The 72,089-nt window shown below is 41.2% G+C and overlaps 1 protein-coding gene across 1 annotated transcript; it reads right to left on the bottom strand.

Annotated features, from left to right (window-relative positions):
- Window positions 1-16,123: 16,123 nt before the first annotated feature.
- On the bottom strand, window positions 16,124-27,637 carry SOX11 (SRY-box transcription factor 11). The gene has a single exon (XM_067468484.1). The coding sequence runs from the start codon at window positions 27,397-27,399 to the stop codon at window positions 26,134-26,136; it is 1,266 nt and encodes a 421-aa protein (XP_067324585.1). The 5' UTR covers window positions 27,400-27,637; the 3' UTR covers window positions 16,124-26,133.
- Between the last annotated feature and the right edge of the window lie 44,452 nt (window positions 27,638-72,089).

Below are 72,089 nucleotides of genomic sequence, written 5' to 3'. Positions count from 1 at the left end.
AAGCAAACTGCTGTAGCCCTGCCTAACCTGCCTGTTTTTCCTTATTTTTGGACCACACTGTGATGTCATTTGGCCACATGTGACTTGGTTTTCATCTAGGAAATTTGGAATGACATGTGGAGGGCATTTGTGGAAACTTTGACTCCACAACTTCTCCAGTGACTTCTTTTTCATAAAAAAAAAAAAACAGCTTTTCTGATTTAGTGAATGTTATGCCTTGATCTCAAAGTAAAAACATGTGTAAGACAACAACCTCTGCTTAATGAATCCCAATCAGCTAAACATAGAAAGAGCAATAAGCATTCCAACCAGTACTCAAAGTAGGTGCGTTTCCATTCAAGCTGTAGTTCCAACTTACAGTATGGATGTCAGAATCATGAAGCACTCTAAATGTTGAACTGCAAGTCTCAGCCTTCCTAACTACCAACTGTGCTGTTTTCAGATGCTGGAAATTGTAGTCTAATAACATCTGGAGTGTCCCTTGAGTCCTATGTCTGCTGTACAAAACACGTGGCATTCAAACTGTACAATACATCATGAGTATTTTGTAGGGATAAGTCATGAAATATAAATCTGCCCAGGTAATTACTGGTGAAATAATTTGATGAACCTCATTCAGTCACTTTTTCAAATGTGTTAATTCAATATGCAAGGGGAGGAACATAGTAGACCCATCGATTCTTGATCAATTGTCTGGGTTCTTCATGTGTAGACCAGTGAATGTGAGCAAGGAAATTTCCACTACCCATGCAACCTCGTCACTATCAAAAACTTTGATATTTGTTTCTGAATTGTGTGGAGAATATCCATATGTATCAGAAGCTCTGTTTCAGATCATCAACCTACATACAAAGAGTGTGACAACAATGAAGGGTGAAGCCAACCTTTTCTCTTTCCTCCCATGTTCAAGTTATTTCCATCTAAGGCTTCATCAGACAGGGCAATTTCAGCATTGTGGGACACTTCCACCCTGTTTTGGGAATGGATCCCCATGCTAGCCATCAAATGATTTGACAAACACATTTGAGGTGGAAGCATCCCTGGACTCTTCTCTCCCAACACAGGAGCCTGCCTGTGTTGTGCTGGCTCCAATGGATGCTTCATCTGGTCTTTGTGATGAGGTCGCAGACCAGGACTGGGCCTAAGACATTTGATTACCAGAGTTGATGGCCACTATTGCTGCCACTCCAAGTTCTTCCATTCTAAGCTAGATCAGATCCTCACAGTGTCATGACCAGAGGAGTGTTTTTCCACTCACAATCATATAGTGTTGTTAGGTAACATGTTGTAATACAAAGGGGCAAAGTTAGTCTTAAATACAGGGTTAAGACCTGCTAATTTTACATAAAAGTGCCTTATGGAAGGGAGAACAAATTTGTTGTGTGCCTTTTCAACTATAAATAAGAAAATTATAAAACCGAAACATGTGGATCTAGGTGTTTATACAGGTTAAATATCCTTTAACTGAAATGACTGGGGCCAGAAGTAGTTAGAAGAAATAAATGCTTACCATATACAAGCAGTCCCGAAGTGAAGAACAAGATAGGTTCTGTAGGTTTGTTCTTAAGCTGAATGTGTATGTAAGTTGGATCAAGTACATTTTAAGTCTCTCTCTCTCTCTCTCTCTGTGTGTGTATGCTATATGTGTTAAATGTGTTTGTCAAATGTTTCGATACAGCCATGGGTGAATAAAAAAAAGTGTGTGTGTATTTTGAATAGCATATGGAAGGGTGAACACTCCTGTGGTGTTCAGAAGATTTCACCTCACTTTCTGTCCCTGTGATAATTGAATTTTGGAAAAAAATGGCTTGTTGTAGAAACAAGGATTGGTGATAAAGCTTCAGTGGAGACCCCTTTTCCCCAAGATAACTCTTTCAGGGGGTGAATTTCCCATCCTAGGGGTAGATTTCTCACACTTCCTGTTGTCTCACCCCCGTTTTTAACTATGAGCCCTTTGTAAGTTGGATGTTTGTAACTCGGGGACTGCCTGTCTATGTACATAATGAAATATTTTAGAGATGGGTCTTAAGTTTAAACATTAAATTAATTTATGTTTCCTATACCTTATACATATGGCTTGAATATAATTGTATACAATATTGTGAATGAAACAAAGTTTGTGTACATTAGCCACCAAAAAGCAAAAATGTCACTATCTCAGCCAACTATCACAGCCAACTGTGGACAGTTTTGGATTTTGGGGTATTTTGGAATTCCAGATAAGGGATGCTCGGCTTGTATTGGGATTATATACTTTGATAAAGGAGCCTGCTTTCTCTACCACACAGGGGAGAGTTTGACACGATGTGAAAAGCAGATCTTTGCCATACTCATTTGTCTTCTACTTGACCTTTCTTCATCTGTCTTAATAGCAAATATCTTGCTATTGATTACTTCATTTAAAATGCTACTAGAGTAAATGTCATTCCACTTTAAATGGATGAAAGAAGTCAACAAAGAATCATCACACTAATTGTGATGTTGAAGAATGCAGATCTCAACTCTCCAGTGCAGAAAGCTAATGTGGCCACTTCCCTTGATGTGAAATCTAAGAGAAGCAAAGAAGCAAAACAAACAAGAAAAGATCTATGAGAGAGCCCTCTTATGGCTTTCCACTAATGGGAGACTGATCCTTTCCATTTCTCCAAAGCCCACTTTTGTTGCAGGGTTTGCAACTGCATTCCAGATCGATACATATTCTCAGACCAGATAATTCATTAATAAATCATCATTTGCCCCTCCCCCTCTCACAAATGTGTGTGTGTGTATCTACTAATGATAAACCTGCAGGTGGGGAGGCTGAAGAGGAAACTGGTTAAGTTTATAGTGAAACACTGTTACATTCAGTCTGGAATAATAGGCTGCTTATTTGCACCTGCTTTGCTGAGATGTCTTACAATTGCCAGCTATTGAATGACATAGCTTTAATCCAGAAAATGATTTTATAATGCACCATCAGGAAGCAGCCATAAATAATTCTAACTGGTGTTCAAAGCACAAATCAAGACTCTCTGGAAAAAAAAATAAACCAACCTGTTTGTCATAAGGAGATGGAATATTATAAACGTAATGTAACTGCAACGTTGGCCAAGTGTACATCAGAGAAAATGGAACCAAATACATATTTTTGTGGTTCAGCCATAAGATTCAGAAACAAATTGTTCAATTCCGATTTTTTTTCTTCAGACCTCAAATTTATGGTTACTATAATCAGTTATATGAGTAAAGGCATCAAACTGAGTTAAATAAAGGACAAAACATGTCAGTTCTTTATTGATGATGATGTTAAGATTTAGGAGTTTGGAAAGGAAAGGCCTTAAGTTACCCTCCCGACCACTGCTTTTCTTATACTGGCTGAAAACTTGCTCAGCTTGGAGGGTAGGATTTTCAGACACACGGCCAAGACAAGGACTCTTATTTCAGCCCACAAGCAATATAAAAAATTGTCTTCCTATATTAGAACCTATTTCTACTAGCATTGTAATGAATTAAAACCGAAATGCAAGCGCTTTAAAAATAGGTTTGAGAGAACTCTAGCACTTGCAAAAGTGTATTTGCCAACAATAGGATCCCAATCGTGGGCATGCTGGATGAATTTCTAATTCAGCGGTTCTCAACCGGTGGGTCCCCAGGTGTTTTGGCCTAAAACTCCCAGAAATCCCAACCAGTTTACCAGCTGTTAGGATTTCTGGGAGTTGAAGGCCAAAACATCTGGGGACCCACAAGTTGAGAACCACTGTTCTAGATTAATGAACTTCTACATTACATTGAACTTCAGGATTATACTCCTTTGGACAATGGCAGGTATACTATCTTGAATGTCAAAAGAAAAGAAAACTAAAGTACTTACTGTTTCTACTTTGCCCTCTGCATTGTTGGTCCAATATAAGGCACTGGGATTGTTTTTGGAATATTGGATAATATTAAGAAGTGATGCATTTGTCACTAACTGTTGCACACCCAATCATGGAGTCTGAGGGATTCTGGATGTTCTAGTTCCCTCCTAACAACTTAAAAATTATGTTGAATGGTGAAGAGATGGTCATCCATCTATGAACAAAGCCTGACTAGATTAACCATTGAGCCAAAACCATGTCTCATAACATGCCTTTGGGCAACCATGAAGCATCATAGGACTTCATTGTGGACTTTCTATTATTCACTGCTACTCCCTCTCCCTCAGAATGTACTGTCTAAAGCAGCCAGCCACCATTCACTCTACCATATTATTGGGCTTAATTTGCACTCCTGAACTTGAATAGAATACAATGTACAATGGCCTCCGCTCCAAATCCAGTATACCAGTGGTTCTCAACCTGTGGGTGCTCAGATGTTTTGGCCTAAAACTCCCAGAAATCCCAGCCAGTTTACCAGCTGTTAGGATTTCTGGGAGTTGAAGGCCAAACATAAGAGGATTCACAGGTTGAGAACCACTGCAGTATACTTACATTTCCAGACAATGTAACATTTTGCTTAATGGACTTTGGTAAATGCACAGGCTCACAGTTCCTCGTGGAAAAAGTTCCACCAGTGCTGGGTCATTTGCCTTGGGACTGGATGCAAAAACTCTTGCAGAGGGTAATCCTTCTCCACATGGCCTCAGAACCATTGCCAATGTTGTGCATATCTGGCATATGCTTGAAAACGCTCGATGACTCAACATTCTCTCTGGTGGGTTTGCTACAATTAGATTACATACTATTTTTGCTATACATACAGTTCCAAAATGCAGATTTGTCTGACTAAGTAAGCAGCATTTGGGAGGGAGGGGGAGTGGAGGAACTTGCCCATTTGATTGTTAAATTTTAACATATTGTGTTTTACGAGATACTTGTCTTTTTGGCAAAGTTTCCTTCTTTGGAAAGATGCTATCAGAAAACATGGTTTAAAAACATGCCCGGTTTAAAAAGCAACATTGTTCATTTTATAACGACAGATTCTTTAGAAATACAAAAATTGCTAGCATTGGGCCTTCTTGTCATAAAAAAACTTATGGACTTGTAGTTTTTTTGAGAAATGTAGTTATAATTCACCTCCTTTCCCTAGGCCAGGAGTCATGATACATAATTCAGCCTATTCCAACAGCTGGAGGGCATCTGGGAACGTTGTTTATAGGGATATGGTCAGGCATGCCCTTTTTTCCTATTCCTTTCTCAGCTCTAGATTGTTCCCTCCCACTGGTGAAATGTAATTCCCGTTTGTGTATCTGCGTGGCTTCAAGTTACCTGCCAACTGACTATAACCCCATAGATTTCATAGGGTTTTTCTTAGGCAGGGAATACTCAACTGTGGTTTGGCCAGTTTCTGCCTTTCAAATATAGCCTACAGCACCTGATGTCTGTTGGTGGTCTCCTGTCAAAGTACTAGCCAGGGCTTAGCTCTCAACATCAGACAGGAACTAGTGCCTCTAGGATATTTAGATGAATCTTCTAATTTGTGAGCCAGTGTGATGTAGTTGTTTGTGAGGCTAGGGTTTGACTCCTCCCATGGCCATTGGAAGGGAACCATGGGCAACTTCCTCCATCTCAGAAGAAGGGAAAGACAAACCCACTTTGAACAAATCTTGTGAAGAAAACACCGTGTGATAGGTTTTCCTTGGGGCCAGCATACATCAGAAACAATATTATATGTCTTTGTGCATGTATGCCTTTGTGTGTGTGTGTATTGTCTCCAAGGAAAGCAACAAGGGCAGAAAACAGATGTAATAGCAATAGGCTTACCATCATAATAGGTGGCTCTAGTATTGTGGAAATGACTAAACTGATAAGGAGTTCTAAACAAATTAAAACCTTGCATGCATGGGATTTGTGTGGGTCCTTCCTTTTCTCCTGGCCAAACTTTGTGTCACTTTTGTTCTTATAGAACAACCTGCATATCCTTATTTGTACTTGTATCATACTATGCTTTTAGGATGAGGAAACAAGCCTGTACTAAGATCAGGTATCTACAGGGCTGCCCTTACCATTAGGCAAAGTGAAGCAACCACTTCAGGTAGTAGGTGTAGGTTGGGTGGGGTGGCAGAAGCAACAGTTCCTTGACCGTTGATCCTGTATCTTCCAATCATTCCTCTTTCTTGGAGAAATTGTATATGCTTCCCAGTCTGTCCTGGCCCCTTGCTGTCTTCTGGTGCACTTGCAAAAATCCAGAGCAGATTCCCCACCCCGCTGCTATGAAAGCCTCTGGCTGCCACTGGTTGTGTGGTAAGATGTGGTCCCATTGTTTTGAAAGAGAAAAGACTAGGCTAGAAGTTCTGTGAACATCAGCATGTTGAATGGGGCACAGAGGGTATGTTTGCTTCGGGCCAGAAAAAGTCTTAGACTGACCCTAAAACAAGGGAAAGAGGAAATGAGTTTCCATCTCTTTCAGGACCAAGAAACTACAGGAAATGTAGACCTCTGGCTTTCCTGGTTAAATAAAACCAGGCTCATCTAGAGACATTGAAATGAAGATGACAAAACTGGTAATTCAGCTGTTTTCTTCTGATATCCACTGTGTAAGTATTTGAATAAATTGTCTAACTTCTAAGGCTAAAACTGGTCCTGAGAAAATAGGCAAATCTCTAACAGCAATGTTATCTGCGAATGTTATTAAGCAATAATGCCTGTTCCATGTGTTGCCAAAGACTTTCATGGCTGGAACCACTGAGTTGCTGTGAGTTTTCCAAGTTGTGTGGCCATGTTCCAGAAGCATTATCTCCTGACATTTCGCCCACATCTATGATGGGCATCCTCAGGGGTTGTGAGGTCTGTTGGAATCAAGGCAAGTGGGGTTTATACATATATCTGTGGAATGTCCAAGGTGGGAGAAAAAAGTCTTGTCTATTCAAGGCAAGTGTGAATGCTGTAATTAATTACTTTGATTTGCATTAAAAAGCCTTGCAGCTTCAAAGCTTGATTGCTTCCTGCCTTGGGGAATCCTCAGGAGAGAATGCTTCTGGAACATGGCCATACAGCCTGCAATACTCACATCAACCCAATGGCTGTTCCCTTTTCTTTTTATTGTGGAAGTTCTTTATTTGCTTCTCAAAATTATTTATAATACAGAAAGTAAATTTGCTGTCCTTCTCTCTCAGTCTACACACATACCCTACACATACCAATTTAAAAATTAAAAATGTGTTTTTATTGAATTCCAGTGTAATATTGTGATTAGATTGTTTGACTAGAACATGTCCGGCTCACTGGGTGATCTTGGGCAATTTATTTTCTCTCATTCTTCCTGACAGGTCTGCTATAAGGCTAAAGTGGAGCAGAAACTTGCTTTTGTACATTGTCCTCATCACATTGTTTGCACTTGTACGGATGCAAGAAAATGTCAGAGCTGAATTGTGGGGCATGTGTTTTGCATGGGAAAAGTTGAAAATTAAATATTCAGTTTTATACTCACTGGCTCATGAAAATGTCCCATGGAACCTCCATGCACATATGGATAGGATTACGCCATTACTCTACAATCCAATGTAAGTAAATCCCACCAAATCAGTGAAACCACCTTCTGGGAGACATGAGCATATTACTGATCATATTAGTTAACAGCTGTTAACATATGGCAGACTGTAAAAGCAATTTAAGACTTTATCATCCAAACAACTGTCTCTTTAAAAAAGAAAGTTGCCATTTCTGCTAAATGCAAAAGAGATAGCACTTACTTCTAGGTTATGCTCAGTGTGGTTTCATATTCAGTTGGATACAATGCAGTGTATTGGAGTTAAATCTTTGATATCTGTATATGCTTATGTAACTCTGTATAAAGTTCAGAAACTCCAGTTAGTTAAAAACATAGCAGGCAGAATGGTTATGAGAATATCTAGGAGTGGGCATATCATACCCATACTAATATCACTCCACTGTTTGCCAATTAATTTCCAGGAAAAGTACAAAGTGTTATTTATAACCATTAGTCCTACATTATTTATGTCCAGCTTACCTACAGGATTGCCTTCTCCTGTATAATTTGCCCTGTACATTAATATCCTCTGGGGAGAATCTACTCCAGCCAGCCAAAACCCAACTGGCAACCACCACCAAGAGGACCTTTTATCGGCTGTCACAAGACAGTGGAATAACCTGCCAAAAGAGATTTGACAGCTAAATGATCTGTCAGAATTCAAAACACAATTAAAGATCTATTTCATTTTGCAGGTCTAGTCAGTCAATTGTAAAAGATGGATTTTAAATTTACATTGTATTAGTACTGTTATTTTAATCATTCTATGTTTTCAAAACATGTATTTATGTGGTCCTTTCTTTTATGTATTTTAACTATGCTGTACCCTACCTAAGCTGTGAGGAGAGACAGATAACACATTAAATCATCATCATCATTTCCAAACCTATGACTTGGAAATGTAAAAAAAAGATGAATCTAATTTTTTTTCTCTAGCATAAGGGTGGGCACTATGTAACTCTTCAGATGTTGTCAGACAAGATTTCCCATAATCCCTAGCTAGCAGAGCCAATGATGAAGAATTCTGGGAATTGTAGTGATGGCAACAACAACACAACAAAGCAAAAGATGTCTACAGAAGAAGAAGAAAAATCCACACCCATTCCTATTTGCAGTACATATGTGCATTACTGCAGAGATCAGTCAGGCTTCCTGAAGTGGGTATAGATGGGACTATGAAGGAAACAATATTAAACAGTTTAGATTTTCTACTTGTTATACGGCAACTCTTACTGATTTTACAAGCTCCGGAGAAGCTGAAAGAAAGAGACGGCTGGGGTAAATAATAGATAGACTTAAGAGCAGGACTCTAGCCACCCCACTTACTATTTCTTCATTTTGTTGAATCAATGATTTATGGCATGTCTGTGAATCCAGCACCTTTTGCAGATGATGTCATTGTCCTCATTTATTACACATGCGGTACTCCATGGAGTGTGGTGGGAGGAGAATCAGGGATGTTCTGTCCCTGCTGCTACATTTAGCTATGCTTCACAGAACTCCTTTCATTGTCATGGCCCGTGAAGCCTCTGCATTGCTCATATATACATTTCATTGGCACCAGTAGACAGACAGACAGATATTGCATAGACTAGACAGATGGAGTGAGAAAGGAAGGCATGCTCCAACAGAAAAAGCAATGAGGCATAGTGGTCTTAAGAGTATGGATAGGCTAATCTTTTACAGTATTGAAAATATGTTAATTTAAAGATTATTCACCCATGTGATGTGTGCACAGGCTCTGCAGAATGGCTTGCCTGACTGAACAGAGGAGTCATCCATGAAGGTCTGTGGCACGGGGAGGTAGGTACAGAACACAAAAGGCAGTGAGTGATTACAAGCATATTAATAACTGGGGCAATATATGTGTGCGCGCTAGTCCATTCGCCTGTCAATGCATGGTAAACCCATGAATTTCATAGGATTTTCTTAGGCAATATTCAGACGCAGTTTTGCCAGTTCCCTTCTTTAAAATATATCATACAGCACCTGGTATTGGTTGGTATCCCATCAAATTCCTAACCAGGACTGACCCAGTGCTTTGATGGTACTTTCCAGCAGGGCATAGGGTTGGATTGAATGTCCCTTGTGGTCTCTTCCAACTCTGATTCTATGACTTTGCTTAGTTTCCAATATCAGATGGGAACTGATGCCTGTAGAGCAGTGGTTCTCAGCCTGTGGGTCCCTAGGTGTTTTGGCCCACAACTCCCAGAAATCCCAGCTGTTAGGATTTCTGAGAGTTGAAGGACAAAACATCTGGGGACTCACAGGTTGAGAACCACTGCTAAATACTGAGACATCTTAGGTGATAGATAACACTTAACAAGCAGCACTATAACTGCCAATTGCCCCCTGTTTATCACAAGTGCCTTAGAAATAAAGTCATCTTTGTGATCAACAGAAATGATAGGTTGTGTTTTGAAAGATTTGGGTGGAGCAGTCCTATTCACTTACTCTGATGATACCATAGATGGCCCTACTTTCTTTGAAGGAGATGTGAGCAACCTGGAGCATTTGATCTGATGTTCTAGGGCTTTTTGTACTGCATCCAAAGAAGTGAGTTTATATCCACAAAATATTGTGGAAACAATTAAAATCAGGTAGTCTTAAAGGCACTCCCACTTTTATTTTTATTTTTTCTTCCCCCTTCCTTCCTCCTTTTTATATGCCAAACCTCTGGAGGAGTGCTTTGATTCCTGTCCAGTTGAAGAAGAAGAGAGTGAGAGAAACAGGTGTGGCAGAAAGAGCAAGAAAGAAAAAAAAAAGAGAGAGGGTCCTTCACATTACTGGCTTCTGTCCTGTCCATTATTAGATTTGTTGTTGTTATGTGCCTTCAAGTCATTTCAGATTTATGGTGACCCTAAAGTGAACCTATCTTGGGATTTTCTTGGCAAGATTTGTTCAGAGCAGGTTTTTCTTTGCCTCCCTCTGAGGCTGAGATTAACCCTATGGAAATGCAACCCTTGACAGAAAAAAAGAAAAGAAACCATGTTGTTACTATGGAAGCTTCAGTGAAAAGGAAGATCTTCCAAAACTTTTCTTAGGTCATTCTACTCTAAGGTTAAAAACAAAGAGCAAGTTGTGATCTCTAGTTCACATTGTAATTTTTCTGTCATATATCCCTCCACCCATGCACACACAAATGTGCAGTCAGAGTTATATGGATTTTACTCATATTTTGACCAGGTGGGACAGACTGTTAACAACAAGACTGTGGATAGGAACTATTTGGTGAAACCTGAAGTTATTTTGCTGCTTTCTGAATGGGAATGCTAAATCCATTTGTGAATTCTGCTAATTGGCCATGAAAAGCAATAGCCGGCTAAATATTTTATTAGCATTTTGTTCAATTTGCTAATGGGCAAGCCAGTTGCTATATCTTTTTAAAGCATATCGGATGACTCAATGGAGATGACACACAGCTTGGGTTCTAAAATAAATTTTCTTATGAATAAATATTCACAGTTGCTTTCACCTTAGTAGACTTCTCTTTGATGAGAGAGCAGGCTATCCGCCTTGATGGCATAGATTGAGAAACCTCTCTGTATAAATTACAATATTTTTTTTAAAAAACCCTTATAAATAACAACAATGCACAGTAGTTTTTAAAAAAATACATTGATGGCATATTAGTTACATGAAGTTTTTATAGATGAGATTGAGTAATATTTTACCTGTTTGTATCTTTTAAAGAGAAGAAAAGTGTTCAAATTTTATTCAAAAGAAAAAACCCAGTAGTTCAGAGTGATTATGTGAATCAATTAATGAAATACTTCTTAGCTATAGTGAATTTCAGTAGACTTCCTCTTAAAACGTTGTACTCTCCTTGGGTGAAGCTGGATGCACACCTTTCAGGGTTACTTTAGAAGTGTTTTCTTTCATTGGCAGAGGGTTGGAGTAGGCAAGTCTCTGGGCCTATTCCAGTACCCTGATGCTATGACACATGGCAGAGCAGGGGAACATGTGGTCCTCCAGAAATGGTTGAACTACACTCCCATCAGCTCTGCATGGCATAGTCGATATTGAGGGGTCATGAGAGTTGGACTGCAGTAAAGAAAAAGATCCTGCACACAATAAGCAGAATATAATGTCCCACCCAGAGTTCCTCTCTCTCCCTCATTCTCAGAAGGGATACTCTTCCTGCCACATACCAGTTGGGACACAGGGAGAGGGAGGGAGGCTAAACAAAGGTGAATATGAAGGTTATCCAGAAAGTAAGGTTACAAGGAAAGTAGCTCTTGCAGGGAATTTCACGGGGGAAGTTGGTATCACTGCTGTGTAGCAGGAAGCCAATGGAAATGAACCAGCTGTGTCAGTCATCAGTAGTGCATCGACTGGCATTGTGGTGAAGTTTAGAGATGAGTGTCCTCATTCTGTTTCCTTCCAAGTGTGAAGTTCGTGCTGTAATATGCTACCTAAATTCTAAGAGCATGAATGCCACTGAGATTCATTGCAAAATCATTTTAGTTCACGGAGAGGACATAATGTCAAGAAAGCATGTGAAAAAATGGGGAAGGAATATATTATGAGACCATAAAGAAACTTCTCAGAGCCTACCAAAACAAACGTCATGGGATGTTGATACCGGGAGTCTGTCTCCTTCATGACAATGCATCTCCGCACACTGCTCGTGCAAAACAAGAGTTGTTGACTTCATTTGGTTGGGATGTTTTAAGCCACCCCTCTCGCAGCCCTGATCTCACACCCAGTGACTATCATCTGTTCACTAAATTGAAGGAACACCTTGGTGGAAAACACTTTTCTGACAAGGATGAGGTGAAAATCGAAGTGATGAACTGGCTGAAAAAGGTGAAGGGAAACTTCTATGACACAAACATCGAACTGTGTCATAGAACTGGATGAAAAAGGGAAACTTCTATGACACAGATGACAAAATGCATTGAACTAAATGCTGACTATGTGGAAAAATAATGTAATGCCTATGTACAATCCATGTAAGTTTTATTAAAAGATATTCATTCTTTGTATTAAAAATCTTGTAATCTTACTTTCCAGATAAACCTCGTATGTAGCTTGTCTCAGCTCTGAATGGGAAAAGACTGGGAATGCACTATTGTGGAGCAGAAACCAGCCACATTGGCCTCCTCTGCATTGTCTCTCTCCCACCCCACTGGTAAGGCACTGCTTCCATGCCAGTTGGGAACTGAATGTATCCTGGGCTCAAGTCCAGTCTTTAAAAGAACTATCCAAGGTACTCAGTCGATTATGGAGAAAATATTCAACACCTCTGAAATATCATTGGAAGGAATTGACTAAACCACCTCCAAACATTTCTTTCTTAAGAAATACTATGAAAAAGTTGTTGGGCTGCCATAAGCTGACAAGGGAATTAAAGGCAGGCACCCACCCACACACACAGTGCCTTCTATAGACTCATAGAACAGGATCATCATCCCATTGATGCAAAAACTATAACACCTAGGCTAGACTACTGCAATGTTCTCACTCAGAATGGCTTTTACAAGCAGCCTGGAAATTTGAATCCAAACTTGATCATTGAGATACTTATGGGGGCTGGATAGTTCATCCATATAAGCACTGATCATCTTTTAGTTTTTGGTCTTAATTTAAATTAATTAAAATCCTTACCAGTCCAGTTATTTGAAGACAGTCTATACTCATATGAACCTGCCCAAACCAAAGGTAGTCCTCCTCTCTGGCCTGCTACAGAAGTTGATGTGGTGATTGCCACATCTGTAGGATTTCCTTCCATACAACTTTGGCACTTTCTCTTCATATCTATGTGTTTGTGTGTGTCTTCACATTCCCAGCTGACTCACGGTGACCCGATGAATTTCAAAGGGTTTTATTCAGCAAGTAATGCTCAGAAATGGTTTGCCATTTCCTTCCTCTCCCATTTACATACCAACCAAAACTGAAATGGCTTATCTTCTAAGTTTAGGCAGGAGAATTTAGGTCATGGCTTTTATAAAGGCTTTAACAAATTTCTGCTTTACTTCTGGCAAGACTTTTAAATTTTTTATTGTTTACTCACATTATAATTGTTACCAAATTTGCCTATATCTACTATCCACAATGGCCTTCTACCAGCTACATCATGAGCATGCTTGGCTCAGACAGCCATTTTTTGCAACCTGTTGTAGTACTATATCATATTATGTTGTTGCTTTTAATTAAGGGTATATGTAATTACAGTATTTAAGCAATATAACAACAATTAATTAAGTTGATAAGTACCTAATAATTAAACCTTTATGACGATTTCTTCTAAAGAGCAGTCTATAAATAACTTTAACAACACACTCAGAGTAAAACAATTAGATCTTTTACCAATTAGCTTAAAATGTTTGAAAGACAAAATACTGTGTGATTTTCAACATGGTGTGTGTTAGGAGTTCTGCATTACAAATGAAACTAAACTCTGTACTATCTTGACACTACTCTGAACTCAGAAAGAGGATTATAAAGCACTGAGAGCTAATACAGTGATGTTATTATACCTACAAGAGCAGCTTTAGGAATAGCAGTTCGGGAAAGGACATTGCTTCCATTGTGAACCCTGTATGTCTATGTGCCTTCAAGTAACTTGTAAATTTAGGGTGACCCCTTGAATTTCATAGGGTTTTCCTAAGGAATACAGCCGATAGCATCTGATACTCATTGCTGATCTTCCATTCAAATTCTAGATATTGTTGACCCAGTTTAGCTTCAAAGATCAGATGGGATCTGATGTCTTTAAGATACTTAAGCTTCCTTCCTGCACCTCCCCGCCGCCCCCCCCCCCCCCAGCCCCAACCAATCAATTTCTGTAGTAGCTTTAAATATCCATTGAACACATTTTGGGCATTACAATCTTAGGGGAAGGCTGAGAATCCCAATGCTGTTACAAACAATATGGTGGATTTGGACTAATAGATGCACAATCAGCTCTGCCTATATCTACTATCCACAATGGCCTTCTACCAGCTATATCATGAGCATGCTTGGCTCAGACAGCCTTGCACTCTTAGCAAGGATGAGAAGTTTACCAGCTAAGACATATTTTTGGAGCATAAGAAGTTGTATAGCTCTCTGGATCAGTTTGATTGCATCCAGAGGCGGCCCTAGGTAATTTTCAATCGTAAGCAAACAGTATTTGCCCCCCACCCCAACCAATCATTGATATATATTTTCTGTTCGTCATGGGAGTTCTGTGTGCCATATTTGGTTCAATTCCATCATTGGTGGAGTTCAGAATGCTCTTTGATTGTAGGTGAACTATACATCCCAGTAACTACAACTCGCATATGCCAAGGTGTATTTTTCCCCAAGAGTGCCTCAAGAGCACCCCTGGGCAAAATCAACTATACTGCAAATGCTTACTTTGCGTAATGGGTTGAGCCGCCCCAGATTGCATCTCCCATTATGCTCAGCCAACAATGAGGAATGCTGTAAGCTGGGAATACAATATGAATCATGCTCCTGTTCTAGATCAATCTGTTATGCAGCTGCTCAATAGATTTCTAATTTGATATAACAGAACAATACTGGCAGCGCCCCTTTTAATATGGTGGGTTAGCAGAAGAAGTGTCAATAATGATGTGCCAATATAATAACAGATACTAATATAAGGGATTTCCAAGCTGAAGACCTCAATCTGTAATACACCACTGAATTGTAAATATGTGTGTATCTTCTATTGGCCAGGTGCAACTGATTTTTGACTGCTTTCATAGAACAGAGAGCTTTCCTGCTCTTAAGGAAATGTATACTTCTACATGAGAAACCAATAACAGCCAGGAGTTCAACAAAACAGTCCATTTTCCGTCCATTTGGTCTCGGTGACCTTAAGTACACTGAACACTGTGCTCCATTCTGGCCAATGAACACTAAGTATGGTAGGGTTGTGTCAGAACATTTCGCACTTATTGTTGAATGATCCCAGTAGGGATTAAATAGTATCATTATCTAAGTACTGTATGTCATTTTAAAATGATAAAAACAATGTGATTTCACAAAGGATATGATTCACAAAACCAGAACTTTCCTTAGTCTTCTATTTTACAGTCCCCCCTAAGCATTTTCCAAATTTAAATCTACTCTAGAGGGTCTTATTCATTGCAGTTTGGAAAGAAAGAGATCAGCAGGGGGTTGGAATATTCAGTTTCCAACAGTGTCTGTATTGCCGGCAGAAGGTAGCCAGGAAGGTCACTTAGATACAGGTATGAAAAATGCATTTTGTCAAAGCTGTGTCTTGCTCATTCCATGAAATAAGAATAGATCACGTTAAGCCAGGCTCAACTGTCTTTACAAGAGACTGAAGTGGCTTACATTCAGGGAGGATTAAATAACTAGTAAATGGGTTTTATTTTATACCAATGGTTGGAGAGAAGAGAAAAATGAGTGACTGTACAAACACCTTTAAGGGGGAGAGGTAAACAGACAAACTGATGCTATGGGGTTTTCCCACTTTGAAGCTACTTTGGTAAATGCACCACTGAAATGAAATGAAAAGAAAATAAGTTTTAGATAACCAAGAGCTGGACAGTGTAACTGGGTTATACTAATTGTCTATTTTGAAATGTCTACAATATAACACAAACATTTATATAAAACCATATTTAATATACAACAAACTTCCACCACATAAACACATTTTATAAACATATTATAGTTCCAATTACAGATTTTCATAAAAACATTTTCATATCAAGAATCTTAATACAGAATGATTTATTTCTATGTCAAAATACATTTACAGTGTAAATTGTCTGTAGAAAAAAGATACAGAGAAATGGAGTTTGCTGGTATTTAATCCAAGAGTAGAAACTTCTCTTATTTCTTTATTTCATGTTCTGTTTTAAAACATTATCTAAAATGATGAATCAAAGGGTAATTTGCTTTGGTTTTATCCAAAGCTCCAAAAAGCAGGAAAAAGTAATGATATTTGCCTTGTTTCCAGGGCATCATAGATGGACACAGAATAGCACTATGCTCAAGCTATTCTGGTCAGAGCCATGAGCCATGTTTACATGGAAAGACATAATATTTCTGGAAAAAAATGTGGTTGCCCCACAAGATGTAGAGCAGAGCCCTTTCTTATATACATAAAACTGGCTGAGGGGGAAATCCACATAAAAACACATATAAAGATTGATCACACAGTTTTATTACAATCTTGTGAGCAATTGTATCAAGTGATTCCTTTATTTGAGATATTTTCCCAATGGTGAAAAAAAGAAAAAGAGAGAAGAGACATTGGAGTGGACTGTTTTTTTCAACCCTGAGCATTTAACACTGCATATCAAGTACTGTAGTTAAGAAGCTGGTTAAGAATGTAGCACTAGCACAAGTAAATGATATTAATCCTCTAGGTGATCAGGTTTTTACAAAAAAAATACATAGTTTTCAATAAATAATGCTTAACTTTACAACTTTGATACAGCAATGTCATACACTGTTTTGACACATACTAAACTCTGCATGCTATATAGTCTACTAGAAGACAAAACTCTGCCATGCATTTTCTTTTTTTCCTAGTGCTAGAAAATACTTTTTGTCCTCCAGTGCATTGCCTCAAGCAAACCTTACTCGTCCTTCCCCCCCTTCTTACAGCAATAGGCCCGTGCACTGGCATGCAAAAACCTTTAAGAAGGTCTCCCCCCCAACACCACCATCATTCAGACTTCTAATCAAAGTACTTTTCAGCGTTCCTCCCTCCCCAGGTATGGAGCGGTTATGAAAAAAACTACATTTCATGTGGCCTTTGAAAACTCTTTTTTTCTTATTTTGCAATTACACATTTTTTAAAAAGTGTCATGCTGGAAACAAACCTGTTCTAAAAGACATTCAGTTTACTCCACCTGTGGCCATCATGCATCATCTCATAAATGTTGTAACCATCAAGATTCCCACACTGGTACAATTGGCCTCCGAACTTAAAACAGCCCACCAGGAAAAAAAAGAAGTAAAAAAGAAAGGCAAAGCATTATGTTGACTCCAAACTTCCAATATATGTACAACATTAAAACCCAGAAATTGTAAAATAAACAGCAATGGTGCTAAGGTGTATTTCCTGGGCTAACCAGGAGTTGAGGCAAGCTGGGTGTGAAGATAAGTTATGCAGGACTATGGAAAGAAACAGTGAGAATGGAGTTCCTGGGCTAGAATGTATAACATCATCAAATTTCACCCCTGAAAGATAAAATACTATGGATGCAAATCCCAACCTTTGTTGAAAAGGGAGGAGAGAATCTACTCCCATTGAGGTACTTAGAAGTTCCATTGAAATTAATGGGACCTAATAAATCAGTACATCCTGATTTCTTGAAAGCATACTTAATAAAGAGTCCATTTAGAATATGCATCTTACACATTTGGGAAATATCTGAGTATAGAAAAGCATTCTAACAAAACCAAACCAAGAGGTGTGTGTGATGATGTGATGAAGACAGGGAACTCCATTTTCATATTTCCAGGTTGTCTGTGCATCCTTGAGAACCACCAACCCCCTTATTGGCCATAGTGATTTAGGGGCTGCTTATATTCATAGAAGTCATTCCTGTGAAATTGCTGTTCATCATAATTTCCTAGGAGACATTGCAATGATCCTAGCTCTGCACTGGCATCACTATTGGGTCTTTCTAGGAGGATCAATACCCAATTCAGGTATTACTTCTATACATGAAATATTATGGACTTTTACTTCCCTTTTTGTAAGTCATTCTACACTTTCTGCACATTTGTGCTTTATACTGAATATAAAAATAGGCTTTTAAAACTCTGTTTACTTTTAAACTCACTAAAAAACTACTTGCTTGTGAAATTCTCTTAAAAATTCACTGCATCCATGAAGGGAGGGTAAAAATCAAGTAGGCAGTTAATTGCTATAGGTAGTGTGTGGGGAAGAAGTGGGAGAGGAATGCCCACAAGTGGTGTGGGAGGGGAGATAAAAAAGATTGGGTGTCTACAAATTTGGTGAAATATAAGGATAGATGAATGGAAGGATTTTCTCCTTAGTTCCTGTAACTACTGAAGATTAAGGGGTGGGGCTGTGAGAAACAATCAAGTTTTCAACCTATTGGAGAATCAAGGCCCAACATTTTAAAATGTTGAAAAATACAAATCAAATTAAACAAAGGTGTTTTTTTTTATTTTTCTAAGAAGTGCAGGATGAGGATCTTACCAGGCCACGGAATAGGGGTGTGTAACAAAGGTGGAGATATAGAACAAAGAGAGTTCTGAGACTACTAAAGACCAATATAAGTCTGTGGTGTCTGATTTCACATTCAATAGATTCGTGTAACTACACTTTTAAACCAATATACATTGGTATGAATGGCCATTAAGGCCTCATAGGTTCAAATCACTTTCTATAGACACTACACTAGGAAAAAGTTACCTTTTGCATGTATGGACATCTATATTTAGAGTAAATACACTTTTAAAAGACATTTTAATCAATCTTTCTATTTAATCTGTCATATATATTGCCCTTAAAGAATTAAACATTTTTGTGAGAATTAGATCTTCTAACATTAGAGAGGAAGTAGCCAGAAGGAAAGATATAAACTGGATTTCACCTTCCAAAAAAAGTGTCTTTAAATATCTTAGGTTGCTTTTTGAAATGGAATCCTGTCCAAGGTCAGGATATTTTCATATATTAAAAAAAGCTGACAATCATTAAAACATTTTGTTTTATGCACTTCAACAATGCATCCCCTCACTCAAGAGGAAGAAATGTGCTGAGGGACTCTTTAAAAAGGAGGAATGGGAAGAAGGTAGAGGTTCAACATGGGGAGGTAAACCTATTGTACAGGACAGCAGTCTGGAAAAAAAGACTTCAGGCACATTTACAAGGAAGAAGTTGTAATATAAATTCACTGTGGTCGTAAACATAAGATGCCATCATAAGCATGTTCCTTAGAAGTAAGTCCCATAAGTTAATTGAGTATTACTTCCTAGCAAGTATATTTAGGATTACAGCTCCAAGAACTGGAAAGGAATCTGCCCAATGAAAATTTTCAGTGACCTAAGGCATTGCTTCTCTCCCACTGTTAGTAGATATTTTGGCATCGATTTTAATGGCAGAGAAACTGTACAGTAGTTTAAATGAAATGAATTATTATTATTATATTATAAATCAAAAGAACTATTCAAATGAAATTTGTTCCCCTTCCTTGTATATTGCACCTTACATAGTATTTTGTCGTCCTTTCCACAAACCAAATGTAAGCAATTGTTTTACAACTTCTTTTGGAAATGTCATTTTGAATTCTGAATACCCACCCCTTGCCATCAAAAGTGGGTTCACTGTTCAACCTAAACATTTCCTTATCTAGATAAATTACATACAGAGAATCAGGCATTTCTCTCATTACACATAATGAGAGGGAAAAAAAGAGAGAATTAAATTTTAAACATTATTCCTGTCAGGAGTCCAGGCTACCCTGTATTAAATGCAATCAGTATATAACAAAATCAGCAACACATGCACACATTCAATCCACTGTGAGATCACTTTAAGAAGCAAGGCTGAATACATGACAGAAGTTTGGGAGAATGAAAACATTTTGGCTTGGTTTGGGCTCAACTGAAATTTGAATATATTCAGTCCATGAATTTAATGCTGTTCTAATGGGTCACCCTTCACCCTTGAGATGTCTTGACTACAATCCTCAGCAAAGATTCTGAGGATGATGGAACTTAGTAGTTCGCAACCTAGATGTTTTGGCCTACAACTCCTCAAAATCCCAGCCAGTTTACCAGCTGCTAGGATTTTTGGGAGTTGAAAGACAAAACATCTGATGATCCACAGGTTGAGAACCACTCTAATAAAACATCTAAGGTGGGAAAACTGGATTAAACCCCATAGAAATGTGTCAGTATTCTTTCTGAATGAGCATATTTGTGAATGCACTGTCAATTGCAGAAGAAACTTAAGTCTCTTTCCCTGCCAATTACTTGCTCTTTTTTTATAAACACATAAAAATAACTGTCAACCAGTAACACATTAATTTAAAATGCCAGAATTGACAATTCAAGAATCTTTCTTATATTGACTGACTATAGATTCGATTCTGTCCTAAAACCAACCATAATTTCTCATAGAGGCTTAACATAAAGGCTTAACATAATGCAAGATACAACCCCAAAAGTTTTGAAGTATGCTGTAATCTTTTAATCCAGAAAAGCTTTAAACCAAGCAGGTTTTTTTAAAAAAAGAATAATGGTAGGACTTAATGTGAGGGTATGTTTTTTTTGCAACCAGTTTTCATCGACTAATCTAAAAACTGATCTCTCACATCTCAATTTCCACATGATCAAACAAATCCAATGTTAAGTGTTTTATTTTACTTCTGTCATGTAAATATGCCATGCAGAATGCTTTCCCTCAGCCAGTGTATCCTGTGATTCTCCATGTGAACTGTCCTTCTAAACAACAAGCAACCTGATCAAAATTATACAGACACAAAAGTAAATCCAATTGATTTGATCAGGCTTTACCTTCAAGCAAGGGTAATAATGCTGACTCTAGCAGAGATTTCTCTGACTTGCTCTAAAAAAAAATCAGTGGGACTTAGTCCCAAATCCTCCAGAATCTAGATCAGGCATGAACAAACTCCAGCCCTCCAGGTGTTTTGGACTTGAACTCCCACCATTCCTAATAGCCTACTGGGTGGATTGATGTGAGTTTTCTGGGCTGTATGGCCATGTTCCAGAAGCATTCTCTCTTGTTGTTTCACCCACATATGGCCTTGTTCCAGAAGCATCATCTCCTGATGTTTCACCCACATATATGACAGGCATCCTCAGAGGTTGAGGGGTCTGTTGGAAATTAGGTAAGTTGGGTTTAGATATCTGTGGAATGTCCAAGGTTGGAGAAAGAACTCTTGTTTGCTTGAGGCGGATGTGAATGTTGCAATTGGCCACCTTGATTAGCATTTAATGGCCTTGCAGCTTCAAAGCCTGGCTGGTTTATAGTCTGTTGGAGACTAGGCGAGATTCCTACTGGCTATTAGGAATTGTGGAGGTTGGAGTCCAAAACAGCTGGAGGGCCAAAGTTTGCCCATGCCTGATCTAGAGTAATCAAGATTAGGATGGATAAGGAAGTAGTCTATCCACTGGACTGACAAACTCTACACCTGATTTATAAGGGAACCAAAACAAATAGATGGCCCTCCACCATTGTGCCTAAGTCTACTTACAACCTTCATCAGCTCCCTACCCCAAATGGGTAAGACTGAAATGGGATCACATTTCGTTTTTTGTAAAAGAGCACATTTTGGCTTATGAAAATAAAATAAAAAAATAACCGCAGCAGAAGCTCAGCTGCCCTGTCCCTAATGCCAGCTTGCCTGAGGCCGCCCATTTCTGGGGCCCAGGCTTCAGTAAAGAGAAGGGAACCCGAGCATCTCTCATTGGTCAAGCGGCTCTGGTGCTGATGGAGGAGCAAGGGACGCCTGATTAAGGCAAAGAAGGCGCAACCCTCCTCTCGCTTTCTCTCCAGAGCACCTTCTGCGACTCCAGGCTGAGAGAGCAGGAAAGAAAACAACCCACTGCTGTGGCTGCTGCTGCCCTGGAGTGCTTTACAGTACCAGTAAAAACTACATTGGAAAAGAGGAAAGGCGGGGATGGAGAAGGCGGCGATGGTGGCACCACACTGGAAGCAACACATTCCAACCAACAGACTAAAGAAACCCGGCTCTTGGAAGGGAAGGTGGGAGGGAGAGGGTGATAAATGAGGGGAAAAGAAAGGCATCCGCAGCCTTCTTCCCGCTGAAGAGAGAGAAAGAGGAAAAAAAGCCCCCTCTCTCCCTCCTTCCCTTCAGAGGCAGACGGAGGGGGAAGGGCGCGCAGATGGAGGGATGTTCCCAGGGCCCAGCATCCTTTCAACCCCAGGCGTGCGCGCGCACACACGCATATACATTGCACGCGCCGCCCGCCTGCCTTGCCCCCTCCCTCCGGACAGCGCGCGCGGGGGCGCGTTCACGACGTGACCCTCATCCTCTCCAAAGAGAGAAAAAGCGCGGACTCGGCTAAAGCTCGGGGAGGAGTCCTTGTCGTGCGCTTTCCCCACTTATTTCCCCCTCAATAAAAACAACAACAACAACCTGCTTATTGAAATATGCTGTCTCCAAAACACCGAATGTATTCACGTTATCGAACTATCTGAAAGGATGGCCAGGCTACAGTTGGGTCTCTTCATGCAATAGTGCCGCCGCTCCCCCTCCTCCCGCTTATTGAGCGCGCGGACGGACACACATGGTCAAGACACACCCCCTTCGCGGCGCAGAGCGGGGCCCATTTCGCTCCCTCTAACGCACAGAGAGACACAGCCATGACGCCGTCCCACAGAGACTCAAGACCCTTCCACACAGCCCTATATCCCAGAATATCAAGGCAGAAAACCCCATATTATCTATGGACTCAGATAATCCAGTTCAAAGCAGGATTTTTTATATATATAACCCAGAATATCAAGGCCAAAAAAATCCCACAATATCTGCTTCGAACTGGGTTATGAGTCCACACTGTCATAGTGGATAATGTGGGATTTTATTCAGCTGTGTGGAAGGGGCCTGAGAGAGAGAGTGGGGGGAGGGCCCTTCCACGCAGCCATATAACAGAATGGCAAGGCAGAAAATCCCACAATATCTGTTTTGAACTAGAATATATGGCAGTGTGGACTCGGGCCCTTCCACACAGCTCTATATCCAAGAATATCAAGGCAGAAAATCCCACAATATCTGCTTTGAACTGGGTTATCTGAGTCCACATTGCCCTATATTTCAGTTGAAAGCAGATAATGTGGGATTTTCTTCAGCTGTGTGGAAAGGGGCCTGAGAGAGCGAGAAAAAAGAAACACTCGGATGTAGAATGCTCTCCCGCGCGCGCCTCAGCACACGCCCACCCGCGCGTGCACAGCTTTCTCTCTCACACACATACACACATATAGAAACATATACTCCGTCAGGGCCCAGAAACACAAAACTCCCCCACAATAATTGTTGCCTGCTTTCCCATCAATCCAAGCTTCAGTACAGGAAGCTGAGCCTTCTGACTTTAGTGCCGATACCTTCCCGCCAGCATCCCATGTTGGCCCTTGGGTACCTCACAACTGCAGAACGGATGCTTTAGGCCCCTTCCACACAGCTGGACAAAATCCCACATTTTCTGCTTTGAACTGGAATATATCACAGTGTGAAGATAGATAACCCAGTTGTGGGATTTCCTGCCTTGATATTCTGGGTTATAGGGCTGTGTGGAAGGGCCCAAAGACTGCCATGGCTCCGTGGAGTTGTAGTTTGGCAAGGCAGTGAGGACCTAAAGCCTCGTGAAACTACAAGTCACAGGATTCCCTGGTAGTTACAAGTGGTGTCAAACTGGATTCATTCTCAGGGCCCTTCCAGACAGCCATATAACCAGAATATCAAGGCAGATAATGCACAATATCTGCTTTGAACTGAGTTATCTGAGCCCAAACTGCCATATATTTTAGTTCAAAGCAGATAATGTGGGATGTTATTCAGCTGTGTGGAGGGGGCCTCAGACAGCACAGGAAGCACACCAAGGCACCCTCAAGCCAAGCCCTCAAGCCATTTTCCTCCCAAGAATCACCTCAGAGGAAGCTGAAAGGGGGCGAGAAAACATAATTGGAAACTGGGAGAGAGAGAGACAGACAGAAAAAGGAGGGAAAGAGCTATGAAAAGAAGAGGTCAGGGCCCTTCCACACAGCCCTATATCCCAGAATATCAAGACAGAAAATCCCACAATATCTGCTTTGAATTGGGTTCTCTGAATCCACACTCAGATGTGGGATATTCTGGGATATAAGGCTGTGTGCCCTTCAGAGTCTGCTGTGCCTCCAAGTCTCCCATTTCCCCCTCCTCACCCCCATTCAGCCCCTCAGCAACCCAATGGTGTTTCTTCTCTACAGACACTTAATAGCGAATTTAGTTTCTATCAGTTCCAGCTGATTTATTTTTTTATAAAAATTGTCAAGATACAGACTTTTGGCATTTTCTTTTCTTTCAAAAACAACAACAGGCAATGATGTTGACAGTGCACAAGTCTGTTTTTCTCCCCCTCCTTGCCATCCTTTGCTACAATATATGCAAATAGTCTGCACTTTTCAGATTTATATTGCACAAAATGAGAACCTTTTTCTTCTTCTTCTTTGACTATATGTGCCTTTCTTTTCCCTCCCATTTCATATCTTTTTTTTCTTCCAATGACAGAAAAGTTGAGAATCCAGTTTCATACCTTCCATCTGGGCCCCCATCCACATATCACAGCGTATGAGATACATAAATTCCTACTATAGTACAGTACATATACAATCTTTGAAACTAAGATAACAGCTCTGAGGTCTATATCACCATTTTCAATAAATCTTTACCTACAAATATTGAACAAATCTGAACTAGAACTGTACAAAAGAAAAAGTGTTTTGTTTCTTTTTTCTCTTTTTTTTAAACCACAAGGCCTTTAGATGCAAGGATTCTTTTTTTTTTCTTAAATCCTTTGAAAACCAGGACATAAACGTACCCATATAACTTGCATGCTAAAAACAAAGAGGAGAAAATAAAAAAATAATAATACAAAAAAATAAAAAATAAAAAATAAAAGGGAAGAAGTGCCTGAAAAGTCTTACTGAAAAAACACAGCAAGAATGTTCCCTTTCACTGTACAAAAATACGCCTGAAAATATATTAATTTTTAAAAAAGACTGAGGTCTGTTATGTATCAAAAATGTTTCAATACCTTTGTGTACTGAGGTCTAGGCTGTCTGGTATTCAATCAAGGAGGTATAAGGGAACAAGTTACCAAAAAAAATAAAGAGTTGGCAAGTAGAAATCACATTTGTCAAACCATAAACAATTTGATCTGAAAAGTAAACTCTGATCTTGTCAGTTCACAGTTTTGTTTTTGTAAGCGTTTGCACAGTCTGCATTTTTTATTTTATTTCATTTTTCTTGTCAAGCTCCCTGCAGCTTTGTTAAGAATCGGATGCATAGAAGACATCAGTTTTCTCCCTCCAAACAGACAAAAAAAATATTAAACAGTTGCAATGGTCCCTTTTAGTTAGACAAAAAAAAAACTCCTAGAAAGAACGGTCCATTAAAAAAAAACCTTTTTTGCAGGAGAAAAGATGAACATAAAGAGAGAAAAATCCACAAACCCCCTTGAGTAACAGTTGTGCTGCCAAAAGACTTCTTCTCCTTCTCCTCCTCCTTCCTGCAGACCATCTTCTTCCAGACTTCGATCACAAGACCCAAAAGCTTCACCAAACAAGCGCCTTCTTGTATCTCTTTTTTGAAGCCCCCAGTCCCATTTGCCTTTGTTTGTTTGTTTGTTTGTTTTCCTCCTGTTGTGATCTCCAATTCGAAAAGGGAAAAAAATTACAAAATCAGAAGAGAAAAAAAGGGGGAAAGGAAAAAAAAAAGAAGTAATATATATATATAAAATATCACAACTCCGGACTCGGTTGGGAACTAACTGCGAGGCAGAGGAAAAATAATAATAATAAGAAAGCCCAATACATTTTTGATCATGACTTCACTTCAACAACTCCACCGTTATTCTTTGATAAGCATCGTTTTTCCTTGACTATTTTTTCTCTTTTTTTTTCTCCACGTCCTTTCTTTTCCCCCTTTCTCTCTCTCTCTCTTTCTCTTGTCACGCCCCTCTCTTCTTCTCCATCTCCTGCTCCTTTGCCAATGCTCAGTAAGTGAAGACCAGGTCGGAAAAGTTGGCCTCCAGCCAGTCTCCGGCGATCATCTCGCTCAACTCGGGGGTGCAGTAATCGGGGAACTCGAAGTGGGAGCCCAGGCTGCCCTCGCTGAAGGAATCCAGGTCCTTATCCACCAGGGAGAGGGACAGGTTCCCCGCGGCCGAGCCCACCCCCAGCTCCGAGGCGGCCTGGGCGTGCTGGGAGAAATTCAAGCTCAGGTCGAAGAGCAGGTCGTCGGCCTCCTCGCTGGAGGAAGAAGAGGTGGAGACGGACCGGGAGGAGGCCGGGGAGAGGCTGGGCGGCTGCGGGGCGCTCTTGGGCATGCTCTTGAAGCCGTAGTAGAGCCGGCTGGCGTGGGCTCCTCCGTGCGCCGCCGCCCCCGCCGCCACCACGCCTCCCTTGTGCACCTCTTCGTACAAGCTGGCGCCTTCGGTGGACTCCGCCGAGGAGCTCAGGGTCGGGCTGGCCGGCACTTTGGCCACGTTGTAGCGCCTCAGCTGCTGCTGGCTGTGGTGGTGGTGGTGGTGGTGGAGCGGCTCCTCCTCCTCCTCCTCCTCGTCCTCCTCCTGCTTGATCCGCAGCTGCAGGTCGTCGTCCTCCTCCTCCTCCTCGTCCTCCTCGTCCATGAAGACGCACTTGACCGCCTTGCCGCCCGCCTTGAGCGCCCCGAAGTAGTCCTCGCTCCCGTAGTCGCCTCCAGGGTGAGGAGCCAGCTTCGTCCCGGCTTTAGGAGGAGGAGAAGAGGAGGACGAGGAGGAGGTTTTCCCTTTGCTGCACTTCTTGGCGTTGCTCTTGGCGGCCTTGCTGCCCGCGTTGCTGCCCGCGTTGCTGCTCCCGCTGCTGCTCTTCTCCGGGCTGGGCTTGGCCGAGGAAGGGTCGATCTTGGGCTTTTTCCTCGGCCGGTACTTGTAGTCCGGGTAGTCGGCCATGTGCTTGAGGCGGAGGCGCTCGGCCTCGCGGATGAAGGGGATCTTCTCGCTGTCCTTGAGCATTTTCCAGCGCTTGCCCAGCCGCTTGGAGATCTCGGCGTTGTGCATGTCCGGCGACTGCTCCATGATCTTGCGCCGCTCGATCTTGGACCACACCATGAAGGCGTTCATGGGCCGCTTGATGTGGCCCGAGGCCGTCTTGCACCAGTCCGGGTCGCTCTCGTCCAGCGCCACGGGGCTGCAGGCCAGGAAGTCCCCTTCCTCCGTCTCCATCGCCTCCCGGGGCAGGTTGCCCTCCGCTTCGGCGCTCTCCGCTTGCTGGACCATGGCGGGCGGGTGGGGGAGAGAGAGGGAGCGAGCGCGCCTGGCAAGGCTTCTGTCCCAGCCCTTGTTCCCCTTCCCTTTCTCTCGCTCGCTCTCTCTTGCCTTTCTCTCCCAGCCAAGGCTCTCTTTCCCCTCCCCCTGCGAGAGCAGCAGCAGCAGCCGCCGGGACCCAGAGATGTCGCTGGATCACGCTCCCCCTTCTGCAAAAGTTGCGGCTCCTCTCCCAACTAGTTATCAGGGGCTGATATGGGTGACATCACTCTCGGGGACAGCCAATGGCCGGGCTGCGGCTCCTCCCCTGGCCACGCCCCCTTCCCCCCTCCTCCTCCGTTCCACACCCCCTCCCCACATGCCTGCCGACACACCCCCTTCTCGCGCGCGCCTTTGCAAAGGACCGGGAGAGAGAGAGAGAGAGAGCGCGCGCGCCTTTGCAAAGCAAAGGGGGATGGGGTCGTCTTCTGAAACAGCCCCCTTCTCTCTCTCTCTCTCACTCTCTCTCTTCCTCCCCCCCCCCCCCCCCACCACCACTCGTCCTTCTGGCCTTTTATCTCGATCAAGTATTGAAGGTTCTCACTATTTTAGCCACTCAGAAATGGTTTGAAAACCAGCCCCACCACCCTGGCGCGTTCCTTCCTTTGCCTTTCCCGGTGCCACACTGGCCCCGAGCTCATTCATGCCCGTTTGCAGCCAAGCGCCTCCTCAGCCGCTCGTTTCTCTGAAAAAAAAGAGAAGCCTCTCACGGCTGTAGGTGGCGCTTTGGGACCGCTAGCTCCTGTCATTGTAGGGGGGTTGGGGTTGCGGGGAGGAGGGACAGCGCCGTTGTCTTTGGGCAGGACGAAAAATTATTAGCATTATTGTTATTATTATAGCCAGCCTCCAGGTTTGCGTATTGTTTGATTTCCTTCCTCTTTCCTCCCCCCCTGCTTTTCCACATCCTACGCCATCCCACCGCTACTGACCCCCTTTACACAAATATCAGGAAGGCTCTGCCTTTGAGAGGTTTGCATCTGTGGCAGGGATTTGAAAGCAACGATGGAGGTGTTGTTTCCTTGGGTGCACAGGAAGAAAAGTAATAATAATAATAATAATAATAATAATAATAATTATTATAATTATTATTATTACAATCCCACGTGACAGAAGGATTGAAGACAAACAACTGGGAAAGATGACATGATATGAGGATTTATTTATTTGTTTAGTACTACTACTACATTTATATACCACCCCTCTCAGCCCAAGGGTGACTTAGAGCGTTTTTGTTTTTGTTGTGTCAGGAGCGACCTGAGAAACTGCAAGTCACTTCTGGTGTGAGAGAATTGGCCGTCTGCAAGGACGTTGCCCAGGGGATGCCCGGATGATTTGATGTTTTATCATCCTTGTGGGAGGCTTCTCTCATGTCCCCGCATGAGGAGCTGAAGCTGATAGAGGGAGCTCATCCGCCTCTCCCAGATTTGAACCTGCGACTTGTTGGTCTTTAGTCCTGCCGGCACAGTTTCTGTTGGAAGATGACCATAAAATCATGCTAGAGATACAAATGTCCAGAGAGGTATTTTGTCTATGAATCTCTATGTCCTCCAGCATAACTGTATGGTGGAAGCTGAGCATAGGATCATACTGAAAGACCTAGAGAGTCCTAGAAAGAACATCATAGCCAGATATAAGAACTATCAATCTGTAAAAGCGAAACTTGCAAATGAAGAGGGCCAACCATACCTCGTTTGGTTTTGGATTTAATTCCCGCTCACCCCAAAGCATTATTTCTAAATTGAGATGCTTCATCATTTCTGACAAATACAAAAAAGGGATTCATAAGCTATTCATAAGAAGTCTTAGACAAGAGGTGAAGTTTCCTAAACGACTCTGAGAGGCTTGAATGGGACTGGTAGGACCAATAAAAACATCTTTAGAAGGGAGCATGCTATATTGTGCAATCCACCAGCCATAGTTCTGCTATTAACATTTCAGAATATAGTTTGTTTTTTCCCACATTTATAATTAAAATTTAAATGGTATCTTGGTTGGAATTCAATTCAGACATTTCCACAAAGAGCTTGTGAGAGTCTCAAAGGTGCTCAAAGTGCTTTGAATGCCGACATGCTTATAGGATCAGGGCGTAATGACACTTTGGAAAATTAAGATATATGGCCTCATCTTAAGGCTTTCTGCACCAGCACATGCATACATAATTAGTACTGGATATACTAACACAACCACATCACACAGTGTGTCACTCCAATGTCACAGCAAAGTTAATGAGAATGTCATGACATTTATTTTCAGGCACCATTCTGGAAAAATGGCATTTTGACATTAGATCTTTGTAAACAGAATAAGGAAAAGAAAGAAAAAATCATATGCAGTAACCATAATGCAAATGCATAGTAATAGTTAATTAACTTTTGGAAGAGTGAAAAAAATCAAAACAAAAGCTCCATGAGTCTGCATTGAATGGATGTGAACAAAAGTTAGAAGTCAACCCAAATGGATTTCATCCAACTTACACTCAGGTGGGTATGTATAGTATTACAATATATTTTTGTCATGGCTAGTATAATGTCGTTTTGCATATTTATGTGGGAGTGGTTAATATACCATTAATATCTCAAGGTAACTCATAAAGGTTTACCTATAATGAAAAATAATTATAAAAATCTATACCTATTTATCTGTTTATGGGTACTATCCTCAATTAGTACTTCTTTTTCATGTTCATCAAGTAATCCCCATATACATTCAGACAAACCGATGTGGGGTTTTTCTTTTCTATGTTGCTGAAGTTATACTGGTTTTATTTATTTGCATAAACATGAAATTGGACATTGAATTACTTCCCACAGTAATATGGACAGTATTGCCTCATTTGTAAAAAATGTTATGTCCTCATATCATGCTGTATTATTGAAATATAATAAATATGGTTATGATGACAGGACTGACACTGTTTAGGGCATTGGGAGAAATGTTTATGCATGTTGGTGAGTGTCCAGTAGAAAGAACCTGATAAACGTCCAACTTTTTCTTGAGTTGCATATCTAATAGTGGGTGACTTATGCCCCCAAACAGCAAGGTTGTGTGGTATGGGCAGCATTTCCTTTTTCTAGGAAACAGTATAATGATTGAAGGAAGGTCAAAGGAAAACCAACACTAGAAAGGTGAACATGCCTTCAATGCAAATGCCCAGAAAGTGCAGGAGGAACCAAGAAATGTGAGCCAGATGTAGCCCTTTAACTTGATTAAAAAGTCCTGGGTGAAGGGAGGGAAGTCTGCCCTGATTTTCAAAAGTTATGGATCATCATGGAAATTCATGAAAGATAGACTGGGATAGGAGGCATGCCATTTGCATGTTGGGAAGAGTTCCAATATCTAGAAGTTGTGTCATACAACTCCTGTCAAGACTTTTGCCCAGTCTGGATCCACCCACAGAAGGAACTAAGATTTAGATACAAAGTATATTATTTACACTTAAAAGTTGTTTGATACTAATTCAGTATTGTGGCTCCATCTTCATCTTGATCCAAATGTTAACTAACTGACAGGCTTCCTTCATTTAGGGTCCATCTATACCATAGAAATCCACTTTAACTGACAGGGCTCAGTGCTATGGAATCATAGAGCTGTTGTTTAATAAGATCTTTAGCTTTCTTTGTTGGTGCCTTACCAAACAACAATTTCCAGGATTCACTAGCATTAATCCATGGCAGTTAAAATAGTGTCAAACCATGTTTATTCTACAGTGCAGATGTACCCCTAGTCTCTTTCTTAATAAATAATTCAAGAAACCTCTCCTTTGGAGTAGATCACACACAAATATTCTCACACCCCATTGTACAATGCATCATCATAGCATTTTCATACAATGCCAAATACCATGGTTCTTAGAAGTCTAAAATTTGTCATTTGGTGTGGGATGTAAAGCTATCTGAAAGCTCTTGGTGATGTACTTGTTGGAGTAGACTAGAGTTCTCTAATGGAGTATTGTAAGTACTTCAGGCTACACAGCCTAGATTTCCGATAGAAACATGATGGATAAACATAGTATAAAATGTCTATTAACAGTGTAATGTAGGTCCCATCTACACGGCCATATAATGCAGTTTGAAACTGCATTATATGATCCGTGCCGACTCATATAATGGAGTGCAGTGCACTTAAACTGCATTATATGAATCTACATTGACCATATAATGTAATTTCAATGGTAATGTAAATGGTCGGTAAATACATTGGGTGTGTGTGTGTGTGTGTGTGATTTTTGAACTGAGAATGAGAGGTTGGAGGTTGGAATTGTATTAGGAAGTTAAGATTTGGTTTCTTAATAGTCTAATAATATAAGACATTGAAATTCCACACTGTTATATGCTGGAGAGTGATATCACTGCAATATCTTGAGATGTATTCAATAAAATTATGCATATTATTTAATATAGCTATGGGTACCCCATCCACTGTATCAATGTTATAGCAAGGTTAGAGCCAAAGAGCTGAAATAAGTATCTTATACAAGACTTTGTAGAAGTGGTTTCAGAAAGGATTCTGATTCCGGCTGTAGTCAAGCAGGAATTTGTGGCTTGCTGTAAGTGGTAGTTAGCAATGTGATCACCATGGTGAGATTGTCACAGCTTTTTCCTGCAAGATTTAAAAGGAAAGCTCCTGGGATTTCAAGGGATGATAGTGTCTCTTTCTTTTTCAGAACTGACATGTATCTTTGGCTATAATCATGTTTAAAAAAGGCTCACTGCATTAGATTCTTCTATTTTTTAATAAGGTCCAAAAATAACATTTCTACCATATATTCCTCAGGGATTTTCAGATAAAACCATGCAGGATGCAGTGGTATAATTATTGGCCAATAATCAACCTAATAGTCCTCTGTGAGAGCTTTCTTTGCTCTAACTGCCAGGAAGTTATGTGTTTGTTTTCCTAATGCTTTTAGGGATTCTTAATTGTATGATTTTAAATTATTGTTAATATATCTGTTGTATGGACAGTTTGTTAGAGTTCGAAAGTAAATTATGTTTTACCTTATTGTGGATTATTTTATTATTTTCTCTCTCCTCTAGAGACTAAAACACACAGCAATGGATTCAAATTACAGGAAGAGAGATTCCACTTAAACATTAGGAAGAAATTTCTTGTGGCAAGAGGTGTTTGACAGGTTTTTAAGCAGAGGCTAGGTGGTCATCTGCCAGGAATGCTTTGATTGTGTATTCTTATATGGCAGAATGGGGTAGGATTGGATAGGGATAGCTCTTGGGAACAATTCTAAATGGCTTTATGTTGTTCTTATACAGTATGACTCACTTTTCCATGGATTTGATACCCACAGTTTCACTAACCCACACTTAAAAAAAACCCCAAGCCTCCCCAGAATTGTTTATGGGTCTCTCTATGGCAGGGGTCCTCAAACTTTTGAAGCCGGGGGCCTGTTCATGGTCTCCCAGACTGTTGTGGGGCTGGACTCTAGTTTGAAAAACACATGAACAAATTCCTATGGGCACTGCATGTCTCTTATTCTTGTGCAAAAAAGAAAAGAAAAGAAAAAGAGTAAGAACAATACAATATTTAAAACGAAGAAAGATTTTAACCAACATAAACTTACCAGAATTTCAATAGGAAGTGTGGGCCTGCTTTTGGCTAATGAGATAGTCAAGTTTATTAGGGTTGTTGTTGTTGTTGTGTGGCTTCAAGTTGTTACCGACATAGGGCGACCCTTAGGCCCCTTCAACACTGCTCCTGCATCCCAGCATCTGATCCCAGATTATTGTTTATCCCAGATTGTTTTGTAGTGGATACTGATATAATCCAGTTTAAAGCAGATAATATGGAATCAGAGGTCGTGACATAGGGCAGTGCAGGAGGGGACTAAGACAAAAATTTAGGGTGGGAGCTAGGGAAATGACCTTGGAGGACTGTGTCTGACCCATGGGACTTAGTTTGGGGACTCCTGCTCTAAGTCCTCCAGTGCAATTCTATGGTATGCTTCTGGCCTAAAATATAAGGTTTGCTATTATCCATGCTTTCAGGTATTTGTGTGTATGTCTTGGAACCTATCCCTGTAGAGATGAAGATCATAATTAGTTTTCATTGAATGCATTTTTTCTACATTTTCAAAAAGTATTTCCAGTCTTCAGTGAATTGAAAGTCAAATCAGTTTTTCAAAATAAAAAATCAATGGCTAGACTAAGATACCTGTAGACCTGAGGCAAATAAGGAAATGGTGGTGCCTATCCATCCAAGTCAATATATTTTGTATACATTTTATATTATTTTGTGTGTGGATGGAGTACAATCTGCTGCAAACTTCTTTCTTCACCTCTTGGCAGGAGAAAATAATTAAGTAGCTAAGGATTTCCTAACCTTTGATGACATCCAAGCTCAAAACAACCTCCTCATTCCCTCTAGTGATGGCTGGCCTTAAAGTATTAAAATCATAGAGTTGGAAGAAACCCCAAGGGTCATCCATCCAGTGCAACCCTTTGCCATGCAGGAACATAGAAAGAAAACCCTTCTGACATATAGCATCCAGGCTCTCTTTTAAAACTTCAAGAGAAGGAGATTTTACCACACTCCAAGGAAACCTATTTGACTGTAGAACAGCTCTTACCAGCGGGGAGTTATTCCTAATGATTAGGTGGAATATCATTTCCTGCAGTTTGAACCCACGGCTCCATGTCCTAATTTCTTGTAAAGGCCTCAGAGCCTACTTCTATCTTCTTTCAGGTAGAACTAGGTAGAACTAGAGATTTGTGTCATTTTTCTTTTCTATTCCAGTGCAGAACCCTAGCTTATTGCTGTGATTTTAGACAGGAGGGTTTTCTTAAACAGATGGGGCAGATCTTTAATAGCTTTTGTACCTTCTCCATCAACTTGTAGCAGCAAGAACAGGTCTCTGAAATTCTGAGGTGCAGAGTGCTGCAGGAGGAGGAGACAATAGGAGGGATGTACAGTACAAAATATTAGGACCTGATGGAAGAGGGCATAGGATCTGACTTGGTTGCATATGTTTTTTTCCTCTTGGTAGTATCAATGCCTATTGATTTTAAATCCATTGTGAAATCAATGAATTTCAAAGAAAACAAGAAAGATATTCAAATGTGTATATTACAAATTTTAAAGAATTTTAGCAGCTTCTATTGCCATATGAAAGAGCAGGACTAGAAACAAAGTGGGGGAACATTGCCAATCAATATCCCAATCAGTGGCTGGACTTGACCATTTGCTTTGGACCCATGTCAGCTTACTTGGGTCCAAAGCAGACTGATTAGATTTCCATTGGCATTCTGACTTATCTCAGATATTTGCGATTCAACTAAGGCATTTTCATGTATTTTAGTTCAAAACAAATCCTGCCAAGAAAGATCCAATCTAAGTTCATCTTAGGGCCATCATAAGTCAGAGGTGACTTGAAGGCATACATCAAGAACAAAGTTTGGCTGGTACAAAGTAAGGCCTGCTGAGTCCTTGAAATTGAGGCCCCTTCCAGACAGGCCCAAAATGTGGGACTTGTCACACTTCTAAGGTCCAGATCTTTCTAGGTTTTGGACCTGTGGGGATTGATTCCTTGAACTGCTTCCTCAGTCCCAGGGGTCAATCCCCACAGCCATCCTCGTTCTTTGAGCTCCTGGAGGGGGGTTAGATGGCTGACCTGGGATGGTATCTAGCCACCCCACAAGAGAAAGTTCAAGGTTTGAGGTGGGGGCAGTTAAAATTGCCCAGTTCCTCCCAGGTTTCTGCCCTGTCTGGACCAACCTTGAGACTGCCAAGCAATTCCATATGCTGTGAGTTATATTCAGAGACAGACAGAGACAAGCCTTCTCTTTAAATAAATTTCTCCAAAGAAAATCTTCCTATGAGATAGGATAAAGTTGCCACATGTTGGAGTTAAATACATGTAACAATTTATTTATTTATTTGATACACTTGTATACCGCTAATATCTCAGCCTGTGCGGCGACTCATCGCGGTTTACAACTTGTTAAAATACAATAGTCACTTAAAAATATAAAATAAGATATCAAAATACAAGACATAAAACATACATAGTATGAACATACTTAGTATCGGGCCACCAATACAAGTCGAAAACATCTCATAGTTAAAATCGTAATTCAGTTCGTTATCCTTGGTTGCAAGTCCATGGTCAAAATAACCTTACATCGGAAATTAGTTAAAAACTTGCTCGAACATCCAAGTTTTTAGATTTTTCCGAAATGCCATTAGCGAGGTGGCTGATCTTAGTTCAATAGGGAGGGCATTCCAAAGCCGGGGGGCCACCACAGAAAAGGCCCTATCTCTCGTTCCCGCGAGCCGCACCTGTGAAGCAGGCGGGATGGAGAGAAGGGCTCCTCCTGAAGATCTTAGGGTCCTGGTGGGCTGATAGGCCGAGATACGTTCGGATAGGTATGTAGGGCCAGAACCGTTTAGGGCTTTAAAGGTCAAAACCAGCACTTTGAATTGGGCTCGGTAGCTGATCGGTAGCCAATGGAGCTGGTACAGCAGAGGAGTTGTGTGCTCCCTGCGCCCTGCTCCTGTTAATACCATGGCTGCCGCCCGTTGGACTAGTTGAAGCTTCCGGGCCGTCTTCAAAGGCAACCCCACGTAGAGAGCGTTGCAGTAATCAAGGCGGGATGTAACCAGAGCGTGGATTACCGTGGCCAAGTCAGACTTCCCAAGGTACGGTCGCAGTTGGCGCACGAGTCTTAACTGTGCAAATGCTCCCCTGGTCACCGCCGAAACCTGGGGATCCAGGCTCAGCGATGAGTCCAGGATCACACCCAAACTGCGAACCTGTGTCTTCAGGGGGAGTGCGACCCCGTCTAACACAGGCTGTAACCCTATACCCTGTTCGGCCCTGCGACTGACCAGGAGCACCTCTGTCTTGTCTGGATTTAATTTCAATTTGTTCGCCCCCATCCAGACCGTCACAGCGGCCAAGCACCGGTTCAGGACCTCGACAGCCTCCTTAGTAGCGGGTGGAAAGGAGTGACAGAGCTGGACATCATCTGCGTACAGATGACACCGCACCCCGAAACTCCGGATGATCTCGCCCAGCGGCTTCATGTAGATGTTAAACAACATGGGGGACAATATTGAACCCTGAGGAACCCCACAAAACAACGGTTGTGGGGTAGAACAGGAGTCCCCCAGTAACACCTTCTGAGACCGACCCTCGAGGAATGACCGGAGCCACCGCAAAGCAGTACCTCCGAGGCCCATTCCTGCGAGGCGTCCCAGAAGAATACCGTGGTCGACGGTATCGAAGGCCGCTGAGAGGTCGAGAAGCACCAACAGGGACACACTCCCCCTGTCGAGCTCCCGACGGAGATCATCCACTAAGGCGACCAAGGCTGTCTCGGTACCATGTCCCGGCCTAAAGCCAGACTGCGCCGGATCTAGATAATCCGTGTCTACCAAGAATGCCTGGAGTTGTGAGGCCACCACACGTTCCATGACTTTGCCCAAAAAGGGAAGATTGGAAACAGGCCGATAGTTTACCAATTGAGTGGGGTCCAGTGATGGTTTCTTCAACAGCGGTTTTATCACAGCTTGCTTTAAGCTGGCTGGAAAAATGCCTTCCCGAAGGGAGGCATTAACCACCACCTTAACCCACTCGGCCAATCCCCCTCTGGCCTCCTTTAGAAGCCAGGATGGGCAGGGGTCTAGGATGCATGTAGTAGCTCTCATTCCTCCAAGCACCTTGTCCACATCCTCGGTTTGAACCAATTGAAATGAATCCATCAAAATCGGACAAGCAGATGCTCGTGTTACATCCTCAGAGACTGCCGTTAATGTGGCATCCAGTCCAGAGCGGATCAAAGCGACTTTGTCTGCGAAGAACCGAGCAAAAGCTTCACAGCGAGCTGCCGAGTCATCAGGGCACCCATCCTGGATGGTGGGTTTTAAAAGGCCTCTGACAACCCGGAACAGTTCAGCCGGACGGTTCTTTGCAGACGCAATAGAGGCCGCGAAGAAGGTCTTCTTAGCGGCTCTTATTGCCGCGGCATATGACCTTAAAAAGGACACAAACCGTGTTCGGTTTGGCTCGCTCGGATCCGAACGCCACACGCTCTCTAGTTCCCTCTTCTTTCGCTTCAACACCGCCAGCTCCTCAGTAAACCAAGGGGCTGGTTTAGCTCGGCTACTTGAGAGGGGACGTTCTGGAGCGATCGTGTCTATTGCTCTAGTCATCTCCCCATTCCAGAGAGCGACCAGAGCATCAACAGGATCACCAACCGAGGTGGCGGGGAATTTCCCAAGAGCCATCAGGAATCCCTCCGGATCCATAAGCCTCCTGGGGCGGACCAATTTAATAGGTCTTCCACCTCTGCGGAGGTTAGGGGGTGCAGTAAGTCTAAAGCTGACCAGGTGGTGGTCGGTCCATGGCAACGGAGAGATGGATAACTCCTCAACACCGCCACCTTCCTCCCATCCCTGACAGAAAACCAAGTCCAATGTATGTCCAGCACTGTGGGTGGGGCCAGATACTTGTTGGGACAGACCCATGGTCGCCATGGTAGACATGAAGTCCTGAGCCGCTCCCGTTAGGGCAGCCTCGGCGTGGACATTGAAGTCCCCCAGCACAAGCAGCCGTTGGGACTCCAATGCCAGGTCCGAGACTACCCCCGCTAGCTCAGGTAGGGAGACTGTAGTGCAGCGAGGTGGACGGTACACTAACAGAATCCCTAAACTGTCCCGGTCACCCACCCTCAGGTGGACGCATTCAAAATTTGTTGACTGCGGGATGGGGGTCCTGGTCAGAGAAATGGAATCTCTATAGACTACTGCAACCCCGCCTCCCCGCCCTCCGGATCTCGGTTGATGCTGCACAGAGAACCCGGGTGGACAAAGCTGGGTCAAGTTTACACCTCCAGCTTCATCCAGCCAGGTCTCTGTGATGCACGCCAGATCTGCCCGTTCATCCAGGATTAAGTCCTGGATGAAAGTTGTTTTGCCATTGACAGATCTGGCGTTCAACAGCACCACTTTCAATCCCGAGGGACCGCCAATAATATTATATTGGCAAGGTTTTCTTTTTTCCATCACTAGGGTGAAATTAAACTGTCAAATTCCATGGTACCTTCTCCGTTTATGCCTTAGGAAGGTAATCGGCATCCAACAGTTTTATCTCTACAAACTCCTGAAGAACTATATTATCAGTCAAATAATACTAAAAGATCTAGCAGAAAATTGGCAACACAAACAGCAAATATCTTGTAAGCAAAACTGCGAAAACAGGTAAGGCAACAGGAGTATGTCAAGTCAGACCTCAATTGGGTTAGAATGTGCTTGCAGTGAAAAGTTAAAAAATAGTATAAAAGTAGAAATAAAAAGAGAAAGGAGATACAGACCCAGGATGACACCTGAGAGAAGAAGAAAGAGGGGGGGGGGGGGGAATGAGAATTATAATCATTTGGGATAAATGTTTTCCAGAATCTTAGGGGAAAATCAAGGAAGAGAATGTTGTCAGTACTGTGGAAAAAAGGCGTGTCGAACCCCACACGTCAGAAATGTCTCTACCACCCCCAGCCTCTAAAGCAAAAACATGTCAATATAATTGAGTTTTGGATCACAAATTGCCTGCTATGCAATATTATATAATTTTATTGTCAAGCTGGCAAGAGGTTAATATAACCGCCACAAGGCATGATACAGACACCCAGGGTGTTTGTCAAAATTAAAAATTTAATTATGCAATTCTATCTTTAACCTGTTCTACAGAGACTTTATGAAATATACAAGAGGCTGTGCATTCAGTGTTCTGAGAAATGCAAGCAATGAACCATTTCTTTCTGTTTATTCACAATGAAAAAATGGGATCAGAATGTTTAGCTTTTTGCTGCATCTATGAATATTAGGCTCAAAAGAGTTCAAAAGGTAATACTACTACTACTAATAATAGTAAGGATGAAGATATTTATGTGATATTTATAAGGAAATAAATTATAATAAAAACTGTATAGTTTGGAAAGTTAGTTTAAGAAGAATGAAGATACTGAGATGCTGAAGCGATGCATAACTATCCATCGAAGCATGATCTTATCATGTGTTAGTTATGAATGACTTCAACAACTCATTATATTAGTTCTTCATAAATGTCAGGAGTTTTTAATTGGTAACATTTGCGTAGAAGGCACATCCAGCAAAATGTGAAAATATTCAAAGATCAATGTTAATTTTCATTTTATTAAAAATTAAATGCATTTGGAAGTTGGTTGAATCCAAAACTTTCAGTGCATTTACAATGGAGTTGCAAGGACAAACTAAAGGGATTTTCATAGGAAATTGTGAAAACTAAGTGGTTAAATGGAAGGCATAGAGTAACATCTAAATGAATGTTTACACTCAGTGTACAAAAGTACGAGGGGTATTTTTAAAGTAAGGTCCGTTTTGTTGTAGACACTAGTAGTTGGCGCACATACCACAACGAGTGCTTGCATCGTGTACCGGCATGCCTCGGGAACAACTGGGCTCAGTTTCCGCTCTGTAGCTAACCTGTACAGTGTTCTGTGCTTTAAAAATGTTTAAGACTATCAACTCACCCTCCGCATGTGAGGTTCGCTCAGTGATACGGTTTTTGTCAGCCTGTTGCAGAAATTCATTGACAGATTTGTGAAGTGTATGGTGATACCCTTATGAGTGAAAGCAAAGTGCGTAAATGGGTACGACAATTCAAATATGGCCGTGACAACATCCATGATGAGGACTGCTCCGGTCGCCCTTCTTTGATTACAGACGATTTGGTGGCTTCAGTTGAAGCGAGGATTTGTGAAGAGGGTATTTTAAAATTGGTTCAGAGGTATGATAAGTGTTTGAACAAACTTGGCAACTATGTCGAAAAATAGAGTGAAGTATGTACTTTCTGAAAATAAATTTACTTTTTTGAAATAAACTTTCATTGTGTACTTATGTTCAAAAGGACCTTACTTAAAAATACCCCTCTTATATGCTGTATTTGATATATATTTGTTAAATATTCTCATGTGATGGCAACATAATGGTTTGTGGTCATGCAGTTCATGACCAACTTTAATAAAGAATTTAAAGTGATAGAACTGGGAAAACGTTTAGACCTGCTTGGATGTGCTGAACAATTGAGTATTGATAGGTACAGATATTAAGCATGTGTCTGCACTCATTCATTTCAGAGTAATCTTTCAAATCCGGGTGGAAATGGGGACAATGGGGTGAATTATTTCCTGGGCATCAGCTTTTGGTTCCTAATATATGAAATGTCTGTATTATTATTATTATTATTATTCTATGAATATAGTCATTTCACACTACAGGTGTATAGCACTATCATTCCACTTCACCTTGCCATGGTTCTGTTCTATGTGATTCTGGGATTTGTGTTTTAGTTAAATGTGGGGCTCTCTGGCTGAAAATCTGAAATATTCCAATTTCAAATCCCAGGATTCCATAGGACAGAATTCTGGCCATTAGGCCTGTTTGATCAAGAAAAAATTTGTTTCTAAATTCGATTCGTAATTGGGGTGTTTTTTTGTTTCGATATTTAAAATATTTACAAAACTTTCCAAAAAAATGTTTTGTTATTTACGAAATTTCGTAAATATTTACAAAACATTTTAGAAACAATTTTTTTCTTGATCAAACAGGCCTAGTAAGTGTGAATGTTGCAGTAATGGTCACCTTGATTAGCATTGAATGGCTTTCTCCCACCCTGGACATTCCATAGATAATATTAGATGATATAACTCTCCATTTGCCTAGTTTCCAACAGACCTCTGAGGATGCCTGCCATAGATGTGGGCAAAATGTCAGGAGAGAATGCTTCTGGAACATGGTCATACATACAGCCCTGAAAACTCACACAAGCGGCCTCCGCGCGCCATCCGGCTCCGGCTCCTGCGCCCTCCTCCTCCTCCTCCTCGGGTAAGCGCGCGCGCGCCATCCAATCGGCTCCGGCTTCTGCGCCCTCCTCCTCCTCCTCCTCCTCCCAGCTGTGTTGCAGGAAGTGCTAGGAGGAGGAGGAGGAGGAGGAGGGCGCAGAAGCCGGAGCCGGATGGCGCGCGGAGGCCGCTTGTGAGCGCGCGCGCGCGCCATCCAATCGGCTCCGGCTTCTGCGCCCCCCTCCTCCTCCTCCTCCTCCTCCTCCTCCTCCTAGCACTTCCTGCAACACAGCTGGGAGGAGGAGGAGGAGGAGGGGGGGGGGCGCAGGAGCCGGAGCCGATTGGATGGCACGCGCCATCCAATCGGCTCCGGCTTCTGCCACGGTGCACTGCTGGGGTGCTTGGGAGCGCCGGATTGGCTCCCAGGCACCAGCAGCAGCACTCAGTCAGCACAGCAGCCTCCATCCCATTAACGACACGAGCTGAAGCTCGTAAAATATATGGGGCTGCTGTTTCGATATTTTTAAACCCTTCCGGGTTTGAAAATGTGTTTTGAAATCGCTTCGAAAATGGTAAAAATAACGATTTAATTACGAAATAACGAATTAACGAACTAAAACCGACAGGCCTACTGGCCATTCAAATGGAGCAATAGTGCTATAATTGTATAGCATGAATGGGTCTCAAATCTATCCCACAGCAATGAGGATCGAAGCATGATAATGAACATGGAGTAGTTTGGATACTTTAAAGCGATATTAAGCATGAAGTGTTATTATATTTAAACAGGACTGAACCTATTTTTTATAAAAAAAACATTAAAAGCTGCTAGATTATGGCTAGTGATGTGAGTACTGAAATAGGACTCTGAAGATTTGAATTCTCAGTAAGCCATGAATACTTTAAGCTTTGTATTCGTAATTACCACCATGAATTCCAATCACTGTTTTTAAGATGTTATATTTTAGACATCCCCCACCTGCTATGCCTTAGGCTTCAACCCATAACACAATAATGATACAGATGTGAAGTTATATACTGATGATATCACTCACAAGAGTGAGTGATATCACTCCTGAAAGTATAATGTTTGTTCTCAGCAAATCTTGTTTATCAGTTTGAGATCTGAAGTCAAGCTGCGAGCTTTCCATCTTCTACATGATACCTAGTGGGAGAAAGTGTTTCATGGTGCAATGATTCCTTCACCCCACCTGTGTTATCCTTCTGTGTCAGCACAAAATCCATGAATGGCTACAAGATTGCCCTGGCTTGCATTACTGGAGATCCTCATTTGGCCTGGACCATATTTATTACAGGGAGTGATGCATGAAATGGAAGGAATCCAGCATGACTATGAAAGCTCAGTTGAAGTTTATGCAGCTGGAAGTTTAAAAATTTACTTGCAAACTGAGATCATTGTATATGGAAATAAATGAGATAATAAATCTGGAGCCATGCCATGCCATGCCATTTTCCCAAAAAGGCAGAATCCCACTTTGAAAAAGGTTAGTCTGTCATCTACAATGCTTATTGCAAAACCAAAGGAAATTATATTTAAACGACATTGATGGCATGCTTAGTTGGAAACATCTTTAAATATTTTCTCGTATTTTTGTTTTAAAAAAAACAGATTATGTTAACTAAATCAGGACGTTTTTGGTGTAAAAGAAGTTACTATTTATTGGAGCTATTTGAGGTTTCCACAGATGTCTCATATGCATATACTCACCAACATAGGTAAGAGTATGGACAAAGGGATAAAACTATTAATGAGGAAGAACACAGGAACTAGAAAAGGCGGCAGCACTTTGCTTTTGCCTGGACTTACATGGAAGGGCAAGATTTTGTCCCTCTTCCTGTCTCCCACCTGCAACTTTACTGAATGCAAACTACTTTTGAACTTTGATCTTAGTTTGTAGCAATTTGAATGAGCTGAAGAGAAAAGGAAAAAAGGTGGAAGGAGGAGAGATACTGTTGAAAAAGTGGGATGACAGAGAAACAGGGATGTCCTTGCTAAATCGGTGTATTTGGTGTGTGGAAACTGCAGCCCCCGTGTGGCATGCATCCAACTTTCATATAACCTAAGCAGAGAACACTGAATGTTTCATATTTAAAGTATGGATCTACACACATGTGTTTTCAAAGGCACCCCACCCTGGCAAACATGAGAAGCATGAGAAGAGGGAAGTAGTTGAAATTGAATCCAGACAAGACAGAGGTCCTACTGGTCAGTCGTAAGGCCGAACAGGGTATAGGGTTACAGCCTGTGCTGGATGGGGTTACACTCCCCCTGAAGACGCAGGTTCGCAGCTTGGGAGTGATCCTGGACTCGCCGCTGAGCCTGGAACCCCAGGTCTCGGCGGTGGCCGGGAGAGCTTTTGCGCAATTAAAACTTGTGCACCAGTTGCGCCCGTACCTTGGGAAGTCTGATCTGGCCACGGTGGTCCACGCTCTTGTTACATCCCGGATAGACTACTGCAACGCGCTCTACGTGGGGTTGCCCTTGAAGACTGTTCGGAAACTCCAACTAGTCCAGCGTGCGGCAGCCAGATTGCTCACCGGAGCGACATACAGGGAGCATACCACCCCCCTGTTGTGCCAGCTCCACTGGCTGCCGGTTCAATTCCGAGCACAATTCAAGGTGCTGGTCTTAACCTACAAAACCCTATACGGTTCTGGTCCAGTGTATCTGTCCGAACGTATCTCCCTCTACGTCCCACCTCGGAGTTTGAGATCATCTGGGGAGGCCCTGCTCTCGACCCCACCACTCTCACAAGTGAGGCTGGTGGGGACGAGAAGCAGAGCCTTCTCAGTGGTGGCCCCCCACCTGTGGAATTCACTCCCGGGGGAAATCAGAACAGCACCAACCCTCCTCTCCTTCAGGAGGAGGGTGAAGACATGGCTGTGGAACCAGGCCTTTGGCCAACCAGGCAATTAGACAATGACAACCAAATAAGACAATCAGATGTGTAAGATCGGCAGGATTGTCGAAATGGAACCAAAACAGATCTTTGAGTTAATTGTACACTGATGGGTAGGAGGAAGATCCAGGTTTGTATTGTTTTTACTGATTTTATCATTTTACTGATTTTATTGGATAATGTTGAATTGTGGGAATTTGTACTGTTATATTTCTTGTGATGATTGTTTGTGTAGCAGGCGTCTAAGTGCGCCTTGCAGCTGTAAGCCGCCCTGGGTCCCCTTCAGGGTGAGAAGGGCGGGGTACAAGAACCCCAAATAAATAAATAAATAAATAGTTCCAATGGGAGAAAAATAAGAAGAAAGAATGGATGGAGAGAGAGGGAAAAATAGAGGAAAGGGATAACAAGGAGGAAAAAGAGGTCTTTTCCAATTTGTCTAAGGAAGCATGGCTTCTTACAATATAACTCCTTGGATTTTGCCAAATAACACAACCTCCTGATATATTTGTCCCCTCTGGAGAAGCCCAGAGAGTGAGAAGAAAGCTAGAGGCAACTTAGGGTGATCCTCCCTTGTCTGGAATTTTGAAATCCAAAATACTCTAAAGTCTGGAATTATCTACAGGAGGTGGCTGAGATAGTGAAGTTTTACTTTCTGATGGTTCTGTCTACACAAACATTGTTTCATGAACACATTATTAAACCTATTATATGTAAAATTATCTTCAGGCTACATGCATAGAGACAGAAATGAAACATCATATTATTACTTGAGTCCCATCTCCAAGATATTTCATTATGTGTATGTATATATGTATATATATATATATATATACACACACACACACACACACACACACACACACACACACACACATACATACATACATATACATATACACATACATACATACAAATATTCAAAAACCAGAGGAAAAATCCAAAATCCAAAACACTCCTATCCATTTCAGATAAGGGATATTCAGCCTGTAACAGAAGGGGCAGGAGAAAAAGGAAGGCTAAATCTATCTACCATCAGCACAAGATCCTTGAAGATTATTCTGGAGCATTGCAGACCTTGACCTATAAAGAAAAATGATCCCTCTGTTCTGATTGGTGTGTGCTTTTCCTAGGTAAAAATTGCCCAACAGTTTGGGACAGACGTTGTCTTCTTTCTATTGCTTGAATCACCCTTTGCTGTTTGTTCTGCAAGCAGAGCTTATGATGAACCTAATCTCTACTTGCAGCACACTGTGGCCAGATTATGTGAGCTGATAATAGGAGATAATAAGAAACTAATGAGCTAAGAGACTGTGTGGTGAACCTGAAAGTCCCTCGTTCAAACATTACCTCCTCTATGAACTCACAAGCCACTATCCCACAACTTTAGTCCCGAATCTACATAGGAGAGAAATTGCCCCTGAATTGCTTCTGCCCAATGCCATGGTCACACCTGCATTGATTAAGCTGTTTCTCACTTAATGCCCATGTCCAAAGTTGTTGATGATTATATTTGAGAAGTAATAAAATCTTGAGATCCCATATATTTCAACATATGGAAATTCAGAAGCTTTTACTATCATGAAACATGATTAGTAAATTTTTGTTAGGAGGGGTAGATCCCCGCACTTGCTTTTTGTGATTATGCTGTTACTATCTATGTTTTATGGTAATATATGATCTGGAGGTAACTGCAATTCTTAATAATTCTGAATTTTTTTAGCCATCCCATCCTAATCTCTTTCCATGGTGTCATGAAACATGGCAATCTTGCACATGCTAACCTCATGTTTCTGTAGTCTATTTCTAAACACATGCCAAATTCCTAGTTGGGATCACAGTAGGCAATGCTGATCCTAGCAAGAAATTTTCATTTCAGTGTGTCCATAAATTGATCTCTGTGATCGATCATGCACTGTTGGCATGCCCAAGTCTTCCTCAGCAAACAGCTACTGAGTGGCTGCTAATCCAGCTCCGAATGACCGAAAACTATGATTGTCATTACCTGACACAGCTATGAGAATGGCTTTCCTTAAGTGCATTTCCTAGTAAACCTAGTCAAAGTACTTTCTGGGTCAATAGCTGTCCTTTTTTGTGACTGACAGAACAGGTTTGCTGTTACCACACCTTCTGCTTTGTCACTTCCAGTTTACTTTCTGCTACCAGGAATCATTAACTGATAAGCAAAATCAGAACAATATTTGCACGGCCCAAATGGAACAACATTACTTCACTAGAACTCCACAAGACTTTATTTACTATGTTCATCTGGGAGATTATTAGTGATAATTTGTTAATTTTTCTATGGAACGGATTTTTAATCACTTGATTTTTTTCTTTTAAATTATCATAAAAAATAAATAGAAGGCAGGAAAATAAACACCACATTCCAAGTTCTGCCCTTCCTCTACATCAGTGGTTCTCAACCTGTGAGTTTCCAGGTGTTTTGGCCTACAACTCCCAGAAATCCCAGCCAGTTTACCAGCTGTTAGGATTTCTGGAAGTTGAAGGCCAAAACATTTGAGGACCTACAGGTTGAGGACCACTGCTCTACATAGTGTTCAGTAGTCATTATGACTTGTTTGATATTTTTAATCCAAGTAATTATGAGAAATGGCTGTAAGAAATTATGAATAAACTTGCAAGAAACAGTAAAAATCATGTTATAAGCCACTGGAAAGTTCATGTTTCAAGTGTCTCATTAGCAGACAACGTGTTTTAAAGTTTGATAAAACTTGCAAAATGATTCAAGTGGGTCTTGTCTGTTAGAAGAACATCCAAGAAAAATAAATGCACATGAAAGACAGGCGAGGTTAAAAGGAATGCATAATGACTCCAACTAACCTTTTCTTTGGAATAAGAAGAAAGGGAATTTCTTCATTCCTTAAGTCATTTTCCTAAAGGTTTCACACAAAACCAAAGATGTGTGAAAAAATCCAAGCTATGCAAAATACTGAATGACTGAACTGAAACTATGAATAAAGCACGCGCACACATAGAAATATTGTAGAGCTGAAAGAAAATGATAATAACATTTCCCTTATCCTGCATCCTATTAATATGAAAGTTGAAAAGGGTTGGTGCCAGTAGGCTATTCAGTGACTTGTTAGAGCTGATATTTTTCCAGTGCTCCATCAAGGAGTGATGACAACATAACAACATGACAAACCTCATAACACTCAGAATTTCATTTTTACTCTTGTCGTGTTGTGGCATCATTATGCATAGAAAACTGATCGTGTTGTGTCAGCATGGCCCAAGCCTAGCTCTTACTTACAAGACTTGGTTACTAATGATTTTTATAAGTCAGCAGAGATCCAATCCAATTTTCATTTCCGCTGCATAAGAAACTGTAAATCAGTTGAAGCAGAAGCAAAGTGGAATGTGCTTGTTAAAGATGAACTGTACACTAGGAGATGAATCGTGAAACCAAAGAGCCAAACAAATCTGAAAGAAGTTATCAGGAGAAGCTGAATTTGGTTTACACAAACAATCCCAAAATTCTATAGAAACCTCATTCAATCAAGTAGAAATATTCTAAACAGTTAGTTTCACTATTTTAACTAGGGAGAGCTTGGATACAGATTGTGTTTCGCATGAGGAAAAGAAAAAAATATTTTGAAAGAGAGGAATGTAATTTGCTTTTCTCTCTTTCAGGTTGCCTTTGTGGTTTAAATCCTTGTTTGGTCCCATACTTTGTATTTCTTTAGAAAGAATGGATTGCTTCAGTTTCTAAATCCTCCCAATGCAGTTTCTGACCAACATAATAATTCCATCACACACTCTCTCAATCAAGAGCCTGAACTCCAAGAACCTGGAAAGTAGAGGTGTGCAATTCGGCCAAAAGGCATGCCGTTTTTAGAATACATTTTTGGTTAACCCCTCATTCTGTTTACCAGGAAGTTATTCAAATTGGAAGAAGTGTTGCCATTTTCATTTGTCAATGATTTGGCCCATTGGCCACAATGGGAAATTTTGAAAGCGCAATCCTCAGCCATTTTAGGGCCTATCTGCATGAAACCTACCTCGGTTTTAGACCCCATTTACAACTTCAGGCCTGTCAAGTTTCAGAACAATTCACAAATCTATTGATTTTTAAGAATTATTTAATCATAACATTTTTAAAAATAAGACAAACCGCAAGAAAGGGTACTGGGCATTGTAGTCACCTGTTGTGTTCACTCTCAGCCAATCAGAGCATGGACACAACCTGGCTTTTTATTGGTTGAGGAACAGAGAGAGAGAGAGAGAGAAAATCCCTCCAACTCCCATCATGTTCTGAGAAGAACTCAGAGACTTTCCAATGCCCACCCCATGCAAGTGCTGCTGGGAAAGCAAGTTCCCAGCAGGGCCCTCTCTGGAGAAGGAGCCCAAGGAAGTTTTCCAAAAGAAATAGGACACTTCACTGCCAGGGAAGGAGAAAAGACACTGCAGGATCTTCTCCAGGAGTCCCGCGGCAGACCCCTGCCTCAGGTATAATGCAGCCTTAACTCCATCCTCTTCAGTACCCGATAAATCCAGAACTCTTGATCCATTTTGCCAAGCTTTTCGGTTTCCTCCTTCTCATTCTGTCTTCAGGAAATTACACAAAATCGACCACCGAATATTACAAATCACTTTTGATCAAACTGATTCAGGCCCAAGCCTACTGGAAGGTCTGCCACTCACGTGCCAGAGAATGGGAGAAAGGAGGAGGGAACATCAGTATGCTAAAGTACAGAGCTGTACATGAGGATTGCACTGGAATCTTTCAGCTAGCAACCATTCCTCAAATCAAAAAAATGTTCTATTATAATCCATACTGAAGAAAGATTCAACTGTCAGTCCAGCTTTATTTCATACAAGGAGTGAGAGGGGCATCTGTTGTTACTTGTCTCAGCAGCAAAACATCTTGCGACAGCCCCAGGCCCAGCAAAGAGAATAAAACCACAGCTTAGAAGTAGTTTGTTATGGGAACTGCCATTTATGCAACTCAGGAGCAAAGACAGCAATGCCAGTCCTATCCAGGTACACAATCTTTCTCAAAATCACCTTTAATTCAAGGCTCACTTTGAGAAGAGAAATTTATGTCTGTATGGATACCAGGTTAGGGGATTCTAGCACCTGAAATTTCTGGGCTAAATACTGAGGCTTAGGGTCAGCCCCTGATGATGTCATGGGGAGGCAATAGTGGTATTATATGCTGTGCCCCTTAGTGATATCAGAGAGTGGATCTTACTGATGTTATTAGGCATAATACATAAACTATCAATCAAAGGTATTGAGAGTAACTTTTCTGCTTAGAAAATTAAGTTTTTCGCACTCTGCAATGAATAGGCTGAATACTCCACAAACAATTATATCTTTATTATTATTATTTGAAACACGACAAGATGAGTCCATAGCAGACTCTCTGCTGACTGTTGTATTGGATTGCATGTTTGACACTTCCCAAGTGTCTAGGACTGTGTGATGCATCAGCGAATAATGCATGCAAATCCCAGTAAGGTGGCCTTTTGCAGCTGGCAGATCATAATTTTGTCAGCGCCGATTGTGTTTAAGTGCAGGCCAAGGTCTTTAGGCACTGCACCCAGTGTGCCGATCACCACTGGGATTACCTTGACTGGCTTGTGCCAGAGTCTTTGCAGTTCGATCTTTAAATCTTCATATCGTGTCAGCTTTTCCAGTTGTTTCTCTTATTATTTATTTATTTATTTATTTATTTATTTATTTATATTCCGCCTGTTTCCTCATGGGGGCTCAAGGCGGCTAACAATCCCACACTTTGGTCATAGTTTTAAAAGGTGCAATACAGAGATTAAAAAAAACAATGAAATAATACAGTGTGGATTAAGGTAAAACAGATTAAAATATAGTAAATATACTTAAAATAGGATTTGTAGCTGTCATAGTTAGGTGATCACAATTTGTGAGTGATTTGTGACCTTACACCATTTGTCATAAGATGTCAGCTCCCGGGATTACCTGTGGAGAGGAAATGGCTATTAAATCAGATTGCATTCATGCCCTGCCTCAGTTTTCCTTTTGGTAAAATAAACCCTTAACAATCCTGAAAAAATTCAATAGATGTTGCTTTCGAATTGCGGCATGAAACTTTTCATGTCCCCTTTTGACTGCAGCAGAGATCTTTGGGCCAGTAAAACTTTCTGTGGGCCAAATAGAGTAGGGGCAAAGCTGCAGTCCTTTGCATTTCAACAAATGCTCTGGCATCACACACCCCAGCTATGTCCTGTCCAGCCATGGCAACATAGGCCAGGCCAGTCTTTTTGCTGTTATTATAGACTGAGTGCCCCATAGCTGAACTCTGTGAGAATTTCAGAGGATGCAGCTGGGATAAAGAAACAAACCACAAGCATTAATGTATAAGTGTAGCATTGTAAGGCACGCAATCCTCCTGGCAGGGCTTTCAGCTTTACTGTACTTGTTCCTCCTTTTTTAGTCCCCTTGTCCTTTATTCATCATTTCCCCAATATGGAACAGGCTGTAAATGCTCTTGGCAAAAGCACAGCAACTGTCCTTTGCCTTTTTGCTTTTCCATGAGCATCAATTAATCACAAACTGAACTGTACCTTGTCAGATGTTCAGAAACCTGTACTCTTCTGTGCCAGATATCTTGTGACATTTCTTTGCAAGATGTTTCCTCTTAGCAAGTATGTTTTCTTCTTCCGATTTGCTCCTTCTTTATTAGGTCCAAGCAATTGTATGGGCACAACTCACAAGATGTGAAAAGCAGTATTGTAATCCTGGCAGCATAGTTGGTATAAATTCTGCTTCTTTTGTGAAATAAGGGGGCTAGCATAAAAAGGACCTAAAATGCCAATTGCTTAATACTAAGGATTTATCTTGCAGAAATAGATTGAAGTTTGGCAGGACATAGACAAATAATGAAACAAAGGGCAATGTTTATCTCCACTTTCATATTTTGTGGGGAAATCAGAGAGAAGGAGGAAGAAATGTCCACCTGACAATGCTGCTTCATTGCCCTGGCTTCAGCATTCAATGATTTTATTTTTTTACTAGCTGTCCCCTGCCACACATTGCTGTGGCCCAGTCTGTTGATCTGGAAAATAAAGTAACGAGAAAGTGTTGGTTTCTAATATATGTAATTTCTTTATGCTTGTGGGTAAACAGTATTTCTTGCTGTTTCTTTGTCAGTGTTGATGTGGAGAGTGTCTGGTTTGCCCACCCTGGAACATGCAACATATCATTGTCCTTCTTTAAGGGTCCCTTTCAAATCTATGATGCTATATCTCTCTGTGTGTGAATCATATCTATCTATCTGTCTATCTATCTATCTATCTATCTATCTATCTATCTATCTATCTATTAGGCCTGGGTAACAACGGAAAAATTTGTTTCTAAAATCGATTCGTTTTTTGGGGGTTTTTGCGTTTTGTTATTTAAAATAATTACAAAATTTTCCTTTAAAAAAGTTCGATATTTACGAAATTTCGTAAATGTGAAAAAAATTACAAAACATTAACGAATCGATTTCCGAAACAATAACGAATCGATTCGTTAATGGCGGACGCGACCGCGAAATACGCTAAAAAACCTCCAAAAACTTCTGAAGCTTCCCTCTCCCTCTGTTGTTGACTGTTGGTGTGATATTATAATTTTTTTTCACTAATTAAACAAAAAACAACCATAAAACTTGCCCCAGACATGCGGAAATAATAACAAAATGACCTCAAAACAATAATGAAACGAAAAATAACGAAATACGAAGCATTTACAAAACTATTTAAAAATTCGTTTTTTTAAAAAATTGCTCCAGAATGGTTCGTTATCGTTTTGTAATTGAAAAAATTAATGAATTATTAACGAATTACGAATTAACGAAACGAAACCGCCCAGCCCTACTATCTATATCTATGGATGGATAGCTCTTTGTCAGGAGGACTTTGATTACGTTTTCTTGTCCTGATGAAGGGAGTTGGATTAGATGCCTTAAGTATTTTCTGTTGGTCATGGGGTTTCAGTGTGGGAGGTTTGCCCTGATTCTGTTGTTTGTGGGGTTCATTGTAGGTGAACTGTGAATCCCAGTGACTACAACTCCCAAATGTCAAGGTCTATTTCCCCCAAACTCTATCTGTGTTTATATTTGGGCATATTTAGTGCTTGTGTCAAGTTTGGTCCAGATCCATCATTGTTTGAGTCCACAATGCTCTCTGAATGTAGGTGAACTACAACTCCCAAACTCAAGGCCAATGACCACCAAACCTTTCCAGTATTTTCTGTTGGTCATGGGAGTTCTGTGTGCCAAGTTTGGTTCAATTCCATCATTGTTGGAGTTCAGAATGCTCTTTGATTGTAGGTGAATTATAAATCCCAGCAACTATAACTCCCAAATGACAAAATCATAATTTTTTGAGTGATGGTCACTCCTTGTGTTGTGAGACGTTTTGTTGCCAAATTTGGTGTGATTTCGTTCATTGGTTCTTTTGTTTTTAAGGCACTCATTATGCACAGAGCATTTATATATATACTAGCTTGGGGACCCGGCGTTGCCCGGGTTATTAGAGAAAGTGGGTAATGGCGGTTCTGTATGCCAAGTTTGGTCTTTATTGGACTTTGGATAACGGCTGCATTGTTTTCAGGAAGTGAGTGAAGGTACTTGAAGTCCCATCATCCATGGCCCATCCTCCTACAAACAGCAGCAGGATATAGAGTGGGTCATGGGGGCTCTGTGTGCCAAGTGTGGTCTTGATTGGTCATTAGAAGAGGGTTGCAGCAATCTTCGGAAGGGAGTGGAGGTACTTGAAGTCCCATCATCCATGGTCTGTCCTCCTCCAAACTGCACCAGGATGTAGAGTGGGTCATTGAAGCTCCATGTGCCAAGTGTAGTCTTGATTAGTCATTGGTGAGGGTCTCAGTGGTTTCAGGAAGTGAGCAAAGGTACTGCAAGTCCCATCATCCATCTCCAAAGTTTTCCAAACAACACCAGGACGTAACGTGGGTCATGAGAGGTCTATGTGCCAAGTTTGATCTTGATCCGTCATTGGATGAGGTTTGCAGAGGTCTCAGAATGTGAGTGAAGGTACTGGAAGTTCCATCATCCATGGTCCACCCTTCTCCAAAACTGCAGCAGAATGTAGAGTGGGTCATGGGGGCTCTGTGTGCCAACTTTGGTCTTCATTGGTCATTAGATGAGTTTTGCAGCAGTCTTGGGTTGTGCAGGTACTTGATGTCCCATCATCCATGGTCTGTCGTACTTCAAACTGCTCCAGGATGTAGAGTGGGTCATTGAAGCTCCATGTGCCAAGTTTAGTCTTGATGAGTCATTGGCGAGGGTCTCAGTGGTCTCAGGAAGTGAGTGAAGTGACTGCAAGTCCCATCATCCATTTTCAAATTCTTCCAAACCGCACCTGGATGTAGAGTGGGTCATGCTGGGTCTCTGTGTAAATTGTGGTCCTGATCCATCATCGTTGGCAGTTGTAATGGTCTTAGGAAGGGAGTGCAGGTATTGCAAGTCCCATCGTCCATGGTGCATCCTCCTTCAAACTGCACCTGGATGTAGAGTGCATCATGGAGACTCAGTGTGCCAAGTTTGGTATTTATTGGAATTTGGATGAGGGTTGCAGTGGTCTAATGAATTGAGCAATGGTACTGCAAGTCCCATAATCCATGGTCCATCCCCGGCCAAACGACACCAGGACGTAAAGTGGGCCATGAGAGGTCTATGTGCGAAGTTTGGTCCTGATCAGTAATTGGATAAGGTTAACAGCGATCTCAGAATGTGAGTGGTGGTACTGCAAGTCCCATCATCCATGGTTCATCCTCCTCCAAACTGCAGTAGGATGTAGAGTGGGTGATGGGGGCTCTGTGTGCCTATTTCTGTCTGTATTGGGAGTGTTCTGACCCAGCCCCCGGCCTTTCCTTTCCTCTCTTTCTCATCTCGGAATCTTGGATTTGAGGCTGGCCAATCAGAGAGCATATGCAAAGTTCCTTCTGTCATGCCCTGTTTCTGCCATGAACCCTCTTCTCCACCAGGGGCTCCTATTGAAGCTGCCCAATCAGAGACCATATGCAAATAGCACCACTGCGGCAGCCAATCCGAATGTTGGAACTTTCAGGCTGGCCAATCAGAACGCTGCCACATACCCCTTCCGCCCTTCCGCCCTTCCGCCCTCCGCCCTTCCTCTGTCCGATACAAACAAACACTCTTCTTTATTATATACTAGCTTGGGGACCCGGCGTTGCCCGGGTTATTAGAGAAAGTGGGTAATGGCGATTCTGTATGCCAAGTTTGGTCTTTATTGGTCTTTGGATAACGGCTGCATTATTTTCAGGAAGTGAGTGAAGGTACTTGAAGTCCCATCATCCATGGGCCATCCTCCTACAAACAGCAGCAGGATATAGAGTGGGTCATGGGGGCTCTGTGTGCCAAGTTTGGTCTTTATCAGTCATTAGATGAGGGTGGCAGTGGTGTCAGTAAGTGAGTGAAGATATTGCAAGTCCCATCATCCAATGTCCATCCCCTTTCAAACTGCAGCAGGATGTAGAGTGGATCATGGGGGCTCTGTGTGCCAAGTGTGGTCTTGATTGGTCATTAGAAGAGGGTTGCAGCAATCTTTGGAAGGGAGTGGAGGTACTTGAAGTCCCATCATCCATGGTCTGTCCTCCTCCAAACTGCAGCAGGATGTAGAGTGGGTCATTGGAGCTCCATGTAGCAAGTTTAATCTTGATTAGTCATTGGCGAGGTTCTCAGTGGTCTCAGGAAGTGAGCAAAGGTACTGCAAGTCCCATCATCCATCTCCAAAGTTTTCCAAATAACACCAGGACGTAAAGTGGGTCATGAGAGGTCTATGTGCCAAGTTTGGTCTTGATCCGTCATTGGATGAGGTTTGCAGAGGTCTCAGAATGTGAGTGAAGGTACTGGAAGTTCCATCATCCATGGTCCACCCTTCTCCAAAACTGCAGCAGGATGTAGAGTGGGTCATGGGGGCTCTGTGTGCCAAGTTTGGTATGTATTGGTAACTGGATGAGGGTTGCAGTGGTCTGAAGAATTGAGGAATGGTACTGCAAGTCCCATAATCCACGGTCCATCCCCGGCCAAACCACACCAGGATGTAAAGTGGGTCATGAGAGGTCTGTGTGCGAAGTTTGGTCCTGATCAGTCATTGGATAAGGTTAACAGCGGTCTCAGAATGTGAGTGGTGGTACTGCAAGTCCCATCATCCATGGTTCATACACCTCCAAACTGCAGTAGGATGTCGAGTGGGTGATGGGGGCTCTGTGTGCCTATTTCGGTCTGTATTGGTAGTGTTCTGACCCAGCCCCCAGCCTTTCCTTTCCTCTCTTTCTCATCTCGGAATCTTGGATTTGAGGCTGGCCAATCAGAGACCATATGCAAATTTCCTTCTCATGTCCCCGTTTTTGCCATGATCCCTCTTCTCCACCAGGGGCTCCTATTGAAGCTGCCCAATCAGAGACCATATGCAAATAGCACCACAGCGGCAGCCAATCTGAACGCTGCCACATACACCTTCCTCCCTCTGTCCACCCTCTGTCCGCCCTCTGTCCTATACAAACAAACACTCTTCTTTATTATATACTAGCTTGGGGACCCGGCGCTGCCCGGGTTATTAGAGAAAGGAATTGTATATCAAGGTTGGTCTTGATCAGTTATTTATATGTCTCGCAGTGGTCTTAGGAAGTTAGTGAAGGTACTGTGAGTCCCATCGTCTGTGGTCCATCATCCTCCAAACTGCACCAGGATGGAGAGAGGGTCATGGGGGCTCTGTGTGCTAAGTTTGGTCTTGATCAGTCATTGGATGAGGGTCACAGCAGTCTCAGAAAGTGATTTAAGGTACTGCAAGTCCCATCATCCATAGTCTCCCTCAAACATCACCAGAATGTTGAGTTGGCCATGGGGGCTCTCAGTGCCAAGTTTGGTCTTTATTGTTATTTGGATGAATGTCACGGTGGTTTCAGGAAATGAGTGAAGGTACTGCAAGTCCCATCAGGCTGGCCAGTCAGAATGCTGGCACATACACCGCCGCACCGCCACACTTTTGTCCTCCACATACTTGGATGAGGGTTGCAGTGGTCTCAAGAATTGAGCAAAGGTACTGCAAGTCCCATAATCCATGGTCCATCTCCGGCCAAACCACACCAGGACGTAAAGTGGGTCATGAGAGGTCTATGTGCCAGATTTGGTCCTGATCAGTCATTGGATGAGGTTAACAGCGGTCTCAGAATGTGAGTGATGGTACTGCAAATCCCATCATCCATGGTTCATCCTCCTCTAAACTGCAGTAGGATGTCGAGTGGGTCATGGGGACTCTGTATGCCAAGTGTGGTCTGTATTGGTAATTGTCTGACCCAGCCCCCGGCCTTTTCCTTTCCTCTCTTTGTCATCTCGGAATCTTGGAATTGAGGCTGGCCAATCAGAGACCATATGCAAATTTCCTTCTCATGTCCCCGTTTCTGCCATGAACTCTTTTCTCCACCAGGGGCTCCTATTGAAGCTGGCCAATCAGAGACCATATGCAAATAGCACCGCTGGGGCAGCCAATCAGAATGTTGGAACTTTCAGGCTGGCCAATCAAAACGCTGGCACATACTCCTCCCGTCGCACTGCCACACTTTTGTCCGCCGCATACAAACTTTCACCTTTATTATATATATATATATATATATATATATAGATAGATAGATAGATAGATAGATAGATAGATAGATAGATAGATAGATTTTTTCCCTTTTCTACATACTGTTGTGATGCCAGTTCTTCATTCAGTGACCCTAACATATCTATGCTCTCCAAGGTGGAGAGCTTCCAAGAAGAAAGGAAAGCTGTGCTTTTCTGGTTTTCTATAGTTGTAATGCTAAAGAAGTGTTTCTTCAGCATCATCTTAAGATCTACAACCAATGCTAAAGCCCCATGAACATTTCTTGCTACCTTTGTCTCTTGATACAAATGCTTCTGCTACTGTGAATGTTCTCTTCTTTCTTTCTTCCCATCTGACTGCCTCACACTTGTAGAACCACATCAGCTTACCAGTGGTCACATGGAGAAAGGTGCCTACATTTGGGCACCCACTTCCAAAAACAACATCCTCCCCCCCCTCCCCCACCTTATAATCTACCAATGATAGGCCTCAGCAAACAGCTAGGAAGAAAAACAGAGCACTCAAATGACTCCAGTGTCATTCAAGTGTATGAGGTGAGATTAGGGATGATTGCCCTTCTTTTAAACCGAGACGTTTCTGCAAACAAGCACAGTTAATAGGCAAGGCTACAATGCAGGCATTAACTGTTCAAGACTGCACAAAGGACAACATGCAGTTCCATTCACTGGCCCTTCTGCCAGCTGGGGCAGACACTGAAGCTGATGGGGCTCCCATTGGCAGATGCAATGGACGTACAGGCTGTCATGATGTGAGGAGCCTGATAATGAAGGAACACACTTTGAATTGCCTACTTTTCCTTAGTGCTCCTGTATCTAAGGTTTGTTTTTCCAAAAGAGGATGTCTTTGTTTTGCTTCTATCTGTGTTTGCTGTATTGGGCTGGGCGAAGGTGAGACAAAACTGTAACAGAACATCTCATGCTGCTTCTCTTTGAGATGGATGCCTCATTTTTTCTCCTTTCCTTTCCTTTCTCTCTCCCTACCCCCACTTTCTTTTGCACAACCTTAAAAGCCCAAATTTCCTCCTGCATGTCATGGAGCTGTTGAAATGTAATGATATGCAAGAGTGGAAGAAAAGAGCAGCTGGTCTCCAGGTGGTGTTCCATAAATGCTAACCAGCACCCAGCAGGAAGCAGTGTAAGTTCAATTCAGTGAAGCAAATTTAATCATTTACCCCCTTTTTATTCATGGTAAAAGAAGTGGGAGAGAGAGAAATCCTTTGAAGAGCTCAAAACAAAATAAGCAGGCATATCCAAGCCCTGTGAAACCACAACCATTTTTATCTACCTCTTAGCTTTTGTAATTTCTAAGTGTTGAGTGTTTCACAACCCCCATCCCCCACATCCCCTATGACAGCTATTTGACATTTGGGCAATGCAGTGTGTATGTGAGAGAATTCATATACTCTAACAATCTAATATATTGGAGGAGAAATACACTACTTTAAACTGACATTGCAGCTGGGGTCCCTATTATATGATACCACGTGCATCCTGCAGCCGGTCTTCCCACCTAGATTTTCCAACCCCTAGTTATGGCTGTGTAAAACTCATATATAGCCTCCAATCCTGCAACTTCCCTGTTGTCTGTCTTTAAGCAATGGATCTCTTCCACTTCTGTTTTGATATACTAACAGGAAAGTGACATCCACCCTCCCACTTGTTATTCTCAAGCTTGTTTTCCTTTATAGTTTATAATTTGTTTGTTTTTGTTTCTAAAAGTTGGAATTGTATAATTGCATTAAACATAAGAATTGAAAAAAAAATAAGGAACCAAGGTAGCAGCAGCAGCAATAATAATAATAATAATAATAATAATAATAATAATAATAATAATCCACCAAAACATCACATAGTCCTAGACACTTGAGAAGTGTCCGACATATGATCCAACTGCCAGCAGAGTGATCTTGTTTGCTGTTGACTCATCTTGTTGTGTTTCTAATAATAATAATAATAATAATAATAATAATAATAACTTTATTCTTATATCCAGTTGGGTTGGACTGAATGGCCCATGAGATCTCTTCCAACTCAATGTTTCTGTGATTCTATGATTCCGCCTCATCTCCCTGAAGGGACTCGGGGCATCTTACATGGGGACCAAGTCCAATAGTAACAAGGCTGGAAATTAACACAATTAAAACACATAACAACCAACTGTAGTAAAACAATAAAACCAATAAAATCTAAAGCATAATAAAACATAACCTAGCAACAAATAGCCAATAGAAGAGAAAAGTGGGCATGTGCACATTTGAGGCTAATAGGGCAGGACAGGGCTAGTGTAATGTAAACTGTAGGGGAAATGTGGAGTTATGGGGATATATGAAAGTACCACCATGGGGCCATAAATTAGCAAATTGGTGCAATTACACAATTGAAGGGCAGTGTGATATGGAAGATGCTCAACCCATTATATTTCCTCAATTAATCCAGACTGTACAATCTGCCCTGGACACTTAGGTCCGACAAAGGGGGAAGGGGGTACTCCAAATAGCCGGAACCCAACTGGCAATGTTCACCCAGAAAATCTTTTCATTGACTCCCCCAGGATTGTGGAATGGCCTGCTGGAAGATATTCAACAGCTAAAACAGCTGTTGGCATTCAAGACTCAATGGAAGACCCATCTCTTCTAGAAGACCCACACATTCAATTTCTGTTTGTGAATTTTATTTGCAGCTGTCAGTGAGTTTTAACCTACATTTTAAATGTGTGTATCTTGTATTTTAATAGTGTTTTGTTTCTTTGTTTTAACAATGTACACTGCCTCGAGCTCCAGTGAGAGACAGGTAATAACGTAGTAGTAGTAGTAGTAGTAGTAGTAGTAGTAGTAGTAGTAGTAGTTGCTACTGATAGCATGACTACAGTGAAGTTTGTGTGGTGAAGTCTATACTCACAGGGTCTGACTGCTTTACTGGCATATGAATGTATATTTTACAAATGCCAATTTTGAACAGGCTTTTTAAACATATGGTTAACTTATGTTAATATGTATTTTTAGACCATATTTATTTTGTAAGGGTAATATATAATAACCCCCCCTTTCTTTTCTGTTTTTTTCTCTCTCTCTCTTTCCTGGTTTTTGACCTCAGGATAAGGGTTAACTTGGCCGTTGCATGCTGCTTGCTGTCCCCTTTTGCCATGAAGCTCATGACATACATCTACTTCTGGTGGGGCTCCATGGCAAAAGAAGAAAGCAAGTGATGTAAACCGCCACAGCAGCAACATGAGAAGTGTCCCATGTAGCCTTTGCAACAATGGGGAGAAGCCAGGCAGCAGATGCTTCCTCCCACGGGTTGGAGCCAGAGGTAAGTCAGGTGATGTAGGGCATAGGGTGACGGGTTCTCCATGCCCCTTGCTGTGGGACCCCATGGATTTGCCATGATGCATGGTGAACCTCAACCTTAATGTGATAGAGTCCTTAGTCTTCCTCTTCCTCTCCATCCTTTGTCTCTTCATCACTTCAATGAAACCCCCTTATCCGGGGTGGGGGGTGGGGTTACATTTCTGGACTCCGCATAGATACATGAAAGCACTTATAGAAGCAAACCTTACAGAAATGAGGGAATTCTGGCCCGTGAATACCATGCCCTGCTGGAGGACCTAAAAGTGCCTACAGAGGACATATTTTGTCAGATGAGGATTAAAAAACTGTGGATACCTGTTCTGCAGATACAGGGAACATACTGTACTTGGAACATAACTACGTTATCAAATGACATCACATTAGTTCCTTAATTAAGGCACTCAATGGAAGTTTGTATAAATGCTTTTTTATATATGTGGATTGTAATTTGAATACAGAGGCAAAATAGCTTTTTTTCTAAGCAGTAGCTGAAACACTTTTTGTAAATGTAATTAAAGGCCATGTGATTTCGTTAAATATGAATGCCCAGATGGATTTCTTATTTGTCTACTGGATGAAATAAAAGTAAACTTCATAGGATAGAAACACCTTTCACACTAATTATTGTGCGTGAGATTTATCGTGATCCTACATTGTTACCATCAAAATTTACAGCTGATTTTATTACTATACTATGCAGTAAATCAAATGAGTCTCCAACCATCCATATTACAGCAGTGCATTTATACTATGTTCTGTAGTTAAATGGCAAGCACTTCTTTAAATACCTTCTCCTTTTTTTCTGTCCAATGGTTTAGACTTTGTAATTTATTGGACGTAAATGTTTTCTTCTTATTCTTGCTAATGGGTTCTCTTTTGCTGATCTATATGGCAAAGGCATATTTGTGAACATTAAGAATATTAAGGTGTTTCATATATGCATTGGAACTAAATCAATCTTTGAAAAAAGGGATATGATATTTGGGGCAATGTTAGGTAAATGAATTTATTTGAGCTTTAAGAATAAGTACAACCTAGTAACAGAATGGAAAAAATAAAGAAGTAATACACAAATAGGTGCAGGATGAGAAGGCACAAGTGACACTTAACAAAATGTTCCATTGGAATAATACTCGAGACTGTGTTGGATGTTATTGGTCAAGAAGAACACATAGTACTCTAAGAGTGGCTGGGTTTATCAAAAATATATTTACATAAATCAGCACGTCATAGTGGTGGTTGCATTGGATGCTATCTGGAATTAACAAAGGGTGCATATCTATACTATACTAACACAGTTCAACACCACTTTGAGGTTGGTGAGGCACCAGCATCTTTTGAGTGAGAAGGCTAAAAAAGCCTTCTCACTCAACCTAAAAAACCTTGAAAAGCGAAAGCTCCCACAATTTCACAGTATTGAGTCATGGCAATTAAAGTAGGATCGAACTGCATTAATTCGGCAGTGTAAGTGCATCCATAGTCAATGAGACTTGACTAGTTCTCAAAGAAGGAACATTGCTATTTGACAACTATTTTTCAATAGTGAGGTCACCTGGACTCTCTTAGATTTCAGTATGTGGAATGTTGTGTATCAGTCTGTTTTCTCTTTTATCTCAGAAGTGATATGTCATGGACCAGCCTAGTGTATAATCCATAAACCTGAAGTTTTTGTTGGCATGTTGTGACAGCCATGTAGAAACCAAGAGAGGAAACTCCTCTGAGTGACTTCTCCTCTGCGGGCCCTTCCACACATCCCTATATCCCAGAATATCAAAGCAGGAAATCCAACATTATCTGAGTGTGGACTCAGATAACCCAGTTCAAAGCAGATATTGTGGGATTTCCTGCTTTGATATTCTGGGATATAGGGCTGTGTGGAAGGACCTTGCGTGATCATAATATTTGTAACATCTAACTCCATGGGTCATCTTGTACCTGAAGACAATTCTGTGCTGCTACGATTGCTCATTAGGCAAATAATAAATATATAAATTGGAGAATTGTGACTAAGGAATCGAGTTAGAATTGTTTACAGTCCGTTATATTGCAACGGTGACCCTATGGTCTAAAACTTATGATATATTAAAGAATAAAAATATAATTATACATTATATTATGATCTTAAAAATAGATACGAAGTATTATGGTTACATATAATTGATTATATATTATATAATTGATTATATATTATTTATAGTATTAGATATCATAATCACTTTCACTATTGTCTTACTATATTTTTATACCTCATATCCTCCCTTCAAACAGGAATTAAGGCAGCTACATATGCATGCAGAGATAAATAGATTGATAGGTCTATAGATCTATATATATAATTGTTTTAGAAAGCCAGAATGGTGTAATGGTGTTGTGGTTTGCGTGTTGGACTGTTATCTTGGAGACTGGGGTTCAAATCTCCACATTGTCATGAAAAATCACTATGGCCCCATCTCCACTACCATATTATCCAGTTTCTAAATCTAGATTCTGCATTGGACAGGATTATATGGTAGTGTAGACGCATATAATCCAGTTCATAGCAGTTAATCTGCATTTTGAAATTGGATTATATGACAGTGTAGATCTGTCTTGAGTGACCTCAAGCAAGTCATATTTTCTCTTGGCAAGAAAACCCCATAAGAAAACTTTAGGATAGTCATAAGTCAAAACTAGCTTGTAGGAAAACAACAACAATAACAACAACAAAATATTGTATTAAGATATGTACCATATTATCATGAACAAAATCTTATAAAACTAAGGCTTTATTTTTCTTTATGAGAGAATATGTTCAATTAAGTCCAATGGGACTTTCCTTCAAAGAAATGTTATGTGGTTGTACAGCATGAAATGGATTTAATCCAGTACACAAAATGACTGTCTTATGTAAGCAAGCATAAATGTGCCCAATCAAGGAAGAGGATTAGTTAACAAACATGCAATTTTCTGAAATGCAGTTAATGAATCTGTTTACCATTAAAAATAAAATGTAGGCCATTTATTCTCAATATATCTCTATTTAACTGGCTTTGGTTGTGAAATATATCAACATAACTAGATGGGAAAGGATGACTATGAAACAGCAATCAGAGAAATTTTGCAATATCAGATTGTTATGTTAATTCGTTTTTAATATCTACTATCATACATTTTCTGTTATATTTTTCTATATTGCCTATTCCATCATTAATGTAACTATTCATTTTTACCTTGTTCTTATTTTTATTTTAATTGTTCTTATTGGTCTAAATCCAACTACAGTAGCCCCATTGAATCAATCAGAACTTAGTAAATCAATTCTTATATAGGTTCTATCAATTCAATTGATCAACTCTAATTGAGGCTAAGAATAGCATTTGAGGCTATTATATTTTTATTTCACCTTTTCTCAAGTACGTCAAAGCTGCACAAATGATTTTCCATCTTATAGTTAAAATACCTAGTCTAAGGACTTCTTCACATGCCCCTTTCTGGCAGGGTAGTTGTGCTGGCAATGGCCGATAAAAGGGAAGGCACGTGGAGGAGGCTTGTGGCGCCCTGCGCACCCTCCGATCTCCCCTCATCACATGTTGCCCTCTCGCCCTTTCCTCCATCACATGGGGAAATGGAAGGGAAAGTGCGGGTAGCTCCAACGGAGCTACCCAAAATATTCTTTTCTCCCTGTAGTCGTGGAGGAAGCACCTTTTGGCTTCAGATGGGTATTGGGCATGGAAACAGCCTCAGATGGGTGTAGGGCATCAGAAGAGTGTAGGGTATGAAAACGGAACCCTACACCCATCTGATGAAGTCATTTGTGTGTTTACTGCAGTTGAAACTGACAATCGGATTTCAATGATGAAATACAATAATTATTTTTGTTTTTAGCTTTTGATCTCATCACATTGATGAGGCAGCATTCACCAGCCTCCATGGTGAATCAGCGGGACAGTGGGCAATCCTACATGGGGAAGCATTACCATACAGTCCCCCCCCCCCCGGTGTGTTGTTCCGAATGGAACACATGAAGCTTGCACACAAGTTGATTGACAGATCCCTGCCGGTAGTGAGCATGTACTATGTGATGGATGGCATGGGGCTCCATGGATCAACTGGTGTGCAGGCATCCTACAACGCTTACAGCCCCTCATGTCATTTTGACAATAGCTACATCTCCTCACCATATGCAATATTTGCTGAGCTCTGTCATTTGCGTTAGGCTAGAAATGCTGTAACTTGTAATATTATGTGCTCAGGGACAACAACCAGAAGTTATGGTTATATACAGTGCCAGATCTTGAGAACATCCTCTTAAACAGCAGACAAGCTCTGGATTCATGGTGTGCTTGTCACATAGACCTCAGACAAGAATTACCATAGCATGCATTAGATATAGAAAAATAGTTTTCCTCATGCACATTTTGTCATCTGCATAATTCTAAATTATGCTGGAAATATTATTTTTTTTCATTTTGACCAGTGCTGTGAGTATTTTGGACTGAAAGTGCTGAGACTTGGTCATTCTTTTGGCCAAAGTTATTGTTTGTTGTCTGTTTGTCTCCCTGCTCAGTTTCAGGGCTCATCCCACCTTCATGTTCCACTCACAGCTGATATTTTAGTCCTACTCAACAGTGCGGCATAGAAGTTTGAAAATGACCTCCCCGTGAGTGGAAATGGCAGTGTAATGTGTTTCTGTCTCACTGGGTGAGATATTGTACAGCTTGCTGTAGAGAATCTCAAAAGCCACACTTTCATGGGGTGGCAAATGCATTTGGCAAGCAAGGTTTCTTAGAGCAGCCACTTATCAATAAAGTGAGATATATAGGGCAAATGAGTTCCACGAGCTGCTGTTTCCATATCTTGGTCCCAGGTCCAAAAATAAAATTATTTTGGGCAGCTGCTAAAAGCCATGTGTCATTTTCGAAGACACCAGCTTCTTTTGCAGATGCCTGAGCAGAAAGGAGTGTTACAGAAGTGCCTAACTAAGTGCTGACTGTTGAACCAATGTCCCCAGTGAAGATCAGATAAACGTATGGGAAATTATTTATTAAACACCCAGTGTGGATTGTTGGCTTTTCCTGTTGCCTTGCTTTTCACACGCTTGACTCTTTCAGCGTTTGTGCTTCCACTGTACACAAAACATATTTGAGTCATTAGCATGTATGAGTTTTCTCGCTCATGTTATAAATTCATGAAATTAGTGGTTCATAATAGGGAAATAGAGAGAGGCCTTTATTTATAGCAGCACCAGCAGATGCTGCAATAATGAACACTAGTCTTTTACATTGTCCTCATTCTGGTACTCACATCGTTCATACTCAATTTTATTACGAGCCGTGTAATGCAATGTAATGTTCAGCTTCTCTGTGACATAATCAAAACACACATTTTTCATATGCCTGTGTCTTTTCTTGCAATGAGGGCGCTGTAATTGAAAACACTTTATCAGCTTGGGAGTTAATGACATTAGGAGTAGAGGGGGAGAGAGAAAGAGATTTAGGTACACAATTCCTGTTGATAATGGGAGTTTCACAGCCCCTGCAAATGTATTACTAAATGTTGACTAAAGATAAGGACAGAATATATTTGTGGCATGAACTTCAAATAGCATTTTTACCTGTTCTTTGAGCAGGGAAGCAAGACAAACACTTCATTCTAATGTGTACAATAGTGATGTCAGCCTTAATTCATAGAGGAGAGAAAAAACAGACCACAGCTCAGTTATTCTGTTTATACTTTTGGGAAGGCTTGAGACAAGAATGCTCAATTGTGTGATGGACTATCTTCAGAGAGGGACAGGCTGTTAGCAAAGGAGGCAGAAACTTCTTGTTCCTTTTCTGTACTTTTGTCCACTGAAACAAATCCTTTCCTTCCATTCCAACTTCTGCTGCTGTGGCCTCTCGAAGAAAGGAGCACAACCAGCCACAGATCTACCAGGTTTTTGCTCTGGCAGCTGTTGAGAGCCCCTCTTTCCATTCCAGCTGCCAATGTTGTTTCTTCTGGGAAGGAAGGAGAACAACCAGGAACTACTCAATGTAATTCCCATCCCATCATCCCCTTTTTCTTTGTGCATTGTGATTTATTCTGGTTGTGTGTGTGTGTGTGTGTGTGTGTGTCATGAGCGACTTGAGAAACTGCAAGTCACTTCTGGTGTGAAAGAATTGGCTGTCTGAAAGGACGTTGCCGAGGGAACGCCCAGATGTTTTACCATCCTCATGTCCCAGCATGAGAAGCTGCAGCTGACAGATGTGAGCTTACCCTGCTCCCCAGAATCAAATCACTAACCTTTTGGTGAGCAGTCCTGCTGGCAAAAGTGTGTAACCTATTACGCCACTGGGGGCTCCTTATTTACTCTGATTGCAGGCTTGTAAGCAGGGAACTATCAAGTCATCCAATTGTAAGCCACTCTGAGAAACGTTGTGGTGGAAGGGTAGTGTATAAATCATTTAAATAAATAAAGTGCACCCACTTCATTTATTTGAATTTAAACCATTGAAACAATTCAGTTGTAGCCTCCTGGCATGGTAAACTTTTGCTTGAGATGATTCATATTACTTCCTTAGATTCATTGAAGATAACAAGGATGTTGCCCAATCCAGAAGCTTTTGGAAATTTTAACGTGTGTAATAGATCGGCTTTTGTAAAGATATGGGAAATTCAATAATATAGAAAATTATATTTCAGGTGATACTTTCAAGATCAAAAAAGTACTTACTGTTTAAAGATGACAGTCAATTTTGTAAACCCTTATGTCTCACAGTTTCTACAACTCTTTTAACATTACTGTTCTTGGGAGAAGAAATTGTAAAGGAGTTATGAACAATAGAACCATTCTCTGTTATATTATTTTATTAGCTTTGCTTCAATATGTGGAGATTGAACCGTTGTATCAAAAGCATTGCGTATGATGAGAATATAGAGCTGTCACAATAGTACACTCCTTTCTCATTCTTTCTACTTTCCCAACTCCAGTGTTTTCCTTATATCAAGAGCTTGGGGAGGAATGTATGGTCTTCCACTGTTCTCTATTAATCAGGCTGCATTTGGACTGCATTTGGAGTGCCCTATGGAGTTCTGAGTGCCTTTGAATAGGCAGTTCCAAAGAATTGGCCCTTTAATACCTAAGCTCTGGCACTTTAGCATGGCCCTCCGCTCTACAGTCCTGACATTATAAAGCCAAGGACATTACTCTTCCATCCCTGCCACTGAATTTTACACTTTCCTTTATCTCTATCTTGGAATTTTGCAAAAACTCTGAATTCAGTGCTTTTATTGCTTCCATAGCATTGCTTTCATGATGTTGTGTTTTATTGTGATATGTTTCTATTTGGTTTTGTTTTGTTTTTATTTTATTGCATTACGTTTTAACTCTGTGCTCTCTGGCTTGTCTCTTTGTAAGCCACCCCAAGTCCCTTCAGGGAGATGGAGGTAGGGTATAAAAATAAAGTTATTATTATATTATTATATTATTATATTTTAAGAAAAGAGATAATTATTTTTGGATACTGGACTACTGTGACTTGCCTCCAAAGAACCATGCTGATTAATTCCACATCCTCGGAGGATGTCTAGATGTAGGTAGCTTTAACCACAACCCACCTCACCCTGTTCATTCACTGCCCCCGCCCTGCCCAGCCCTGCCACTGACACATAGCCAACCTCTTTTGAAGCTGAGATATTTTATGGAACAGTATCTGCTGCCAGTCTATTAATAAGAAAGTGGTTCTGAAATGTCAGGAGAGAATGAAGACAATCAAACATTACCAGTACTGTTTCTGTCTTTGCAATTAGGCCATCTTAACACCCGCAGAAAGTACATGACATGTTTAATCTTGACTTATAACATTGTTCAAAGGATCTCAAGGAAGGGATTTAATCAGAGAACTGCAAGCTTTAAAGCAAGGCCAGTTCCTAATTCCTTCTTAGACAACTCTAAGTTCCTAAACCCTTGTTATTATAAGAACTCGTGTGCTAAATGATTAAGGGGAAGAAAAAGGAAAAAATATAGTGAAGTTTGTCTTCGGAGTCTCCCTCTCCCCTTAAAACAAGGGGCTTTGTTGGACAAATCTTAGTTTGCCCTTCTTTAAAGCAAACTCCCAACAGAAGCCCTCAGCAGCAATGAAGCTCAGATTTCTTGAGTCATACAATTGCAATAAAATGAGGCACAGATCCTTTTGGGGAGGGGAAGAAAACACAGAAGGGTCCATTCACGAGGGCCTGGGAGCTTCTGTGTGTCAAGCAAGCCAGGCCAAAGGGGTCAAGCAAAGGCATAGACATCCTCTGAAAAATGCTCCACTATTGTATAAAGCACAGTATCATATGACTAAGCTCAGATTTCACACCAGTGGTTCTAAATGACACCCTCACAGCCTGACCTACCAAATGGAGCAAGCAAGCACCTTGTGACCGACCAAGCCAAACTTAAGCCTCATATTGTGGATGTCTTAGTGCTCAATAGATATCTATCTATGAGCATGCATTTCCCCTGGCTTTTTTGTGGGGGAGGGGGCCATGAAGAGATCTCAGTTTTGTCTATCTGAGTATAAAGTGGTACAATCCCTCAAGAGGAGCACATAACACTTAGAAAAGTTTTGATTTTAGACTAGCAATTGTACAATCACACACTTAGCAACCATGCTGAGAGTTCTTTTTGAAAACAGGCGAATATTCCAATCTTTGCGCACATTTAGTAATTGTGACCTAGCTCCTAGAAGCGGTTATCATATTACAAAAGAAATGGGAATCAAATGGTCCCTCAGATGCTACTGAATTGCAGTTTCTAGCATTCCTCACAAGTGACCATGCTGGCCAAGGTTCTTGGGATCTGGAATTTAACAATATTTGGAGACCTGCTTAAATCTCACTTCTGTACTGGATCCATGACTAAGATGACACCTGAAGCTGAATCTCTCTTCCCTATAATGTTGCTCAACAATGTTCGGATTGTAACATATAGTGACATCACACTGCCCATTTCTGTAAACAAGCCAATTCACTGGGCTCATTATGAATGGCTGTCTTCATGGTATGCAGGCACATCTGAGGAATTTCCTGGAGCTTTTAGCTTTGAACCAGCTTTGCTTTGCTTTGCTCCAGGCAAAGTCAAAGGTACTCCACAGTTTGCTGGAAACACCAAAGTATTTTTAGCTTTGGGGCAGACTGGACAGCTAAATCGGGTTCTGATATGGCTTGATCCACAGTCCAATTGGACGTTGAAACCATCATCTTTCTCTGTTCTCATCAGAACAAGAAAAGCAATGGGTCAATGCTGCTCCTAAGTGGTCATGGAACTCTATGAGAGCCATTGTGTGTACTTCTGGTGAAATCAGAACATGATGTGCATGCAACAAGGAAGAAGAAAGTGAGGATCCTTCTTCTATCTTCTTGATTGTGTGCCCCGGCCAATATCAGAATAAAGCACCAGTATGATCAGGAAGAAAAAGCAGGGATCACTTCCCTCCTTCTTCAAAGTCATGTGGATTTCCCATTCTGATGTCCACAGAAATATCCCCGATGGATCAAAACTCTAACTGTGCTCCTTGGCTGTATACAACAGCCCCAGATTTGTCATGAACTATTTTGGGACTACCACAGGGAACATTTGCACTGGGCTAAGTTTTCCAGTGTAAATCAACCACAAGTCATTAGCTGTTATTGCCATAGTTGGGGAAAACCCGTGATATGATAATATTATTTGTCACATCGTAGGTGTTCTTTGATTGTTATGGATATACAAAATCTTGCACAACTTAGTACCCTTAATGTGTTTTGGATTTCAACTTACAGTAGTGATGTACAGTATGATTCTTAGTTAATAATTCTGAAAGTTATACTCTATAACAGTGTTTCTCAAACTGTGCTCCTCCAGGTGTTTTGGACTTCAGCTCCCAGAAATCTCAGCCAGTTTACCAGATGTTAGGAATTGTGGGAGCTGAAGTTCATAATGTCGGGAGGAGCATAGTTTGAGAAACTCTGCTCTACAACATCTGGAAGGCACATTGTTGGGGAAGGCTGGTATAGAGGCAAAGGATTCAGTTTTGTGATGTGAGTTTTGGTCACTGCCACTGCCATGTATACCAGTCTAACAGCTCAGAAAACATGCATGGCACAAATGTACTGGAACAAAATGGAGTTTGCAGGAAAGGTATTGAAAGTGAAATTCACATAAACCCCTGAAACAGATTATAGAGAAATTTGGGGTGATTTTTATCTAGGAGAGAAGCATAAGATTAGCATAAATGGAAGGAACAATGACAAGAGGCAGATACAAGGAGGTTTGGGTTGTGTGAATTAGAGTACTGGATTGAAGATCTTTGAGATCAAATTTAATATCTAAGCTACAAAAACTCTCTAAATGAACCAGAGAACATTTGATGAAAAGGTCCTCGGTCCTCAGTTAAAAAGTACATCACACAGTACTACAGTAGAGCGTAAGCTCTATTCACAGAACCTCTTGTGCAGTTCAGAAATTGGAAGGTCACAAGCAGTTGTTTCATGCCAGTGTACCCATTAATGACTTCTTGCATTTTATGACAACTGAGATCATCTGTAGCACTCTTGCTGGCCTGCCCCAATGCGTTCTCTCTAATGGGTTTCTCCCTGCATCTGGATCTGGCAGCTTTTAGCATGATGTCAAGCACATAGTTTTAATTAGCTGCTGAAATGCCAAATGTGAAAGGTATATTTGTTGGGTGGCCATTATAATCTTTAAAAGTATATTCTTTGGCTACTTTGGGGTACTGAGATTGAAAGGACCCAGACACCATGACAACATTACCAATGTCCGTGCCAAAATAATTCACAGAAACACCAACATTATATCCACCAACTTACAATGAGTTTGATGGTATATTTTGCTTACAGCTCGATTCTCAACTATTGTCCCTCTCCCCCACTTTTTACATTTTGGGTATGTCCACATTTTTTATTATTTGCTTTATGATTTAAATTTTGCATGGAAATATCCCTTTAGAAATATCCCTATACTTTATAGACATACTTGAAACTTATTTGTGAGTGGTGGCCACCCAATCCTTAAGCCAAGGTGGGAATCCATGTCCCTCAGGACACAGGCGGTACTACAAGCAGATTTCTCTGGGTCCTACAGATCTCATCCTCCAAGTTCCTATATGTCTGTAATTAAATCAACAGCACTGGAGCAAAGCATAGAAAGGACCCCAGACAGAACTGGGAGTTTTAGGAGACAGGATAACACACTTGTCTTCCATCCAACACAATAGCAAAGGGGATGGGAACATTACCACTATAATAATGTTCACCATCACTGTGAAATGTCCATTAATTCCCCAGATTTCTAGCATTACAATGAGTGAGATAGTGAAAAATCTAAATTTATTTGATGTATTTATTTATTTATTTATTGGACTTATACCCCACCTTTCTCACACCTGAAGGGGGACTCGGTGTGGCTTACAAACCATGGCAATAATTCAATGCCAGATTCAGACAATAACAATATCAGTAAAATATAATATCATAAAACTGTAAAAATATACATATCAATTAAAATAGTCTTTCAACATATCAAATATATCAAAAGTCTAACACCAACTGCACTTTGTAAACATTGAACCAATTGGTTTGCTGTTCTTCCATCATACTTATGAGTCATATTAATCCCCAAAGGCTTGCTTAAATAGCCAGGTCTTAAGTTTCTTCCTGAAGTTTAAGAGTGAGGGGGCTGTTCTGATGTCACTGGGGAGGGAGTTCCACAGTCATGAGGCCACCACTGAGAAAGCCCTGTCTCTCATTCCCGCCAACTGTACTTGCGATGAGGGTGGGACTGAGAGTAGGGCATCCCCAGAAGATCTTAACAGTTGCACCATATCATAAAGGGAGATACGTTCAAACAGGTAAGCTGGACTGGAACCATTTAAGGATTTATAGGCTAAAGCCAGCACTTTGAATTATGCTCGAAAGCTGATAACTGCCTGCCTTTTCT

Source organism: Anolis sagrei, chromosome 1 (genome assembly GCF_037176765.1).
Source record: "Anolis sagrei isolate rAnoSag1 chromosome 1, rAnoSag1.mat, whole genome shotgun sequence".
Lineage (NCBI taxonomy): Eukaryota > Metazoa > Chordata > Lepidosauria > Squamata > Dactyloidae > Anolis > Anolis sagrei.
The sequence above is the reverse complement of the archived record's forward strand: the minus strand, read 5'-3'. Positions and strand labels throughout refer to the sequence as shown.

Excerpts from the sequence above, each read along its gene's own strand:
- SOX11 (XM_067468484.1), bottom strand. The coding sequence starts at position 27,399 with ATGGTCCAGCAAGCGGAGAGCGCCGAAGCGGAGGGCAACCTGCCCCGG.